The following is a 72089-nucleotide window of genomic DNA, read 5'->3' on the forward strand; positions in this document are numbered from 1 at the left end:
AAAAACACAGAAAAAAAATCTAATGGAAAAAAACTGAAAAATAAACTTATCCCGGAAAAAAAACCCACGGAAATAAAAGTCCATACAAATGTCATATAATTTTTCTATTTAATATTTTGTTGATTAAAAGCATTGATTATAAATACTATAATTTATTTATTATCAATGATTAAAGGTACCTACTGTAATTTAATAATAATATAATTAATAAATCATACATAATATTAATATAGATAACAAATATATTTTTCTGCGGGCATTTTCTCCATGGAGGCTTTATTTCCGTGGGTTTACTTCTGGGATTCTTTTGAATTGAATAGTATAAATGAAGAGTATTAGATGCGATATTTTTATACGAACATAAAGTAACATTAGTACATTAAATTCAAATTTCAAACTATGTAATTTATGGACTAATTGAAAATGTTTACCCCTCATATTAAAAACTAAAATAGTTAGATGTGCTGGTTGATGGATGACATTTTCAAAGTTTAAAATTATAGTTTTCAAACAATGAATTTAAAAAATAGATGAATAAAATATATTTATAATTTTTTAGAATAGATACATAATATTATTAAGTAGGTGTCTATAATAATGCGGGATTGGTGAATTGTTTCCAATTACCTCTTTATTTTTATTAATTGTGTCCTGGAAAAATGGTTGTAGATAAATCGAGTTCCAGGAAAAACAAATTATGTATTTTTTAATACATGAATAATAATATTTATTATTAGTCAAATCAATAACAAGTATAATATTATAAAAATCAAACTATGGTATTTAGTATATAAATTATTAATTAAAAAAATAATTTTTATTATTATAGTTGGATCAAAATTAAATTAAATAATTAATATTAATTTTGCGTACTTTATGTTAATATTATGATTTATATCAATATATATATATGTATATATAATGAGTATGAGTAGGGCTGGGATTTGTATATAAATACTTTTTTTTATTAAAACATGATAAATTAAGTATTGCAAATGACAAATTCATTTCATGTGATTTGCAATAAAATAAAACATATTTTAACGTTATTTCTAAAATGTCTGCATTTTGTTTTACATATTTCGTAAATGTTGACTATTTCGATGGTTTAGTAGTATTATACACTTATACTTCGATAATAGTACTCCTAAAAATTATAAGTGAACAATGTATATAGAAAATAAGTACATGAAAGTATAAGTTAAATATTAATAGCTTGATTATAGTTTAACTTATTTGTTTCTGTTTGATAAGTTTTAATGGTCTTAGATTATAATTTATATTCAATAATTATTAGACAAAATATATTTAAAAAATTTAAAAAGTGTCAGTACTTGCGTTCGCGTGGTTGTGAAAATATCTTTATATTTTATATTTTTTAAATAAAATTGATTAGAAACTAAAAACAATTAATTGTATATTATTAAATTATTGAGAATTTAATTTTAATTGTATACGTTATAATTTTACATTTTTTTTATTACATATTTTTTTTTTATACTACATATTTTGGTCATTTTAAATTTTAGTTACATATATACAATGAAACCTCGATAACTCGAATCGGTTGAGGGTGAAAATAAAATTCGAGTTATCAAAAATTCGACTTATAGAGGTTTGAGTTCTCGAAGTTCCATTGTATGTACATATATTTTTGGTTTTTATTACATATAAACTCCAGCCCAAGTAATGAGATATAAATATAATAATAATAGTAGTATAAGTATACATATATAATTTCTTTACGCACTTAGCGCCATTGCAGTGAATGCATTTATTTATACTTATTTCTTGCTTAGATAATTTATTAATTCATTTTGCATTTTCGTCAAGGTGTATAACACAACACGATTGCACATTTTTATCATTTTACTAATACTCGATAAAATATTACACGACTTGTCTACTATAAATATTTTGTATAGTTGGCTTAAATTATTATAGTTTGAGACATTTCCTAAATACCTAATTCTTATTACCTACCTATATGCATCTATACTACAGGTCTAGCACGTCTACAAATAACATTTTAATACTAATATTACTTAGTATAACTGATAAGTACGATTGGCTGTGTGTTTTAAATGCATTACTTTTCCAACTATTATTTTTAATGTAATATTGCGGATTATTCCAAATACTCTAATTAAGAAATATCTATCAAAGGTTATTTTTAAAATAATTTCTATTTCTCTATCCGAAAACTTATAACTAATACTTAGAAAAAATACAAAAATATTATAAGATATTTTAATAAAAAATGATTATTTCATAATATGGGGATCACATTCTTCTGCTAAAAAGTTATAAAAACTTAAATTATATTAAGTACCTACCTATGTATAATATATAAATATATACTTTTTTGTTTTGACCTTTAACTACGTCATTAAATTTTATATTGAGTTATGTAACTAAAAATCAACTGATTGTCGGTACCAAAGTTTGGTACTAAAAAAATATACAAACTTAATTATATATAAATTAAATTAATAATTTATATATATATATAGGTATGTTATGTATATTGTATATTAATATTTTATTATACATATTTTTCCTATATTTATTTTTTTGACATGCAATTAATATTTTTAACTATATGTAATATGTATTTTATTAGATATTATGATTAGTTTAATTAAATATGTGAATATCTACTTTATTTCATTGTTTACATACATTCTTATGAATATGATCCAATGATGCGAATTTTTGTATGTTATTTTAATATTTATGCGAATTGGCAAAATTTGTAATTCGCGTAGTTTTTTTAATAATACCATTGGCACACGCATTAACTGTTTGTTGAATTAGTGTAAAACCTTCTTTCCTAATGTAACCTTCCTGTAAACATAGTATAAATACGCATACATAATATAAGTTCATGTACAGAACCGTCTTTAGCTATTGTAGGGGCCGTTAAGGCTTAGGACTGTACAAACTTTTCATGTGCTTTTGGCTTTATATTTTCAAAAATACTAATAATATCTTAAAACAGTTAAAACACTATTTTTTTTTTGCTCTACAATTTTTTATTATTTGTTACTTACATAAACTTATATGAACGATAAAGTTGTTTATTTTTTGGATCTTAAAATTTAAATATTAATAAGAAAAAGTGAAGTTAACTCATAATTACAAATCAAAAAACTCTTAACAATATTTTGTCTATTATATTTTTATTATAATTATCATAAAATCACAATCAAATTATTACGTTACCCGACATAGTAGTTTAATAGTCTTATTATTTTTTTTTAAGACAATGTAAACTATAAGTGATTGGTAAAATTATTTTATTTTCAGAATTATGTAGAAAATATAATTACATGCTAAATTAAAAATATCAACATTCAATTTTGAAAGTTTCTTTCGAGTTTTTGATTTGCAAAATCTTTGATTATGTCGTTTTCAGTTCACGTGATTGGAATTAGTTAGTCTTTTTTGTAACACAGTTGTTTGTAAATCATTTTTTATTCTTTTTAACTGTGAAAATAAACGCTCTTTAGCTGATGCAATTAATGACCGTTAGGCAAATAAAATAATATCCTTGTAGTAACTTCTATACATCCGGAAAATTTTCTTTCAATTTGTCTAACGTTATTAGAGTATGTAAGGTTGATATATATATTTAAATCTACGGATTCGGAAGTATTTTAAAGTACTGCCTTAAATGAAAACATTCTGATTTAAGTTTTTTTTTATTTTTTCTGAACCATTTAAATATGGATAGGCGTAACTAGTTCTTTAAGCTAAGGGGGGCTATGTAGTTAAAAAATGTTTTATAGCAAAATAAGGTATCTATGGGAACATAATTACCCCCACACAGTAATAAGTTTTAATTTAATTGAATTAGATAGAAAAATTATGAGTAAAATTTAGATTGATTAATAATATTATTAATAATGCATAAAAATTCTTTGTTTTACCTGAATTCCATAAAAATATAAAATCTATATTATATCAAATATAATATCCAACATCAAAAACCGTACGTTTATATGCAGTACACGGTATACTTCTTTAATTTGACATTTTTAAACATAAATCGTCTTTTTATTTTCATAAAAAAAAGTATAGGGCTTTAAGAAATTCTAGGTGAACTGAAGCCTACTTAAGCCTCAGGCACGTATTTGAGGGGGGTAATGGGGGCGATCGCCCCCTCCCAAAGCCCGTATTATAGTCTATCTTAGTATGTATTTTATAACTTATATAAGTAGGGATGAGAAGTTATAGGAGAAAAAATTGTCAAAATATGCAAATTTGCACAAAAAAGGAAAATATGCCAAAAAATCGAAAATTTACATCAAATTTTTAATTATAAATAAAAATAAAAATAATATAATATAAAACAATTTATAAACAGGGTCAAAATGTCAGTATCTAATCAACGACTTCTTGTTTCAACGTTTGTATATCTAAAAAAAATTATAAATTTTTGTAAATATTGTAACACTCACATTTAATTTTTATTTATTTTTCAAAGCTGTAAATTTGTTGTACTGAAGTCATTGGATAATTAAAGCTTTTTTAAAATTGTCAACGTGTAATCGACGATGGTAGTCCGTGAGGATATTTTTATATTTTTATTTAAGTATAATCTTCGATAATATTAACTAAATATGCATTTTTATGCACGAAAAAACGTTTAATATGCTATTCTTAAAAATGAACCCAAATATGCAAAAAAAAAAAAACAACAAAAATGAACTCGCTAGGTTATGAAACGGATTTATAGCTCTCCTATAGCTATAAATATAAAGCATAGACAAATATATGTAAGTTCTATAACTTCTTAGTTCTAATTATAACTATAATTATTAATATTTATTATTAATTATTTATAATAAGCAACCCTTTTTATATAAGAGTAAACCAGCACAAATATATTATAGAGGATTTGGACTATTCCTAAAAAAATTAATCGTTCCTCCCAAGACGAAGTTTCAGATACGTGCCTGCTAAGCCTTCCCCTCTAGTTATGCCTATGAAAATATGTCTTTTTCGACATAATTAAATGAGACTACAAAATAATACACACAACACTTTAAAATTTAAATATATCAGTATTTTCTATATAAATAAACAATGACGTAAAATAGCGTAACAGGCGACAGGCGTGCTTACACGAAAGCATTTACATATTAAAAATCGTCAATGATGGTTACACGCAGATAATATTATTATTAGTAAGATCGAAATAAAATAGGCAGACGTGCAATGGGTTACGGGTAACGACAGTCGTACGATTATTATTTGATATTTCACACCACTGAAATCCGTATTTTTAAAGCAATAAAAAAATTAAAGAAAGCACCAAGTATTCAATCAAATATTCGAGATAAAATCATAAATGTTATTAAGTGATAAATTTCAGTAGTAAAAATCACTGATTTTTAAAAAAAATATTACTAATGTTTAATTTTATTTTTAAAATCCTATGTAATTAAATTTATTCATAATTAGTTATAATATTATTATTCTTTTTAAAAATTTTAAAATATAATTATCAAATATAAGTATAATATATAAATTATAAATAAGTAATAATATAATATGTATAGTAATTTTTTTTATAATTACATATTTATATCAATTTTAGCTTGTAGGAATTGTAAGTAGTAAGTACACAAAGAAAAAATTAATTTTGAATTATATCATATCATACAATGACTTAATTATAACAAAGTAATTGCACTGGCTGCTGGTCTTTTAGCCCTTGTTTTAAATGTTAATGATGAATGATGATATCGACTATATTGGTAATTATTTATTAATGTAGTACTTAATATACTTATACTATATATTTACCAGGAATGGCTCATTGGCACGTGAACAATTAAAATATTTTTATATAACAATATCAAAGAATTAGTATCAAGCATTAAAACAAAATTATATCAAAAAAACAAAAAATTAACAAAGGAATGTTATTATATTATGTACCTAAATTAATATTTGTTGTATGAATACATTAATCTAATATATAATAATCTAGTGTCACAACAGAAAAATTGGAAAATGTATGTCGCCAAAGGCCAAAGTCCTCCGAAACGGCTTGACCGATTTTGATGAAATTTTGTGTGTATATCCAGTAGGTCTAAGAGAGTGATGTAAACTATATTTCATACCCTTAGATGTAAAGGATAGCTCACCACAAATATTTTTTAATATTTCACATGTAAATTGTAAATAAGTGATATATTCATAAATTAAAGTGATGTATTAATTATAGCCCCAATTGTTTGTCACATTAAATCTTAGTAATATTCAATAAAAATAGATACCTGCTAATACGAAAATACCTAACTAATATATTTAAAAATTTGGTGTTTGACTTTCGACCAGTATGATGTTCTCGATAGTCGATACATTCCGAAACTACTTAACCGATTTTGATGAAATTATGATCAATATGTGTAATTTTATCTCCGTCATAAGATAGGATATTTTTTCCCTCGGTTAATGACCTTTTTATTATGTTTAGGGCTGTGCGATTATTTAATCGATTATTCGAATAATAGATTATTTTTAACGAATGATACATAATCGGTTAATCGATTGAAAAAATTCAACTCTAGGCGGGACAATTATGTATAATTTATATATTAGAGATATCATTTGACATATTCAGAAAACCAAAAAATAGTTTTTTAACCTTATGCTAAATGTTAACATTATAGGCAACCAAACTTAACACTGTACGGGTGCATTTTGTACGGGTGACGAAGTGCATAGCTAATTGTACAATAAAATTACAATAATTATTTTCTTATACAATATTGAATATAATGTAATATGTAATATTTTTCATGGCACGCAGTGTTCAAATAATTTGCCACCCTTGCTACTTATATACTTTAATATTACTTATTATTATCATTTGTTTTAATCATTATTCATTTGCATCACTGATGCATTAGAGATGACTAGAGGAGAATATTCTTATAATCCATCAAGTGTTTTTTTTTCAATTTTGATTGAACTATAAAATACTTGAAAATTTGTAAAAAAAAATGTCAAAAGCGTCATAATTGTAATAATTATAAATGTATAAATATTGATAATAAATGGTTATTATTAATAAATTAAATTAAAGTGTGTATTCTATATAAGTAGGTTTATTTTTGTGTTTCTTGTCATTTCTTCATGACTGAATATATTCAGATAACCAGATGAATTAAATAACGAATGAATTTTTTGCATTAAAATAACTAATAACTAAAATTGCATGATGTTTTAATTACAAACAAATTTACAATTGTCATTTTCATTATAACCTACCTATCTGTCAATCTATATGAATATAAAATTAAAATACACTCATGATAAGATAGTTGCAATAATTAGTAAATTAGGTATAATATTAAGTTTTGAATAATTCTAGATTACTATTATTTGTACTATTTATAGAATTATCTTTCAAACAAAAAATCACGATGTTAAAATATGAACGTTTAGTCATTTATTAAATATATATTTTATTTAATACTTTTTCGAAGTATGAAACCACTCTTATTACAAATTATTGCATTATTAATTTACTTCAATTATAACTAGTAATTATTATTTATTAGATATAATTCGTCATTTTAACATGTCATTCTCCTAGAAATTGACTATATCTATGCTTTTTTATTTTATTTTAATATATCTATTTATTTATCGCCACTACCCGCCGTATAGCTTAACAATAATTAGCCATGGATGTCATTTCAAATATAAAATAACTTTAAGAAATAAATCTAAAATCTGACGTTATCAATTTCTTGAACTATTTTGTCTTAAAAGTTATAGATTATTATTTGCTAGTTGAGCTAGTTCTTAACAAGATATCTATATGTATTCTGTACTTATTTATAATTATACCATGCATACTTAGATTCAGTAATAAATCCAATAGAATTCCATTTAAATAAATGTATTTATTTTACCCGAAATTAAACAAATTGACAGAGTACCATAATATGAAGTTCATGATTATTTTTATTGGATAAATTAAACCATATAGATTTTCTTGGTATTTTAGATAAATGTCTCGCAGCATCTATTTTAGACTTTAGTGTGCTGCATGAGGACTAAAATGTATAGTAATACTAGAACTTATACTTAAACAATTATAAATAAATACGATCAAATTATTCAAAATTGTTTAGAAGTTTATCCTCTATTTACTTTCAAGTTTGACTAATATACAGAAAAAATGTATAGTTAGTTTTTTTTTTAAATTATGAGCCGTTGAATATTTTGAAATTAAAACTAAAATATGGAAAAGTAGGTATAACTGCTCCGCTGCATGTAGAGTATAGGTGTTGAGTGTACCTTGTCATTGATAAAATAATTGTATGCGTTAAATTTGAATTTAATGATAATTAATTATGGCTGATGGTATTTACCTAATAACTCCCGGAATATTCTTAGTATAAAAAAAAATATTTTCTTTGTATTGAACGAATCGTCCACTTTTTTTACTTTTATAAACCTACATTATAATATATGCTTTAAATTATTTTAAATTATTTTGGATTTATAATAATACCTATTGTATTTGTCATTCAAGACCCATTTTGGTAGATGAGCACTCGAATTGTGTATAATATTGATTATTATATACTTAGGAAAGTTATCATATAAATAACATACATGAACCAATGTACCCCAATATATATAGGCATGATTGTATGGGTTATATATATATCATATATGCTATTAATAGATATTTATTTACTATGTATTTTATGTATTATAATATAAGATTTGTTTTAATCATCACGGTTTATATTATGATATGGATTATTGGAAAATAAGTACGAATTTATTTTTAAAGTAATAGCTAGAATAGCTAATACATGTTTATTCTTTAAATGTTCAGTTATTCTTTCTTTATATTTCTTTATTCTTAGCAATTGTTTAGAAAAATATCATAAAGCAATATCTATATTATATATATTTATATAGAACATATTATAACTTATTCTTAATTTATTATACATTAATTTTTTGTGCCCTTTATTATTTCAAATTAATGTCATTTAAGCTGAAAAAGAAAGATCATTTATATAGTTATAAATGTAAATGTATTAAAATGTAAATACGTTAAATTCTTATCAGTTTTTAGTAAAGCCATGTAATTAATATAAATTTAAATTAATAGTTTTTAGTTAGTGTTGATGAGTTGTATTTATATTATTACAATTATTTCATTTTGGTTTAAGCATAGCAAATGATTTATTTATGCTGTCAAAATAATTTGACCTAAGATTAAAACAATCATTTAATTTAATTTAAGAGATAATTATGCATCACTACTAGCTGAAAAACTATACGATTATTTTTATTATACAATTAATCTTTAATATTAGTATTTAAAATGAATGATTTTATGTATAATACTATAATATAATATGATATGTAATATACATATTGGCACATCGTATACATTCTACATTTATAGTCTACAATTGTGTACATATAATTAAAATATATACCGTAACAGTTAATCTTAATAGCTTAATAAATATCTGAAAGTAATTATATTTTTATGGTTTTTTCTATATAAATATTACATTATAATGTGTATTGGCTTAACTGGAGTTGGAATAATCTTTTTGAAATGTCCTGATATATGACTTATTCGTTTATAAATAAAAAGCGGACTCTAATGTATTAAAATAACTTATAGCTAAGCACTATAAGAATAAATTATTATAAATACCTGTATACAATTACGTCTAAAATAACAAATTTTTTAGTATTTATTACAGTGGTATAAGTTACATCGCGTGTAACTAAAGAATAAAGCGATCTTAAGCTTTTTTGTCTTACTAATTAATAATTATTATGCATTAGGTTTTTTAATCTGTTAAATCTGACTTTAATACAAAAATAAGTACTTATCTATATTATCTGTCTACAATCATTTGTTTTATTTTCTTATAATATTTATAAATAAATATTTTTTATGTACAATAACCAAAGAGAGTAAAATTCAAAATTTTGGATTTTTATGATAATTTAATAAATAATTTTGTTAGTCCTAAATCTGAAAAGCTATGAAACAATATTAAATATTTTATTCATCTTTGTTTTATAACTTAACTCTAAATTAAAATATTAAACATTTTGTTTGGATTTTGAAATGTTACAAAGATACGATTACATTACTTATACACAGATAAATTTATAATGACTGAAAATAATTGCATATAAAAATGCGAAAGTTATTATAAATTCTATCATCGACGGAAATTTGGAATATAAATTTACACACTTTATAAATAGGGATAACTATGATATATAATAGCTATATAATTTATATATACATAAAGATATGTATATAATATTATTATTTAAGAACTTTTTCTGTTCTAAAATACGAAGTTTATTTCGGTCCATTTATATTAAATTGATATATATATATTTATTTCTCAAAAATTGCACAATAAAATAATTCGTGAAAAATTCATGTTTTCATAAAAACTTCAATACATTGGAAAATATGTGATTCATTTTTGGTGAATCTAAATTCGCTACAACTATTTTCCTTAGCAATTTTTTGTATATTAAATGAAAATGTAAGGAACTTTGACTCTAAGTATTTACATTTTAAGTACTTAAAATATGAGTAATTGTAGTATAGAGACCAGCGGTTCCCATTGTTCCCAACCTTTTTAGTTGTGTAAACCACCAATTTATTAAAAAACATTTTTGAAGCCCACTAGGACATTAATGACTAATAGCACTCCTATATACGTATGTATATGATATATAATATTATTTGGTCCTGCACAGCCCAGTTACACGTTCCCCGCGGTCCATTGGTTGAGAACCGCTGGTATAGACAGTACAGTATACCTGCGTGCCCTCCACTCGTCTAAACTTTATATACTTATACGTTATAAGTTGGAACTCGTTACTCATTAGGTTTAGGTAATTATTCAAAATCCGATTGCTTTCGATATCGTGTAATGTGAACCCATTGGTAGGTATTCCATTGCTACTATAATAATATTATGTATTATGTTTGATGTTCGTGCCCCATTGCATATACCCAAGACAAAATAATTTATTTAATAAATAAATAATAATAAATAATTTATTTATTTTGTCATACATATATCGTAGAGCGTAAAACTTCGGCGGCGGTTACCTCCACTCCGATCGTGGAGCGCCGTGGAGGTGACGCCTCTGCGCTAATAGTGATTACACGACGATTACGACAAAATAATAAATTATAACAACAAACGCTACGCCGCGCCGCCGTCGCGTACTCGCGTCGTAAACCGCAAAACAGCAGCGTGTTGTGCCGTGTTTGTGCGTCTGTGTGTTGGTGAGTGTCCCTCCGTCCGTGTGTGTGTGTGTTTGTGTACGTGCGCCGCGCGCGTGTGTGTGTGTGCGCTCTTGCTGTGTGTTTGTGTGTGTGTGTGTGTGCAAAGGATAACAACACCGACGTCGTACGTACGTGTTTGTTTGGTCGTCGCCGTTTGTTTATTTACAATCGTGTGTATTATTTGTGTGTGTTCGTTGTCCGGCACAACAGTCGAAATAGCATTGCTCGATCAGCGGTATTCGCACGCTAATACTGTCCAAGCATTCCAAACATTATACCGGCCGGCGGCGACGACGGCGGTGGCGGCAGTTCGCAATACACGACAATAAGATGCCCTAAGCGGCGTCTTCGGCTTGGTGCAGCCAGTACGTGTTTTCAATTGATCCAGCCAATAGCAACACCTGTCCGACGTCGAATTCCCGTTCGGAACGAAAAGTGATTTTGTGCGTTAACGAACAGTTGAATTTGTTTCGCGTTACAACCCTTCCCATTCTCATGGCGGCCATCAACAGTGGCAGTAATAATAGCAACAGCAACAGCACTAGTGCTGGCGGCAGTAACATGTACCGCGTTGGAGGTGAGTTTCGGTTGAATTTTGGCAGACATCTCGTTTTTATGGTTTATGTCGTTGTGTACTTGAATCCAGTGTTAGTCGTCCTCTCGTCTCCATTATTTACGACGTGATTTACTTAAATTGACATTTACTTTGGTTGTATTAGTCGTTGTTATATAGTGATGTACAACAGCGATCATGCTTGTTGTCACCGATGGGTACCAATTCATGTACAAATTGCGGGTGTTGTGATTATATTGCGATGCAAACCATATAGACATGTGTATGTTTTGTTGTTTACTAACAATTATTTTGTTATAGATTATGTGTACTTTGAGGCTCAACAGCAGCAACAGCAACAGCAGCAGCAACAATCTATGCATCATCAACAGCAGCAGCCATTCCAAATACGTAGAATCGAAGAGCTCAATAAAACTGCCGGTGGTAATGTTGAAGCAAAAGTCATGTGTTTTTATAGGAGACGAGATCTCCCAGCTCAACTTGTCGCGTTAGCTGATAAACACCAACAGCATCAGCAGCAGCAACAATTGTCGTTGACTTTATCATTATCTCCTGGTGGAAGTAGCGCCATTAAAGGATCTGGTAAGCAGTCATCTACCATCAAATCTTCCTCAGCCAGTGATAAAGATGCTAGTACGGATAAGAAAGAACAAGACAGTAGTGCTAGTGGGGCTTTACCAATGGTGAAAAAAGAGCAGCAGAACGAAGAACAATCTGCCAGTAAAATAGAAACATCTGAAATTAATGAAAGTGTAAAAGAAGAACAGCAACAACAACAGGATGTTGAAATGCCAGAAGACTTGGAGACTAATTCGTCTGTATCCGCTGTTGTCAAAAGTGGAGAAGTTCGAGCAGATGGTGATGAGGCTGAAACCAATGATAAATGTAAATATATTCAATATTGTTTATTTATTTTATTTTATTTACGCCAAACGGCAAATTTACAAAATATATGTGGGTGATAACAGAACAATTATAACAGCTTAAGGTTAGAATAATTACAAACAAAATGTAACATTAAAAATATAGTTGTGTGTATATATATATATATAGATAAAAAAAAAGAGCAAAAAGATACAGAGTGAATACATGGCATTATTGACACAACAAAGCATGCGGTATAAAGGATGGTTATGACCATAGAAGGTGAAGTGAGTAGGGATAAGAAAGAGTGGATGATGTCTTGAAGGGTAAATTGAAACACAGAAATTTATAGAGGAAAGGAGATTTGGGGCATCTATTGATCCATCGAGTAGAACTTGAATAAAACGGAAATCAGCATCAATATGTCGAGAAGAAATCGGAGGAATTTGTTTAGCTTTAAAAGCACGAATGAGTAGTCATGCTGCAAATGCTTAATTTTGAGTAAGAATCCTATTCTGGACTCTTTCACTAAATAGGGGGCAATCATATTCTAAAATAGGGTGCTTAAAAGACATTTTTGGTATTGTAAGGATTAAAATATTGTATATGAATCTTAATTATTGTGTGTAATAGCTTCAGATATTGTAAAAGATGATGATAAGACAACACAGAGCACACAACCACAACATGACTGGTGGCGTGGTGAACAGCTTAAGCAACGTGAATTGTTTTTAAGCAGGCAAGTGGAAACATTGGCAGCAACACATATACGTGGAAAATGCACAGTAACATTGTACAATGAGACCGAGTCATTGGACAGTTATTTAGAAAGAGAGGTAAGTACTGAATGTACTTGTGTTTGTTTGCATATTATTAAAATTATTTATACTAAGTTCTGATTAAATATTAATGCTTATTATGAAAATTTTAAATATACTTTGTTGATGTGAGTAATGAGTATAGAACTTTTTATGGTTATATAGTGTATTAAAAATTCAAAGTTTATACCAATTTGTTACTTATAATTTTAAATCAAAATAAATTTATTATACCTAGTTTTAAAATAGTTTAATATATGATACAAAAATTAATGCAATGTTGTGTTTTCAATAATTAATAATATAACATTAATGTATTAATAAATAAATACAATAGCGAACTTGACATATTCCAAAGCTATAGTTTAATATTATACAATCTTACCAACTCATAACCTGATAAGGTAATTAATGTCATATGTTTAATTTTAGGTAGTTAATACTAAAATACTAGTTAATTCTTAACTATTATCTGTATCCACACACCCATAAGCTCTAATAAAAACTCAGAGGCCACCTCTCGATTATCTTTTTGTCATGCTACTGCATAAATACTTGGATAATTTATTAAACATAAAAGCCATCTTGAATAAAATTAAGTTTTATTCCTCTATTTTTGAACTATGAGAATATATATTATTTTATAATTTTTTTATTGACTTCTAATACTAATATTACTTCACATTTATTTTATAGAATTAGGTAGTAATAATTAATTATTAACAATTTTTAATAAATAAAAATCATAAAATTATTACATAATAGAAACATTAAATTTGAGCTTAAACATTTACACGGCATGGTAAATAATGAAAAAGATATTGTTTATAAAATGTAATGGGAATTAAGTTTTGTATATTAATAGCTCATCAACATTTTAGTTATCCTATACTCAAAGAATTTATTTTAGCTTAATAAAATATTTATACATTATATCATATAATTAAATGGTGAAGTGTTAAATTGATTAAAAAACATTTGTTTAGCTTACGGTTATTTTATAATTTATTTTTATTAGCTAATAATTTAGTATTTTGCGCATGGCTGTTTATACTCAAAATCAATCTTTCTAATAACAAATCAAAATTATAACGAACATTTCTGTTATAAGCACCCAATTAAATATTGCAGTTATAAATTTTTGGTTTCAATTAAAAAATGGATATAATTTAAAATGTTGTTAATAATTCTTATTGTTATTGATGGCATATTAATTGTTTGTAATTTGCGAAGTAATAAATAGTAGGTGTACATATGACATGACATTATTAAATACTACTTTGTAGGGATATTATTTGGTGTATCCTTGGTATGATAGGTAATACTTTTAATATAGTATTCAAGTATTATTATGTAACAGTAACAAAAGTTAAAAACAATATTTATATACTTTCAGGTATGTAAGTAGCTACAATTTTTATTGAAAAATTGATACTATATTTTAAAATATCAATGTAATATTAAAAAAATATAAATAATACTTGATATGAGGTATACCACATTTGCTATGTAGGAATAATATATAACCTATAATAGATGAATAAGTAATAATATTAATAAAAACTATTTGTACAATTTTTAGTCATAGATTTCTGGTTTTCAACTTTTTGAAAACTTTTCTATATCAATTATATAAAACTAAAACTTCTACTACTAAAACTAAAAATTAAATAAAAACGGTTTACTGTTAATTATGTGATATTTAATAATTATTATATTATTTAAATATTTACTTTTTTGAATAAGAAATTAATGAATAAAATTAATCAAAATTATTTTAAATTAAAACATGTTAATATTTATAAAAAATGTAAATATTAAAAATCTATTTAGTAAAAGCATAGGAAATATTCTTTTTTATAAAATGTATAATAGGCGTCTTTGCCCTTAACTGAACCAGAGAGTCGTAATCGTGGAAATACGGAATATCTTTGTTCCTATATTATGTGGGAGATAGACAGAGAAAACAAATATTGGTATAGCGGCCCTTTAAGAAAATGTATTATGCTCAAATTTATAAAATACCACTTACCATTCATTATGATGTTAAACAAATAAGGTACACATTATATGATAATATTGGTTGAATATTAATTATTTTACAAAGTTTGAGAATCGAATTATTCATGACTATATCTTTATATCAATCCTTTTTATAATCAATTTTATAGCCTTCACAAGCATTTCACAACTTTTTATATTACCTATTTAAATAATTCAATCATTCTTTTTACAATAAACAGGACACATTCTTCTATTGTCTGGTATTTGATCCTGTCCAAAAGACATTATTGGCTGACAAGGGAGAAATCCGTGTTGGTCATAAATATCAGGCTGAGGTGCCACCAAAAGCACTATTTAATCGTGGTAGTGGTGATGTAAATGCAAAAGATATAACAGCAACATTGGCAAAAGGAGATATAGTAAAAGAAGAAAATATTACTGATGGTGATGGAGAAGAGCCAATGGTAACGGAATGCAGTCGAGATGATGAAGATGATGAAGAGAAAGATGTTGATGCTAAATCCTCTACTGCAGTGACTACAGTGACAACAATAGGAACTGTAACAGCAGTGACAATGGAAAGTGATTCTGAACTTGAAACTTTGATATGGACATGTAGGCCCCAGTGGAATCGTTTGACCGATAGACAAATAGATCAGTTTTTGGTTGTTTCACGATCATTAGGCACATTTGCTCGTGCCTTAGATTGTACCAGCTCAGTAAAACAGCCTTCATTGCACATGTCAGCAGCTGCTGCATCACGGGACATCACATTGGTAAGTTTTTCATAATATCTCAAAATTGCTTAATGGTAATTCACTACGTGGTATGTCTTAACTTGATTAGTATGGTATTAAGTTAGCGTTCTATTGTTTATTAAAAGACTATTAATTTGACATGTATTTTTTTTATTAAAACAACAGTTTCATGCTATGGACACACTGCATAGACATGGTTATGATCTGGGTACTGCTACCTGTTCCCTAGTGCCTAGTACCGGTCCTGTATTGTGCCGTGATGAAATGGAAGAATGGTCAGCTTCCGAAGCAAATTTGTTTGAGGAAGCGTTGGAGAAATATGGCAAAGACTTTGGTGACATACGTCATGATTTTGTTAGTATTTCATATTTCTTCTCTTTTAATTTTAGTAGTAATAGCTTTTAATATAGATTGTATTATTTGTTATTCGTAATTTCAATACTAATCAATTTAAATGGACATGCTGTTACAGCTTCCCTGGAAAACGCACAAAAACATAGTTGAGTACTATTACATGTGGAAGACCACAGATAGATATGTGCAACAGAAGCGTGTTAAGGCTGTAGAACAAGAATCCAAGTTGAAACAAGTGTATATACCTTCTTAGTGAGTATTTGTTATAATATATAATACTAAATTTACATGTAACTTGGGGTAGAGTATGTCGTCAAAAGTTTTACATATTAGTGGATAATAATGTCATTGGTATATCAATTTCAATATGATAAAAGGACGCCACATTTGTATATGTTGTCTCCATTTTAGACACAGTCAACATAATAAATTTGCGTTCATTAGAACACATTATGTGTTGTTAGCTTTAATATTAAAGAGAATTTAATTATTACCAAGGTTAAAGGTTAAAACATTATTATTATTAGCTTTGATTTTTTTCAATATTGTAATTTTTAACTAGATATAAGCATTTTCAATTTGTATTATTTGACATACTCATAACCAGGGCTAGGATTTGTATGTAATAAAAAATTGTAAAATATGCATTTTATTTACCAAAATATGCAAAACTATGCATTTAAATTTTTATAAGATAAACAAAAAAATATAGTTACATAAAAAATATTTATTTATTGAAATACATCAGTGATTGGCTGTTTGTCTTAAAAAACTAAGTTTTATACTTTAATCAGCAGGGCTAGAATTAAATATGAAATATTAATATTAAATTATAAATTTCAACTATGAAATGTACTATAAAATATGCATTTTTTGCATTCTTATAATTGAAATATGCATTAATATTCATTTTATTCAATATAATATGCAATCATATGCATTTTATCCAAAGTATGCAAAAACATGCAAAATAAAAACACCACCATTTATCTCATCATGAAGTGATTCATGGACATTACTGACAAAATCAGTAATCAGAAGTCGCAAAAAAAAACATGCTGTTACACATAAATCCTAGCTCTGCTTATAGCATTTATATTTTGTCATAGCTTGTTGAATTAATTTGTGGTATACTATTGATGTACTATATGTGTACCACTCAGGAACATTGTTTATGAAGGATTAAAAATGTTTCTGCTTGTCCCTATGTACAAATACACAATCACCACTATTCCTACTTTCATGGCTTACAATCAATCTAATTAAGTATTATGTTTATTATTTGTATTGATCAAAGGTTACCTATCTTACCACCAGTATATAAATTTACAAATAATTTTGAACAAAATAATCAATTAGCTCTTGTTACTAATCTTAACATGTACAACTTTTAATATCTAATATCATAATTCAATTTAAAAAAAAACATAAGTAATATTTTTGACAAAATAATATATCATTATCACTTCAATAATTTCTAATTTAATAGAAAAACATTTTAGGTGGGGCTTCAACCTCAAAGCCTCCCTCCTGGGTGTGCTCTTAGTATCTACATTATTTTCATTTTAAAATTGTTTTTTTGTACATAGTAATGGATCAACGAGTGGTGGAAAACAGCAGGCTATAACATCAGGCGTAACAATAAAATCTTCACAGCAACAGCAGCTTGTAAATGGTAACTCGGCAGCTGTGGAGCTGTATTCTCCTAAAAATGGTAGTAGTGGATTATCTATAACAGGGGAAGGACCATTACAACCTGGATTATGTGATTTATGTGACGGTAAGAAAGGAATTTTATAGATAACATTTCTGTATATATATAAATACATTATATAATATGAATATATATCATCATGCAATAATTATAAAATAAATAATTATTGTGTTATTTATATAAATGAAAATAGCTGTGTCTTCACAACAATGGTATCCAAACACCATAGGAGCTACAACCGGAACAACCTCAATATCTTATCATCAGCAAAATGGAGGATTATCTTCTACATTATGTCATGAGTGCTGGACTCATTGGAAAAAATATGGAGGTCCCAGAACTGCTACTTCAGATAAAAAAGTTATTGCAACTGCAAGGGGAGGGAGTATGTCCGGAGACGAAGGTACTTATTATGATATATATCTAAAGTATTATGCTTAACACTTCTTAACAATAACTAAGGATTAAAGACTCAAAACTCAAAAGAGTAATCAACAAGTTTACTTAACACTTTAACTGCGGACGTTGACGCGTTGTCGACATATCGCACCTGTTCTATGTGGCAGGCATTGATGCATTGTTGACAACCTGTTTTACTTTCTGAACTCTTCTAATAATACCAGCATACAACAAGCTATTTGTTCTTGCATTACCACATAGACAAACGGTCGAAATTATTTAATTTGCGGTGGTTTGAGATTCCGGGTATTTTTTATATTTTTATTATACTTACTACTATTAAATATTATTATGAAAAATGTTCAGCATAAGAGAATCGCTCAGGTCAAACCATGCCGCAGTTAAAGTGTTAACTAGTATTCTTTGTATGTATTTTTAATATCTAATGATGAATAACACCATTTGCTTAGATTTAACATAACATATATTATACTCATATGTGTATTATGAATGAATGCATGTTTGGTATATTTTCAACATTAAATTCTTTAACGTGGTTGTCATTACAAGATATGAAGATCGTGTATATTAATATATAAAAATTATTAATTTATAATTCTCAGGCTTGATTTGCAGCTCAGTGATGGCTCTTGCATAGTTAAGGTCAAAATGAGTGATGCTGAATATTCTTATTCAAAATATTTAGGTACACTTTTTTGTTAATTTTTCGATCTTTCGGTGAATCGCTTAATCGATATGAAAACTAATTCAGAGGCCTGATTTCAAATATAAATATAAAATATATCAATTCAGTTTTATTTTGCATTTAATGTTTGAATTGTATGTATTTTTCTTGACTTTGCCATTTATGTTAATATCTTCTGTGAAAGCTTGCAATTATTTTTTGATTTATAATTTGTGAATGTTTTTGTGAGAAGTCTATAAAATAATTTAACAATATCTCATTTATATAAAATATTAACACATTATAGTTAATTATATGTCGATTAATTTGTTTGAAATATTTGTAAATAGATCGACCACACTCAAATGCGTCGTCTAGTTCTCTAGCAGCAGCAATGAACTTGAATGTATCAGCTGGTGGTGGAAGATCTTCATCACATGGACCCACTATGTCGACTCCACCCCATCACCACCACCACCTTATGCACCTTGGTGGTAGTGGAAGTAGTCACCATAGCAGTTATCATCATCAGTCACAACACCACCACCATCAACAGCTTCACCATCAACAACAACAGCTACAGCAACAACAACACCAATCGGCATCGTCTTCACCAAGTGGTGGTGGTTTATTACTACACCAACCACATATTAATTCGTCTGGATCAACAACAACTGCTCATAGGTGCACTATTATAGGGTGCCAAGCAGCTCCATTCAAGAGTAAGTCTCAGCTGCTACGGCATTACAGTACAGCACATGGCATCGGGATAAATTCCAATAGCAGTAGTAGTCCTAGTGCCATCATTACGTCAATTGGTGGTAGCAGTAGATCTTCTGGAAGTGCTGGTCTTGATGGTGGTGGAAGTGGAAAATTATCACCACAGCCACCACAGCAACAACAAACCATTTCTGGTGCAGGACTTCTTCACCATAATTCTGGAGGACCTTTAAACTTGAACAGCAGCAATTCGAATCAACACTCGATCAGCAGTGGTTCTGCTAACCAAGTAATTAATCTCATTGCATCATCATCTTCACCACAACAACAGCCCAACAACCTATCTACAAGTGGTGGAGGCATAACAACAAATACAGTTATTGGAGCAGGAGGAGTAGCCACTGCCACTGGTAGGCCAGTTATGAAGACAAGAACAGCATTTTACTTGAGATGTACATCATTGGCAAAAGCTAGTAGGCGCCGGTCCGCACAACAAGCAGCTGCTGCACTATTACAGCAACAGCACCATCAGAAAAAAGCTTCGTCTAGTGGAAATCAAACAGCATCTCTGCTATCTCCTATAGCATCAGCTATGGTACAGCCTGGATGCTTAGCCCGTCCTAGAAATGTAGCTCGAAGACCATTTGTATGTGTTCCACAAACAGCACACTCTTACAAACACGAATGTGAGTATATATTATGATATTTATAGTGTGTTGTTTAATGTCATTAAAATGCCTAACTTAACTGATTTATTAATAGTGTAGAGTGATTTCATGCTTGGACAAAGCAAACAACTTATACAGTGAAACCTCGATTATCCGGGGTAATGTGGGAGGGGGGTCACACGGATAAGTGAAAATCACGGTTAATCGAGACTTTTTATAATGTTATTTTTTAAATTATAATTAAAATTATATAGGTACAATTTTATAATAATGAAATTTTGAAAATTTTTATTTAATTATAATTAGAAATATATACAATAATGTTATACATAATACTTTTACAGTCCATACTTATTTTTAAATTTTCGGAAAAGTGAGCACGGTTAATCGCGAACACGGATAATCAAGGTTCTACTGTATGGTCTATCTGAATTGCATAATAACTTACTCATTTATTTAATATTTATGTATTAATTTTGATACATACAATTTTTCTTAAATTGTTGTACCTGTCATCATGTTTTGGGGCAGTAAGTGTTTCAATTTTTAACTTGGGTGATAAATTGGATTTAGTTTGTGTTTGAGGGGTTAAAAGTAAAAATTCTTATTACTTTTCAAAATAATCAGAAAAAAAAATATGTCTTAATAATCTTAGATACTTGCAATTTTCATCAAATGTTTATTTTAAAATTGTTGATACATAAAAAATATTTTCATTCTATTAGAGCTATTTATTAATAATTTAAATTTTCTAATTTTTTTTAGATTTTTTTTATAAATGTTAAATAATTTTTGTCATCAAAAAAACCTTGAAAATTTAATAAAAAATGTCTTAAAAGTTTTTATCGTATATATTTAAATTATTAAAATATGTAAGCACAATTTTTTTATAAGCATTTTAAGTTTAAACTTAGTTTTAAAAAGTTTAATTTCTATAGTTGATGATTGAAAATTTAATAAAAGGTTTCTTATAATTATGTAGTTTATATTGTAACCAAAAACTTAAAAATATAAACATGGGTTTTTTTTATAGACATTTTAAATTCATGTTTGAACATTGCTAGATATTTAATATAAGAAAAACATTTTTAGCTATTTTGTTGTAATTTAAACATATTATTTGTGGATATTTTATCATATTATATTTTGTATGGAAAATGACATGTTTAAATGAAATGCTTTCGGCAAAAATTAATTCAACTTGCTATATTAGCAATATAAACGTAATATAAACTATACTTAGTAATTTAGACTGACAAACAGCCATTTGTTTTTGCTTAGAATCTTTTTCTGCATGTAATAATTTATCATTGAATTAAAATGTATTACACTCATTAAAGTGTCTTACTCCTCAATGATAATGTTCATTTGATACCTATTGTATAGCAGACTGGTTACTTGCTAGTTTCCCCAATTTTTTTTTTTCAACTTTGGTCTATTTTTATATTAAAATGTTTAAATACATGGTACAAATGGTTTTATGGATGGTAATTTAGAGATATAATCAAAATAAACATTTTTTAAATTTAATCTCATATTTCTTCTCAATCTTGTAGTCTATTTCACAATACATTGTCATATTTTATTTTAACTATATAGACATTATTTTAGAGTGAAATAGCTATTTCATCGGTATATGTATATATAATTTTGAATATGTTATCTTTCAGGCATGCTGTCAATGCAACATGCTCCAGTCCATGAACTAAGAGCATATTTGAGGGCTGCTGCAGTTAAAGCGCATGCCCGCCGACCTGGAGTTACTAGAGTAGCCAATGCATTAATAGCTGCTAGGAGAGGTCGTGGTGGTATGAATTCAGCAACTGCTGCTGATATAGCTGTGCCAGATTGGTTGTCTCTGCCTTCTCAGCAGCACCAGCATCAGTCTTCACATCATCATGTTTCGTCTTCATCGAAACATGGCAAACATTCTTCAAGATCATCAACGGGCGGACGCGTCGCTTTTCCCAAGCCACCAAAGGCACCGGGTCAGTGTTAACTCCCGAAGTCTATAATATATTAGTTGACAATAATATACATATTATATATTGTGTAGCATTTTGAAGAAAAAATACTGATGTTTGAATTTTTTGAATTGTTATAATAGATTAAAATTGAAATCAATCAATTAATACTTATCGAGTATTTTAAGTATAAGTAAGCTTAAAGTGACTCATTAAAATAAAAGTGAAGGAATGACTAATAATCATTTTAGAATAATTTCAAATACTTTAGATGAATATTCAAAATCATACATTTTTTCCTTCTAAAATGCAAAATAATAAAAATTAAAATAATAATATTAATAAAATTAAAAAATAAAACATAAAATATTTATTAATAGAAATAATAATTTAGTATACAATTGTTACAGTTGTTTTCCTTAAACATTAAATTATATAGATGATTAGAATTTGAATTTAGGATATCTAATAAGTTTAATTGAGATTAATTTGATTAATTTATATAATTTTTTCTTTCTGAATCTTTAAAATTTATTTGTACACAATTAGAGACAGAAGAGGTTATACAAATTTATCATTTACATAATATCTGTAATCATATTTAGAAAATATTTTAATGTGCACCAGGGTAATTAGGGTATATTTTATTTTTAAACTTATTTTTATTGCTAGGTTAACTAGTATTAACTTATTTAAATAAAATCAATACTTTATAGGTATGTAAATGTTAGGACATTATAAATTGTATTGAGTTAATTTCATATTTATATTACAATTTAACTGATTACTAGATAAATATATAAATATATTATAGTTTTAAACTTATATTTATGATTTTTTTTCTGTTAAAAATTGTTTGTGTTTCTTTTGATATGTTAAACAAATTTAATGATAATACTGCAACTAATAGTTATTAAAATAGTTGTTTTTAGAAGTGTTATAATTTTGAAAAGTCTACAATTTCTTTGTCTAATTAGTTTTTTTTATAATTTTCGTTGGCTCTTAAATTAGACTAGATTAAACAATTAAATGTTTTTGTACCTAAAGATGTATATTATTGTCAACATTTATACTTAGTATAATTGAAATTTTATAGTTTTATGATTTCCAACCATCTAAATTTTTTTTCTGGATAATATCTGAAAAAATATTCTGTGTTATATCGTAAAAAATAAAAAATAAACTAATGGAACACTAGCATATATGTTATATATATATATATAACAACGACTACTGTAATTCAGCTTATTGTAGTATTATAGTCTTTATTTCTAAAAATAATTTAAACAATGTTTATCATTATAACTGCGTTTTAATAATATACTACGCTGTTGCGTAATTGTAGATGGAAGTTTGCTATATGAACGAGTTCCAAATAAACAGGAAGCTGCCGCGGCTGCGGCAGCTGCTACTTCTGCATTGAACAACCCATCCGCAGCTGCAGCAGCTGCTGCTGCTGCTGCAGCAGTTGGACTGAACCCGGCTGCAGCAGCCGCCATACTCGGAGCTTTGGGGCCCCCGGGATCAGCTAGTAGTGGTAGTTCTGCGGGGGCATCTGGTTCGACAAATGATCAATCGGCTACGGGGTTTGATGTAGCAGCTGCAGCTGCTGCTCTCTACCAACAGCAGCAGCAACAGCAACAACAACAACTACAACAAGGCTCTTCATCGTCAAGCAATAAGAGGCGGCTATATGAAACCGATAGTGGTAAGCATCCTCGGATCAAGTTCACCAATTATCTTACTCTGCGTATACACATGTGTTTTCCGTCGGATTTAATCAGTTAATTTTAATGTATAATATCTATTGAATTAAAGAAAAGTAAAAAATCTACTATATCCAAACAATCTGGATTCTACTGATAATGCAAACACATAAAATCTTGGTTTTTAGTTCTGAGTATTTATCTCCATTTGAATACCGTCACTATTATTATTATTATAATACACATCAAGTATGATTTATTAGTGGCATTTCTAAAGACAGATCATATTTTATTATATACGCAAGTATTAAACTAGAGGGGGGGACTATTTTTAAAGATCTTAATATTATAACAATGAATGTTTTTTTCCGTGCAGCATCTATACAACAGCAACCACAACCACAAGCTGGGCCGCCATCAAAACGTATGCATCGGCAGCAACATCATTCGCAACAGCAGCAGCAACAACAGCAATCTTCTGCTCATCATCACCACGCCCAACAACACCAACAACCCTCATCAACGTCACAAGGAGGTAGCGGAGCCGGCGGGGGTGCTGTAGATGGAATGCTGGCGTCGATCGTGGCGCATCAACAACAGCAACAACAACAGCGAGGTGGTACATCAAGTGGAGGACCTTTACAATTGACTGCCACTGGAAGTGGTGGTAAATCCGGGGGCTCGGCAGGCCACCACCAGTCACAACAGCATCAGCAGCATAATCATTACAGGACACCATCAATGGCTCGAACTGGTAGAAAGCATGTAATATCGTGGACGGACGCTCCTGATGACCTGTATTATAGATGTACTACATTGTCTAGGTACAATAACTATTATGGCCTGTGACCACCGCACTTGTGTGGTATTGTCCAAACGTTAGATTAATTTTTCACATTTAGATGGTTGATTATTCACTTTTTATCGTGTTTTTTTTTGTTAATATAACATTATCAAGTATTTTATTGTTTGCTGCAGATCTTTACGGAAAGCCAGGATGACGGGTAAGGAACTAAGGCGGTCGGCACGCAAGCCATGGCAACCGATAGCCGCGCTTCTTGGCATATCGTTCACAATGCCGTCCGCTGCTGCATCGTCGTCGGCGACACCATTAGGAACAGCAGGGCCTACGGGATCACCGGCTCCACAAACCAATAGTACATCCGGAAATTCATCATCAATAGGGTCAGCTACACCATTTGATATGTCTACCACTGGTGGTGGTACTAGCAGTAACAATAGACAACCGTCCACCATACCGAATCCGTCGGCGGCACCGATAGTAGCACCATGTATTAGTGGCGCGCTTACAATGTCGTCACGTTCTAGTGGCGGCGGAAGTAGTCATCACTAAGTACCACCGTATTATGTGGACTTAGGCACTGTTGGTGGTGAACATCACCAACCGTTTGGACGATAATTTAGAATTTCAATTTTTTTTTCATCATCGTACTATTTTATTTTTATACATTAACAATAATCATATTAATTTTAATCCGAATCCTTTCTATAGGTTGAACCTAAATATGCTAAAATTATTTTTATTATTTTTTTTTTACTATTATTATTATTTTACTATTACACACACACACTATGATTATCGGACTTTATTATTATTGATTACATAATACTTGTAACATTTTTAATTAATTAGGTGATTTTTATTTTTATTTTTTTGGCTACACTGAGTATTTTATTATAATTAAAATACATAATATGATTATTACTTCGATATTGACTATATATTGTAATAAAAATAATGAAAAATATTGTAGCTTTTAAGGTCATATTTTTACAAACAACATTAGCAATCTAGCAGCCATAGTTTTTAGCTTAATTAGTTTAGATGCGATTTAAATGAAAACAACTGTTGTATAATTGATTGTTTTTTTTATTGTAACAAATAATTTTCTTATGACTACACGCACATGTGACTTTTCTTTTTGTTTTATGACTATTTACAAAATAATAAAACAATAAGACGCGACATTTGAATAAACGATTATATATATATGTATATATATTATTATCATTTTACATAATATATATGTATGTATGTATTTATGTATGCATGAATATATATTTACAAAATATAATATTGTTCATATTCATACATACATTTTCGCATATTCAGTACATATAGTATTTGACACGATAATGAAATAGTATACTCAGTTAGCCTTTAAGAAACGGCCAAACAGTCTAATGCTATTAGCTAGTCTATTGTAGTAATTTTCGCTCGAATGTCACCTGACTCTTGCTGTTGGACTAGTACCACTGACGTTTTCAGCTATAGAATCCTTGGATAGGTTGAGCGGCATACAATCTAACAGTAAAACAAAAATATTAAATGTCTATGTAATTATAATAATACTTATAAATAATAAGTAAAAGGGTTAATTTTAATCTGTTCAAAATATTTTTTTTATAGGTGTTTTACTTTTTAAAATTGTAGTATTTCGTAAAAATTTATAAATTTTAAATAATTGTAGTTAAAGATGTTTGTGGCATGTTTCAGAGAATTCAAATAGATCATAATTAAATTTGCAATAATAAATTATGTGGCTGTCTAAACTACTTCAAACTGCATAACTGACAATGTATTTTTAAAATAAAACTATTATATTTTGACTAAAATATTTATTTATTTAATCTATATAATAAATAATTTAAAAATATAATATAACGATGATGAAAAGTTAATTTTTTAAGAAACAAAATATTCCGAAAGGATGGTTATGATTATGGGAGGTCAAAGAAGTGGTAAATTTAAAAACTGGTAAAAAACAAAATAGTAAAGAAAACCGGGAAAAAGATAATTTAAGAAACTTAAGGCGTGAAGGCATCAAGAAGTTAAAAGGAGAATGTTAAGTATAAGGGAACATGTAGTTGTATACTCATATGAAATTAAGTTTTAAAAATTAGACTTTCTTATAATATAAATAAAATGATTGTTGCTTTTGCGTAAGTTAAGTTAAAACAGAATTGGGTTGGGAAAATATAAACAATAATTGATAGTAAACTTCACTAGTTCCAGTGTGTTATTTTTATCAAGATACGGGGAATATTTAAGTTGCCACAATTAATAAATGACAAAGGTTTGTAATGCTAACACTACGATAGTAAGATAGTAGCAAGAATAAGATTCGAATATTGGTATAGTATATTGATTGATAGATAAACTACTTCAATTAGAAGAATAGATGAATCAAAACATACAAGTGTATAACTGTAAAATATGAATTAAATTTTGAAATATGAAAGACGATATAAGCATTGATTTCAATGATCCCTTGTTCCTTCTCGAGTAAAATTTATAATAGGATTTACATCAAAACCAAAAAATTGTGTAATTTGTTAGCCTAAGATAGGAACCTAGTAAAAGCCATAGTATATAATCAGAATCCAATGAACAAAAAATAACCTTATCATGAATTAACTTGGTTCTGAGGCCTCTAACATTTTGATAAATATAATTTGTTTAAATACATTTTAGACACATGCGAAGAAATAAAACTATTTATTATATTTCGATAAAGATTTTATATTTATAAAAAATATATTTACAGTATAAAATAGAAATAGATAAAATACATATTATTAAGAAAAGTAATACGGATACGATACATCAGTGGTTCCTAATTGGTGGTCCGGATGTTGATGTTAGGGGGTCCGTGGTTATGTAGTACTGAAGTGATATTCTTCTTTTATCTTAGTGGAATTATTTAACATGTAGAGGTTTGAAATTCCCGGTGTTATAAATAAGTAAATATATAGATGTATTGGATACATACTTATTCAATATAATAATTGGGTGGAGGAGAAGCCAGTTTAAAATTAAGTCTGAGATGAAAAAGTGTTAATGCGGTTTCTTTTTATTGTATACAATTATTTTGAATGGTTGAGGGTATTCCTTTTAAGTAAGAAGTAGTGTGTATTCGTGTTAACCTAATTTATTTCGTTGGCCCAGTTAAGCATATAAGAACATAAATTTTAATGGTCAAGGAAAATTTTATCCTTAACGAAATCGATTGACTTAAAATTTGACGATTATAAGAAACGTATCGAAACGCAGAAAGTACCCGGGCTTTTTTTAGCTGTTTTGTTATTACTAAATGACCTGAAGACGTATTGCCATTTTTACGAAAACGCGTAACTTGGATTCCAGAAAGAAAAATATATAGATAAAAATAGCATTGGTAATCTTAGTATTCAAAATCACTTGAGAAAATTCTAATGTGTACTAAGCAGCTATTGGAATAGGAAATTATATTAATTACTCAGTCTTATTAGTTTAGCACTAAGATTTAAATTGTTTGAGCCTATATCACAAGTATGGAAGTTAATGAGTTATTTTGTGAATGTATTTTTTGGACCGAGTTTATTTAGTTTATTATAATATATAATATATACTTGGTCTTGTATCGATCAAGTTTACTTTTCTGAGTTACTTCTTGCGTAACTTTAACATGGTTAAGATTATAAGAGCTTTTGACCAAATGAAAATAAATAGTAGCTATTTAGCCATAGTTTATCTATTAAATATTAGGTCTAATAGTATTGGTTCAATAGTTTAAATAAACAAAGTTCAAAGCAAGTAGAATTACAATAGTATCTAAATATTAATGTGTAAGATAATACTAAGGCCCAAGGCAGGCAATTTAATGTACAACAGTAATAATGTGCAGTTACGCTGGTAGATAAACATTAGGAAAATCTTTAGTTAGAAACTTTTGTTTGTAAGTTCAGATAACTCAAGTTTAAAATTATTGATTGCCATTTTACATTCGCAGATACCAGTTAAGCGATCGTATTTTAGCGGACGATCAAAACAAATTGACAATCAACTATTAGAGTATAAATGAGTTTAAAATGTTAAGTTGACTAAATCATAAGTACAAAGGACCTAATTGTAATTATTGGTAAACTTACCGGCGGAAGAGGACTCTTCATCTAGGGTAGCTACAACTCCAGAGTTATTTTCTTCTATACAACCGCCGTACTCGGTAGCGCCTATCACTCCAGTTCTTTTTTTGACGCTACTACCCTGTTGTCGATGGAACGATGATAGTTGTTGTTGTACCGTGGGCGCTGGTTGATACTGTTGCTGATGGTGCAACAATAAATTACGAGAGTGAACAGGATGCGGATGTAACATTAAAGAAGGAGGCGGTGATGGAGTAGCAGGTGGCAACAAACTACTGCCATTAACCGTGGCAGTTATTAAAGGTGAAGAATAAGGTGCCACGACCGTTGATGCAGATGAAGAGATGGTGGCGTTAGTAACTCCGCTTCCGACAATTGCTTCTGATGGATGTAAAAGAGGCGGTTGCCGGTTCAATTGACGTTGCCAAGTACTATTGGCACCACCGGTCGTGGGAAATTGTGAAGACAATAAAGGCGATGGTTGCGATTTAGGCAACGTTTGAGGCAGTTGTGCGTGGGTTTGATATGCCATAGCAGCAGCCATTGCGGCTTGATGGTATAACACATTAAAGTAGCCAGCCGCGGCTAATTGTCCAGCAGCCGGGTGGTGAATAGTAGGAAGTTGATGAAGAGCAGTTAGAACGGCAGAAGCATTATCAGCTGAATTAGCACAAACTGATGGTATTGCCATTGCCGACGTTCCTAGGCCATTATCAACTTTAACGGCAGCTGCATTAATAGGCGGTAATGATGAAACAACTGTTGATTCGGCTGATGGCCTTTTTCTGCTGCCATTCGTATGATGCCTGTATCCAACACCATTTATATTAGCAGCAATGGGTGGCGAACCACTTTCACTACTGGGACTCTTGAGCAATGTACGCAATAATGATAGTGGTGCAGGTGATGGCGTATTAAGGTTTTTATGTGGTGACAATATTGTACTAGTAGAAGTAGGCGTGGTAATGACACAATTTTCTGGATCTATTACCATTGAAAGAGCACCACTACCATTAGAGCGTTTCGCTCCCGTCGCACCACCAGACAATATAGCAGTTATGCTGTGATCGTTGGTTGACATGGTTTGCATCGGAGGTTGTGGAATAGTTTTTTTCACATTTTTATCAACTACTAACCGTTGCTGCGGTAATAGTATCTGTTCCGGCGGATGATGGTTTCCTAGTTTATATTTTTTGTGAGGGCTACTATTGCCACTCTTATTACTAAGGGTTATTGTAGTGGCAGTGACGGGAATTGGGGTAGCGGTGGTGGGTGATGGAGAAACCATAGAGCGCCGCTTACTACCTCCTCCCGTATTAGAACACGTGGAATCGACAACGCTTGCCGAAGAAACGGTGATGTGACGAGAAACGATAGGAGGAATAATATCGACGACAGCAGAAATAGCAGCAGTCATAGTGTCTCCATTATTGTTGATCGAGAGTTGCCTACGTAACAATAATTCTGTTGTATGTCTCCTACACCACAAGTTCCGTACAACGCATTCTAAATTTATTTTTGGGGGCTTAAGTTCTTGTAAAATGGAGTTTTTAGTCATCGATTTTCTCTTTCTTTGACACCAGAGACGTTCCTTTTTTGGTAATGACAATAAACGCCTCTGAACTTTTATTGTATCGGTGGCCATCATCATAAACGCTTGATGTTGGTGTTGCTGTGAACGTCTCGGCAAACCTCGTAATTGTGTAGGTGGTTGACAGTGTTGATGTTGAAAATCGGTAACATTTTCTACTGCTACAGTAGTTGAACATTTTCTGGAAGGTCTTCGCACAATATTTGTCGTTGTAGCAACTACAATTCCACCAGCATGTGTAGCTGTATTAACAGCATTAGTAATGAGAGAAAGTGGCGGGGGCGTCGTCCTGTGTTGAAATTGATGTTGCTTACGCTCACCAATTCTTACCGTTGGTGGTTGTGATTGCTGTACCGGTTGAGGTGACTTACTGTCAGAGGCAGTATTAGTAACCAAGTAAGGCCATATGGTCTTATTTTGCTGATATTGTGACCACTCACCTATACACTTGACATTATTTTTGTGTTGCTGTATTACTGTCGGAACTGGTACCCAACGGCATGGGGATGTTAAAGCAGATGGATTGTTATATGGATTTTGTTGATGATGGGCTGCTAGTTGGAATATAAATTTGCCATCTGTAAAAATTGATATAAACAAGTTTATATATATATATATGTAAATATTTAATTTATAGAATATTGAAATATTGCAATAGTAAGAACTATTACATCTATCATTAAAATCCAATTTTTTTTTTACAAAATCTATACTTAATTAATTTAATTTAAATTTAAATCAAGAACCTTGAAGTAGTAGATATTGACATAACACGGGTTCTTTTATTGAAATAAATAAATAATAAAGGATAAATAAAGGAAACTAATTATGGAAAATACTTTAAAGTAGACCTATAAACATTTTTTTTGTAGTGTAATACAAATTAAATAACTATAGATTTATCTAAAACATTATTTTGATAGTTCATAATATAAATCTTTTAGACAGGATTTTGGTATTTATAGTTAAGTTATAAAAGTTTAAATAAACTATTAAAATTAAAATTTCAAATTATTTTATATTGACTGAACCATGAAATCGAAGTTAGAAACATATTTATACTATTTTTAGTAAACGTTTACTTATTTTTTTTCAAAATATATTAATAATAATTATTATTAAAGATGTAATAATATTAAAATTTTAAAAATTTTTTCATACCTGTAACTAGCTGTATGCGGGAATGCGTTTTTTCAAAATTAACCATAGTAAAAAAAAAATATTTAAAAACAAATTATGCGGTACAACGGGTTATGAACGTTTGGAGTCATAATTACTGCTTTTCACAGAACAAGAAATGGTATTGAACGTAGATTTAAATGCAGTAATTTATGAATTCAATAATATGGGTAATAGACAAATGTCTTATATCTAATTACATAAAATACATTTATGATTTCTAGCTATGTAATTCAAAATTATTATATTTGTTATATAATTATACTTTATTTTAATTTACTAGTACCTGTTTAGTATAAAGTATTTAAAATAATACACTTAAAATTATATTAAACTATGAAAGAAAAGGGGGTTATAAAATGGTTGATCAGACATCGGAAGGCCAATAATAAATATGGGAACTACCCGCTTTTAGAGTCTGCACATGCCTATGCTGTTATATATTATTCTTATTAATTTAATAATGTTTTATTTATCCTTTAAAGATTATAAACAAAAATAGGATATGGCACATAAGTAATGTGAAAATGGAAAATTATAGAAGATCTCTGTAAATTCATTGATAGTTAAATGAAATATCTAATTGTATTTAGTTATAACACAATAACATCATGTATCATTTATAATATAAATAATATCATCAAAATCAATTTTACTTAAATTAATTAATTGTTATTGGTATCTTACAATTATAAAACTAATATTTGATGTCTATAAAATGTAAAAAATATAGGAAATATTTTTAAATCATGAAATAGATAAAATGTTATTAAAAACTAATTAGGTAGATTTATTTGGTAGGATATCAAAGTTCATGAAAACGTTAATGATAAAACTTTGTACAATATTATGCATATATTAGGTATAAACAGTAGAATCTTGATTATCCGTGTTCGCGATTAACTGAGCTCACTCTTCCGAAAATTTAAAAATAAGTATGCACTCTAGATATATTATATGTAGTTATAATCGAACATTTTATATTACATAACATACAATATCGACAAATGTTACAATGATATTTTTGACGATAATATGAAGATAAGCAATATTGTACATATAATATTATGGATGTATAACATTATTGTATATATTTCTAATTATAATTAAACAAAAAGTTTCATTATCATAAAAAGTCTTGATTAACCGTGGTTTTCATTTATTCGTGTGACCCCCTCCCCACCATTACCCCGGATAATCGAGGTTCTACTGTATATCTAAATTACTCTTTATATACTTTATATCCACTTGGCATTAAATTAATTGCAGATTAATGAATGTTTCAGATTATTTCACAGCTGGATTATTAAGATTATTCATTTTATCAGTAGTTATAAATAATTTAATAAAATAAAAATGTTTTGAAGAAGTATACTATCTATCATTTTTTTATACCGTATGAAACAAATTTAACACCAATTATTGTTTGGATTACTGATTCAAAATGAATGAATGATTGGTACCTACTTATAACTAAATTGGACACTATACCTAATAACATTTTTATTTATCAATTTTAATCATAAATTTATGTAATAACTAGTGTTAATACTAAACAACAACTTAAATTGCAACTATTTTATATTAAAAATTATATTATTATGTAGGTATTAGCTAACTATATAGTATTTTAAATGGAATTTTTACTATGCAGTAGGTACTACTATAATATGAATTATAAACTCAAATTAATTTTAAATTTCATATCAAATAATGTTAATACTCAAGTATTGACCGGGGAAATTGATAACATTATTAAAATGGTTACAATAGTACTTAAGTATTTTTTATGTACTGATACCTACTAAACCCATGTATGTATAATTTATACATTAAATTATATATTTTTTTTTAAATATTTACTGTATTTATTCAATTCTACCTATTTATTCACATAAATATTATATACAATTTTTTCTTTAATACATAATGTAAACTAAGCGGATATAAATTATACAAAATATACCTATCAAATTTATCAAATAAGAATGACACTGACAGCCAGAATCTATACAGAAATATTATTTGATAAAACAATATGATTGGTAATGGAAGTATATATTACAAATATTTAATAATAGATTATATAAGTTACCTTTATAAAACGTGAGACGTCCTCCAATACTTGTTGGAGTAGTGGACACGGCTGCTTCATCATTATGACTACTGCTAGAAGAATCTTTATCACCATTATTATCATCTTCCATTTGTTTAGGTAATGACGGTGGTATTGTTGGAGTTTTGATGGTTGTAGTACAACTGTCATCAATTGCTGTAGACAACCTGGTAACAGTGGCAGAATCGTCATCATCACTACCACTCCTGCTGCTACTGCTGCTACCACCACAACAACTAGTAGTCGTTGACACTTCAGACGATGATTTGAGGCTACCACCTTCATCTCCTCCACCTACGTCATCATTGCTACTTGATCCGCTCGTAGTGGTACTGTTTGTCATCAGTGTTGAGGCATCGTCCACTACGTTGGATGCCGCCGATATAGGGCAGCGGCGGCGGCGGTCGTCTAAAGCGGCGACCGCCGCCGAATCTCGTGTCATGGTTATTGCCACCACAACTATTATAAGGGCGACGACAGCGGTTTGATGTTATTAATTGTGCTGGTGCCAGTGGCACTGCTGTGGCGAGCTTTTGTGGCAGATTGCAACGTACTGTAGACTCGACAACTCCGGCGACAGCACCACCACGGCTGCGTATCATGATATCGAAAAACCATTTGATATGTTATGTTGCTGCTGGCCACGATCGGTAGGTACGCATACACGATGACGGCAGACTGTGAGCAGACTCAAAGGCGAACTATGTCGTACTCTACACGGCGGTAAGACGACTTTACGACGACGTGAAAAACGCGCGTTTCCGTCGCCGACAGTGGACAACACTACCGCTGTAAATTGTGGCTTTCGCGAACGTCTGTATCAGCATAGTATTCGCGATCGGCACACCAAACGGATAGTACGACGACGTAAGTAGGAACAACGACTATACTATCGTCCGTAATGTATATTAAATACGTTAGTTTTTCGGATGGCAATGGGATTCTAAGGACCGAGAGCCCAGAAGACGGTGCGGTGATATCGTGACTTTTGATAAAACAATAATATGCGACATTTAGCGACAATGACGATTTCCCCGATCGCCGGCAAAAAAAGAAAAAGAAAACGGAATTGTTAATTAAATTAATGCAATTCTCGTCCAATGTTATTCTTCCGCGACACGCGTGCACAGTAGTCGATGGTGGAAATATAATGCAATAATATATTTTATTATATTTTATCTATTATAATATTTTAGTGGTAGTAGTAGTAGTAGTAGTCGTCGTCGTCGTAGTAGCAGTAGTAGTAGTAATAGTATCGATGATTGGTTGTAGAAGTAATAACGAGAAGTCGTTGTAGTCGCGATAGTTTTAGTTATGTTCAGTAATAGAAGTAGGTAAAAAAACTCGCGACAGCCGGGATACACTCAACTATTACTAAAGTTTGTCTAGCAGATAAGTGAATAATAATAATAATAATAATAATAATGGAACAGACGTACCACGGAGGTGACGACGTATGTGGTGTGTGTAGTAGTAGTACTGTAGTATTTACGACGTTATGTTTGCATGATCCGCGCACGCGCAATGGTGACGAACGGTGGAGGTAAAAAAAGTACGCCGACAAATGACATTTTTTTCATATAGATGGTAAGAATAGTTAGATCATGTCTAGTGTTTGTCTTATCGACTGGTGAAAATTATTAACAACCATGTAATCGTCATTTCTGGGATTATTGGATTCACGATATTCTGTGTATATAGGTGATCCATTTAATGTAAGTCTTATTCTTTCAGATAACATTAATATTTTTTATCGTTAATTTTTAAATTATTTTGAATGATAAGTGACAAATTGAGAACATACATTTTTAATGTTATACTCCGAAGCATACTATTCTAATATTCGAAGTATTTCGATCGAATTTTTGACAAGTAGTTTATTAGTAAGTAGGGCTAGGACTTGTATGCAATAAAAAATTGTAAAATAGGCATTTCAATTTTTAAACAAGATGAACAAATATGTAACTTTTGGTATAAGCGTCATTAAATTATCAAATATCAAATTGTAACCCTTTAATACATAACGACAGCATAATTAATCACGAGATTATTCAACCATAATTAAAATATTAAATAATAATAAAAACATCATTAAAACGTCATTAGAACATCAGTTAAACATCAACAAAACATCAGTTAAAAATCAACAAAACATTACAATATCATTAAATCATCAACAAAATATTATTAAAACATCATAAAAACAACTAAAATACCATTCAAACATAATTAAAACATTATAAAAAACATCGTTAAAACAGCATTATAGAAAAATCATTGAAACATTATTAAAACGTCATTAAAACATTATTACATCATTAATCATCAACAAAACATCAGTAAAATATCACGAAGACATTAAATATCATTAATAAATCATTAAAACATTAATAAAACAATTAAAACATCATTGAATCATCTTTAAATCATCACTTAACAACAAAAACATAAACAAAACATTATTAAAAACATATCATTTCTGTCGTTCTGGGAAGTGTACATATATTTAGTTTTCTCTTGGTTGACTTCTAGACCCATAACTAGAGTATGGATTTTAAAGCAATAAAAAACTAAAAAAAGCAATAAAGCTTTCTAATTCTTCCAAAAAAGCATTAAAAAAAGGTTTTTAAAAATAGTATAAAAATTATTTATTAGTTCATAAAAAATATTTTAAAAAAAAGGTATTATAATAAATTTATATATAAGCCTGCTTCTCCGAGTTTTCCTTCTTCCACGATTATTAATCTGTAAATTAAATTTATTATATTTAAGATAATTTATAAAAAATAAATTAAACAATAGTTATAAAATGATTTTTTTTACCTATATCATCGTAGTTGCATCGGAAACTTTTTTTAAGTTTTCAAATAAAAATCTACGACGATCGGACAACATATGCTTGTATTTTGAAAAACTACGTTCGACGTCAACAGATGAAATGAGAGCAAATTTGTTATGGATTAAATCATCACATGTTAAATCTTCAGGAAGTTCCTCTCTTGATATTTTTTCGCCTTTTAGAATATTTGATATTATGGTATTTTTGTTTAGTACAACATCAAGTTTTTTTGTAACTGTTTTTCTCGTTTTTCCTGAAGCTTGTTTAATTTGTTGTTTAACCTTTTCTATACAACACACGGACTCTGGTAATAGCATCCTAGATGTTTCTAAAAGTGTAATTTCAGTAGTCAAAAATCCGAAATTACTTTTTATGCATATTAAATTTGTTTCAATTTCTGGGTTTTCGACTAATTGTTTAGCGTTTTTAATAGGCAGTGTATCATCTGAGTTCAATTGAAGTATAACATTTTTAATATGTAGAAAATGTTCACAATAATAGTTCACGGCATTTAATCAAGTGCCCCAACGAGTAATTGGTTCTGGAGGCAGAGGAATACCCGGGGCCAAATTCTTAAACAAATTTATACGGTATGGAGCTTTTAAAATAACTTTTTAATATTTGATATTAAACTATTAATTTCTGGAAAATACATTCTGATCTGTTCTATCACTCTGTGTAGGCCATGTGCCTACAAGTTATATGTACCATTTTTGAGTAAAGAACTTGTAAAGATTTTCCTGATTTTACCATATATGGTGCTGTATCCGACACAAAAAGTAAAACGTTGTCAGAAGTATGCCTCAGGCCATAATATAAAAAGAGATCTGTCAAATAATTTAGATATAGTAGAGTGGTTGGTTTTTTTTAACACCTTTGAGTTAAGTAGGAATATTTTCCCAGGGTTGTCTATTTCTAATATACCAATTTTAACATTGGCTACATATCGCCCCTAAACGTCAGTAGTCTCATCTATTGACACCCATACATTTTTTTTCCTGACGTAATCCCTAATTTTAATAATAGCATTTGAGTAGCATTGATCTATATAGTTTTTTTCGAAGCGTAGACTTGTCAAGAATAATTTGTTTAGTATATTTATGCAGAAAATCGCGAAATATTGGTATATTTAATTTAGTGAGAGGGATATTTGCGAACAAAAAAACATTACACAGTTCTTCGTTGAATGATGACTTCATTGACATATCTGTGATTAGAAGCTGAGATTTTGGTTTTTCTTGTTGATTTTGAAAATTTAGCTGCTAGATATGTTTACCTCTAACGATATGTTGTTGAATATTATATTTTTATTCGACAAAAACTTTAACACCACATACTCTGCAAAAAAGTACAGCATTTTCACAAGAAAAAATGTCTTCACCTAATTCTTTTACAAAATTGCGAAGACAAAAACTACAATTAATGATTTTTGGCATTTTGTGAGTGACAATCGGTAAGAATAATGAATTATATGGTGTTATAACGAAAACTAAACTGTAATTCTTAGTAGATAATTTCCAGAGCAAGAGCATATTTTTGTGTTGATTGTCGTTTCAAGATAAAATAATCTACTAAATACAATATACTATATACGTATCTAAATTACATCAATTAACATATCCATACATCAAACACAACGAGATAAAATCGGTTAACCTGAAAACCATCTTTTGACGATTAATCATAAAATTAACTAAAAAGAAAGATCTCTCCATCATACTCCAAGATTAAGGATGATTGATGTTATTCAGAAAAGAATTGAAGACTTATTCATCAGACCGGCTAACGAATTAATATTCTTATCAATGTCAATGTGATTACTTCTAAAATCCCATTATGGATGCTAAGATTAAAACTCATTCTTTGACTTAACCTTCATATTTGTACATACATTAATATACGGTGCCATCCAACAATATTGTGAAAAACGCAGAATCCTATGAATTTGTTTCACTTTTAATCCATTAACGATGGCCTGTTTCAAATTTCTATAGTGAATAAGAATTAAATTTCGATTCTAATGTTGTTAACAGTTTTTTTACTTTTGAATTAGAAGGACATTTATTCTTGTGTAAAAATGGGAAATCATTATGTTTGTCATGTAATTGTTTCGGATAAATAACATCTATTTCTAAAATATAACCATATTCAGCATCATCTTTAATTTGTGTTATATATATTGAAAAATCGTTAAACCATTCAAAATTTTTATGAAGTAAAGCAAATAACATTGATTTTCCATATAGATTTACACAGTCCAGGTAAGCTAACCACGTTACAGGTTTGTTTGAAACATAATTAATATTTTGAATATTAGGAATGTTAGCTTTTACATGTTTTTTAACTGAATGACAAATTCCACCACGTAATCCATTCTCCAAAATAATTTGAATATCATACTGTTTAAACCGTTCTAGTTTGAAATTAGTATGTTTTAACATACAATCGATTGCAAATCCCGGAACGGTCATAAAATGTGAAGCATTGAGCTTAAGTGTTTGTAAACAAAGATCTCTAAAATTTTCAAAAACATCGGCAAGTAAACACACATCAGTTGCTAAGTATAAGTCACTATATTTTCCTAATGTTTTTATATTAAATGTTTTCCAAACCTTATGAGCATGCGCATAATCTTCATCACTAATATCTTCATATTTTAATGAATTATAAAAAGACTGTTTTGGTGGTAAACAAGTTTCATTTAATTTATTAGGATGGTCAATATATTCATAAGGAAACACACCTTTTCGTGTAACTAAATTTAATGTTGACAAAAAAAATATTTTTAATGTTTCTCTAAATCTAGTTTTGTCTTCAGATAAATTATCAGCTAGTGAACTAAGAGACTCTGACATAAAACGAAATGTGTCAATAAATTTTATGTTAAATTTATCTTGAATAGTTTTACTAAATGATATATATTTTTCCGATGAATTAGGTATTATATGAATATCATTTTCATTACAACCAAGTTCACGGACAATGAAATGACTGTCATAGACTAAGTTGTGAAAATATATCGGAATAAATGAAACATTAGTCAATTCAAAATTACAATTTAAACAAACAGATGATCTAAAACGTCCTATAAAATGAATATGATCTCTTATTTTAACCAAATTATCGTTTTTAAATGATTTGCAACAGCATTCACATAATCTAGCATTTTGAAATTTATGCTCTTCATCAACAGTTAATTTGTCTATCGGTATATTTATCTTATAAAGATTATACACTTTTGAACCTATATCTATCATTGTCTTTATGAAGTGTTTTGCTGCATTACGGTTTCTATAAACATGAAGTTTTGTTGGAATGTTATATTTTTTTATTAAATATTTAGGTATAATGTCATTATCTATTTTTACGTAAAATGTATAACTCATAGGTTTATGTTTATGAGTTATCAATGTCTTAGTTAAAATGTCTTGGTTGTTTATTAAAGGTTATAAATAACATTCGAAATCAGAATAAATTACTATAGGTATTCGTTGATATCTTTTAAAATAAATAGTATTGTCATCACCGGTATCAAACATTACACGTCTTCCAAATTTATGTTTTCCACAAATTTTTTTATGTTTTTTTAATCCATTAATACCCCATAGTTTGAATTTACAAGGAGTATTACTAAAAACTGTAAAACATCTTTTTCATATAATTAATTTAGATTTATGTTTCGTCTTTTGACTACGAATAAGTCTACAAAAATCATTAATAAAACAATAACGTGACGTTATATCATTATTAAATAAAAGCAGATCAAAATGGTTTTTATTTTTCACATTATTCATATATAATGGGAAAACAACATTTTTATCATCTAAACTAAAAACATTATATAAACTGATTCATTATTTGAACGTTCGAATGATTTAATTTGTTTAGCTGGTGTCAGAAAATCGATACAATGAAAATTTAATCCACTTTTTTTTTCAAGTATTTTAAAATATTAATTACTAAATTTAGTTTTATCTGAATGAGTATTATATTTTGTTAAAATTGCATATTTGAAACATTTGCTGTCATAATTTTTTACATTTATAACAGCTTTCTTATTCCGTATACAGTCTGGTAAAATTACATAAGTAAATCCGGTTAACGGGTTTATAATATTGATTCTTAATTGTAATGCATCAATTGAATATAAACTCCAACCACTTCCTTTAGTTGCAAAATTACTTTCCTCTTTGTGAATTTTATCAAATATTTTTTTCAATAAATTTTCGAAATTTGAATTTGTATATGCCAACACATTCTCTGTTTTAAATGAAATGTTTACATGTACGTAAACACAGTCGAGATACAAGTTAAATTTAATACTAGTTTGATGTGATATTTTTTTAATTTACAAACAATCATTTCAAAACCGTATTCAAAAAATTGGTTAAAGTCTATGAAATTATAATCGTTTTTTAAAACAAACGTTTTAGAACATTTTTTAAACCGATTTAATTGAAAAGTTCGCTTCCAATTACGTTCATACATGTTTTTTTTTGATATTACATTTCGTTGCATTTTACTGTAATTAAAATAAATAATAATAATGATTTAAAATTTACCATTAAATAACAATAAATAAATAATTATTGATAAATAAATAAACGTATTAATCATTTATGCTTATTAAGTCATTATTTATTATTATTACAATCGATAGCGTTGACCATTGAACGATCGAGGTTAATTTTTAAATATTACTGTGTTACTAATTACTACATATTATTATTAAAGATAAGTCAATATAATTTTATTATTTTACTTAATATGAACTGATAATATTGCTTTTTATACATAAATAATTAACTTAGTACCTATACCTTAAAGCTAATCTGGTTTCTTTTCAAAATTTTTTTAGTAACAAATCTCTGGTTTTATATATATATATATACATTAATCTTATTCATCCATCAGGTGATATTATTAAAGGTCGTCCTCAAAGTCGTTTAATTTTAAGTTTAACATGAGTCTGTGATATAGCTGTAGAAATTAAGTATTAAATCGACATGTTATGTTAATATTTATTGAAATCAAAATTGATTGTAAATATTTTAACGGATGAGGTTAATTTTTCAACATTACCGTGTTACTAATTGCGAACTATTAGTATTTAATAAAATCCTATATTATTTTATTATTTTACTTAATATAAACCGATAATTGTTTTTTATACATAAATAGTTGAAAATACATTTCGTTAATTTTACATCACTAACTGCGTTGTGAATATAAATTATATCATGGTTTTGATCACAAATTGAATCATGTGTTTCCTTCAACGATAAAAATCTACCATTTATAATTATATAACCTAATTTATGGTTTAATATAATTTCATTACTTTGAAAATTAATTAATTTTAAATAAAATACTCTATTATTATCAGTATCGTATGCAGTCATATTCAACATTATATTTGTTTTAAATCCTAATCTTTGTAAAATATTTTTATCTGAACTATCATTCCATAGTAAAATAATTGCATTTTGATTATTAAAATCAAGATAGTTTTTTTAAAAAGTTTGTAGTTAGGTTCGACGTTTTTGTTTCCATAACTAAATGTAATTCATTTAATATAACTTGAATCTGATCTGGTTTCTTTTCAAACATTTTCAAATAAATCTCTAGTTTTTATATATGAATAATTATTCATTAATCTTATTCTTCCATCAGGTGATATTATTAAAGATCGACCTCGTAGACGTTTAATTTAAGATTTTACGAGAGTCTGTGATATAGCTGCAGAAATAAGTATTAAATCTGTACGTTGATAGTTGCTGAATTCAAAATCAATTAAAATTATTTTATTTTTTGGGTTTTGTCTGTAAATAAACAATAACTATTAAGTATCATAGTATTACTTTATCTATGTTACTAAAATATATTTTAATAAAAATATAATATTGATTTCATATTTTTTTATTTTATATAAAATTTAGATTATTGAATGTACTTTATATTTTATTGATTTAATTTTTTATTTTGCATAACATGAATTTATTAAATATTTTATATTTGTATGATTTTTATTTTACTGTAAAGTAAAAACGAATAAAAGATATTTATTTATAAGTAATCAATAATATAAATATTTTATAGGTCTCTAACTTATTATTTTTAAAAAAATATATAAAAAATAAATACGATCATATCTTTTATATTTATTCGCTAAGACCGACAGATTCACCAGCAGCTTAATTAATCTATAATGATATAAACAATATTCAAATAAAATAATAATTTTTAACTTTGATTTTATATCATATTTTTTTTAATCTGTTCGTGTTTTACTAAGTCATACTTAAATAAGACATATTTAATAACTTCCATTATATATATATTAAATATTGAATTTGAATTCAACCAATTTTAATTTTTTTTTATGTTTTATTAATTTTATTTATATTTCATATTATACGTATGTTTTCATTTATATTTTAAATATATCATTATTCATCTGATTTTTATTTCACTAAAATTTTGTAAATTATTAAAACATATTTATTTATAATAAATTATATTTGTATTTTATTTATATCTTACATATTGTTTTGCTGCATAATTTGATGAATACTTGTCCACGGTCTACGTTGTTGCGTTGAATAAGTAGGTAGTAATTAAACAATTAATTAACACAATTAAAAATGAATTAAGAACTAAACAGTTTTTCAAATTAATATTGTATTGAATTTAGAAAAACTGTGAAGACAGACGTGTAAGCGATAATAGTGTTGTAATAAAGTCAGCGACTCACACAAGTACTGAAAGGCTGAGGATAATAGACTATAACCAACTCAAGACCTCTCTGTAAATTGACTATAAATATTGAATGATTACGGGCCAGATTTATAGTCTGATTCAATGATGTGATATGTGATATTGATTCTAATTATAAACTTAAAACAGCTAGTTTTATGAATATGTTTATAGAATACGGTAAAACTATGATCACGCCATATGACACCACAACTTTGCAAATCTGTATATAAATGATCAGTAGACATTGATTATAGTTAGTGTTAAATCTCAACATTACTTATAAAACTTTATGTTTCGTCGTTTCATACCGTAATATATCCATTTGCTACAAGTTGATAACAAACCAAGTAACACAGTAATCAGGTAAATGTTTTTAAACAATCTGTTATATTAAAAATTAAATTTTTATTGATTATTATTTTTATTTAAGGTATAAAAAATAATATAAAATAATATGTCGGACTATACAAATGTATCTGCAGGCGAAACCTCTTCAAATGATGATGGAAGTATACCTATTTGATTATGTATATGTGTGTGTGTAAGATATTAATATATTATCATTAAATAATAGAATAAAAGTAGTATTCTATCAACACTATCATTTTCTTTAAAACCGGTAAAAATGCAAAATAGAAAAATAAAAATTACGTTGAACCAAAAGTTCAAAAGTAAAAAAGACTAAGGCAGGAAAGGTAATAATTTGTATTATATCATTTTTTAATATTACACAATCACACGCGTGTGCACACACGCACGCACACACACATTCATTTTTTAAATATAAATATATATAAATGTATAGCAGTAAACAGAACCAATAAAGTCATACAAGGATGCCTTAGCTAGTGTTATTTCAAAAGGAAATATTGAAGATAACGTTTCAAATTCTATAACATTGACGGAAGAAAATTACACGTACATGATTATGTGTCCAGTAGCGCCAAAATGCGATGACTACTATAATGTCATCCAACATTATAAAACTAGTGCTATTAAGGACATTCCGTCACTTGAAAGGTAAGTAAAAAAAAAACAATGATTAAATGAACTATCTAGTTAAACAACAGCGATACAGTAATTTATTGATCATTAGATTATTTTTTTTAATTTGACCGTTACCTATTATTATACATCGCAAATTAATTAAATTCTAATTAAAATAATGAGATCGAAGATTTTATCGTTGATATTGAACTATCAAATGATTAAATAATAAAACATATTACGAATATTAAATAATGATTTTTTATAATAGATGGAAACATTCCGAAGCTAGCGTGAAGTTGTATACTTGCAATACCTATCCTGCTGATAATGAAATGTCAAATAAAATAAACGAACCTATTCGATCAATTTTGAATCGACGTTCATCAGACCCGAAACGTAAGATTGAAAGAAACAGCAAAAAATAAATGTTAACATATTATAATGGGAAAAATATTTATTGATGTTATAAATTATAACATTTTATAAAATTATTAAGTAGTATTATTAAGAGTAATTATAACAATTATAATGGTATAAAGTTCAATACAAATTTTAATTTATATCATCATTAAATCATATAATATCATATCTGATAGTGAATTATTGTGGAATTGAAGTATTTCATTTATAAAACAAGAATCATCGTTCTGTATACAACACATGCTGAAGTCAAAATTTTGAATATACTGATTAGTAAAATCATTTCGCTGACAAGATGATGGTAGAATATTGATGTCTGCTCTAATTAATGAATTTACAATATCGAAAGTTGACTGATATGAAACCAACTTTTTTTGCTTTTCTACAATATGTGAATCGATACATTGTTGTAATTGTTTTAAACGATGTAGGTCAGTATATAATAAGGTAATAAAATGATCATTAACATGCAATTTAATAGTTAACTGATTTAAATTGACTGAATAATATATGTTATCAGTTATTTTCATACGTTTACAATTAGTATGTAGATTATTAGTTATTGAACTATAATTGCTATCACACATTAGTGTACACAACTGAAGTAAATCGAAGGTTAACAATTTTTTAGTAACATTACATTATAGTAATACAATAACAAAAATCGTTTTATTAACCAAAAATCCAACCGTTACACTTTTCTTGATAAAAGGTCTAATATTGAATTTGCTACAATAATTGATGGAATCATATTGTATGACGACGTGATCTTTTTGATACAGACGATTTCTGATGATAATTTTTAAAAACGAATAGAAATAAATGTAATAACTTAAATAAACGTGAAATACAGATGTTATTTACAAATATATGATCGTTACAACACATATTTATAAACTAAGTATATTACTTGTACATGTGTAGTTACATACTAAACTGATTACATTAAAAAATTGAAGTGAACATAAAATCAAATAATGTGTGGAAGGGAGAATTACTTACCTGATCCGTCGAACCCGAAACTACAATTTTTAAATCTAATATATTTAGTTATAACTATACGCGTTATCTTACATAACAACAAGTTCACGAGGTATAAAATCAAATAATAACACATTTAAGTTGATTAATTCAATATTTATTTTGAAATGTAAACAAATTATAAAAATAACAAGAAACATACAAGTAAACTAGCAAGTGACATCATATGAATTAGACTTACAATCACAAACATGACTACCTTTTAGATATTTGTTTTTTACATTATCTATAAATTAGTTTCCTTTGCATAGTAATACAAATGTACATTTAGGATTCCATTTCGCGTGTTCAACCTATATCATTATTTGACCATTTTTGTGAGACAAGTCCACAGAAAAAACATTCAACCATAACACCTACACCGGAATATTTTAAACCAGATTCAGATAACTTATTTTGTAACGAAGTAGATAGATACGAGTGGACAAAAATGTGGTATAATCTGAATGTACTGCAAATGAATTATTTCTTATTAAAAAAACTAATGATGGAAAATCAGTGGAAAACTTCTGTAAATTCATGGTTTCAATAAAGCACAAGATAAAAACTTGAAAAAAAAACAAATCAATAAGTTAATTTACCAGAGAAATAAAAAAAATATAACATGACTTAATTGTTCAACCGCTAGTAACTGACTAAATGTTTTAAATTAATCAATTAATTATAACTTATTTTGTTATTTAATACCATATCTGTCGAATTAATAATGTGACTGAAAATAGAAATGAATCGTTAACAATATCATTGGGTCAGCAAAAAAATAAATATTCTCAATGTCATCAACAATATTAATAATCTTGGATTTCCATAAAAGATTTGAGTTGCGATATGGATTTTAGTCCTTCTTGCCCAAAAATATCAAATCTTGATAAAAGATCTTTGAATTTGAATTGTCCGACAGACTAAAAACCTTCTTTTGACGATAAATTAATAAAAATCAACTGAATAGAATGATATATCCATTAAACTCCAAGAATAAGTATAAAAATTCTTATCAAAGTTAAGACGCTTTATTCTGAAATCTAAATTATGGATGCCTATATTACAACCTGATGGATCCCTTGAGTGACGGAAAAATCCTTTCTTTTGATGACAAATTAATAAAAATCAACAAAATAGTTTTATAAATTAATAAATAATTTTATCCCGGATTATAATCAATCCGATTATATTTCGGGATAATATATTATGCAAGATAGATAATATTTCGGGATAAAATATTCTGCAGGATTGATTATATTTCGGGACAGTATAGTCTGTGGGATTCATTATATTTCGGGATAGTATGTTCTGGGGATTGATTATATTTCGGGATAGTACAGTCTTAGAGATTCATTATATTCCGGGATAAAATAGTTTGTGGGATTATTATATATTAGGATAGTTTAGTCTGCGGGATTGATTGGATACGATTAGTCTTTTCAAATTTTGCTTTGATTTTCTTCATATGAAAATGGTTCTGCAATTTTTTGTAAAGCCTTCTTCTTCTGCTTCTTCTTTGTCCGGCCATTCTACTCTCTAAGAGTTTTGAACAACTTATGCCAATCTTCTATGCCCATTGTCTTTAGGTCTCCCGTCAGTCCATCTATGCACCTCTTTCTGGGACGTCCCCTTGGTCGTTTTCCTACGGGTTTCCATTCGAAGGCAACCCGTACAGGGTCGTTTTCTTCTCTTCTTAGGATATGCCCTAGCTATTGGATCCTCTGACTTTTGATGAAGTTAGTTATTGGAGCGTGATTCATCATTTCTAGCAGTTTACTATTGAATCTTTTTCGCGAACTACACAAGGCTGCATATTTTTCGCCATATTTTGTCCTCGAAACTTCTTAGTCTCCTTTCCGTTGTCACAGTTGTAGTCCAGGCTTCACATCCGTATGTCAATTTGAGTCTTATAATTGACATATACAATCTCGTTTAAGATCTTAAAAGCGATTTGGTGTTGAAAAATTTCAATAATGCGTAAAAGGTTTTTCCCACTTTGTTTATACGAATGTTTATTTGTTTAGACCAATCGTTCTTTATGCTCAGAGTTGCTCTTAGGTATTTGAATTCCTCCACTTTTTCAAAAGTTAGACCTTCCCTTTGCTGTTGATCTATGCCACTATCTATCAGTTCTATTAGTTATTTTTTATTTATGTTTATTTTTAGACAGATTTTTTCCGCAACTTTTTCCAATTCCCTTGATGCTTTTTATATCTCTGTAAGTGAGTTTCCTATAATATCCAGGTCATCTGCGAAACCGAGTATACGCACGGTATTTTCGCTATTTGTTACTTGACTGTTTCTTAGACACTGTAACTCTCTCAAAACTTTTTCTAGTGCCAGGTTAAATAGGATTGGAGACAAAACTCCCCTTGCTTCAAACTTAGTCCACAGGGATGGACATTGTATTGTCTACTCTCAATGTGTACTGTATGTTCTCCATACAGAGTATGGTTAGTCTAATCAGTTTTCTAGGGAACCCAAATTCATGGATTATGTTGTATACGCTTTCTCTGTGTACGCTATCATACGCTTTTTTAAAATCTATGAACAGCTGCTACACGTTCTGTCTGTATTCATACCTTTTTTCAATGATTTTTCCTATAATTTACAGTTGGTCTAGTGTCAATTTTCCTTTTATGAAACCACATTAGTACCCACCTATGTTTTCGTCTACGTATGGCGTCAGACATTTCAGTAGGATTTTGGAGAATATTTTTACGCGTTTTTCATGAGGGAGATGTCCCTATAGTTTTCACACTCCATCTTATCCCCTTTTTTTATGCAATGGTATGATGACTGCTTCGTGCCAGCTTGTTGGCATCTGTTCTTCTATCCGAATTTTATCGCATAATCTAAATAAAAATGTCTGAAGTTTATTTTCTCTGTTTTTCATTAACTCCACCGGTATGTTGTCAGATCCTGGAGCCTTCCAATTTTTTAAACCCATAACTGCCACATTTACTTTATCTTGGCTAATATTCTTGGTGTATGGTTCCGCTCCCTGCAAGATGGTATGGGACTACCTGATATTGTGGTATTTAGTTGGTTTTCAAAGTATTTCTTCCACCTTGACGCTCTGATGCTTGCGTCCATTATTATTTTTCCATCATGACTCTTTATAGCTTTGCATATAGGGTTAAACTGTTTATACTGTTTTATTGTACGAATAAATTTTTTATTTTATTTTGACTTTGGTCTTCTCCCGCAGTTTGGAGTATATTATTGAAGAATTTTCTTTTTTCTTATTGTAAGATTTTTTCGCATGCTTTATGTTCAGATATAAAAATCTTTCGAGTTTCGTTTGTTCCTCATTTTAGATAATTCTCTTTTGATTTTTTACGTTGTTCAGCAGCTTTTTGACATTGACTGTTATACCAAACATTTCTCGATCTCTTCAATACACCTATATTCTGTTTTGCTATTTTTATGATCGTCTTCCGAATTACTTCACAGTCTAGCTCTTCATTGTTTTCATCAATTTTTTCGATGGCTTTGTCAATAGCCATTTGATATTTCTTCTTGACTTGAATTTGTTCCGGGCTTTTTAATTGTATTTTAAATTTTGCAATGAGCAAAAAGTGGTCTGTGTCGCAGTCGGCGGCACTTTTATAACTTCCGACATCTACTATAATACTTCTAAATCTGCGTTCGATTAATACGTGGTCGATTTGGTTTCTCGTTCTGTCATCTGGTGATTTCCATGTTGCTTTGTGTATTTTGATCGCTAACTTCCGATGGAGCGTATGCATTTAATATGCATGTTTTTATTGGCTTCGTGTCTAGCATAAGTAATGATGATCTATCCTAAACTCTATGACTCTGACACTGACTTTCTATGCACTGCGAAACCACTTCAAAAATGATATGACTGATGTGAGCTCTGTGATCCAGAGTAGTTATTACGTACTCACCTACACCAATTTGCCCAATGTCTAGCCATCGTATCTCTTGTATTACTATAGCGCCTATCTTATAAGTCTTCAACACGTCTGCTTAATTTTGGCATGCACCAATTCTAAAAGTGCTTGTTACATTCCAGGTTGCTATCTTTAATCCGGTATTCCCTTTCCATTTTCCAATCTTTAATCCGCGATCTATTGTCCTAGGCTTCGATATTTGTGATATAATAACATAAAAGTTTTAACTAGGTAGGGTTGTTAGCCCTTCGCTAAACCCCCAACCTTGAGGACCAGACCCCCGGCCAATTAAGACCGAACAACCAGGGGGTGGCTATTGCAGCAGCTAGTGCTGGGAGATGGGAGCACCACTTCCCCTAAGCCATATTTTTGTAAAGTCTAATAACCATAAATTAGCCGTGCATAATAGCCTAAAATAATACATTTTTGATATGTTTACTTTATAAAATACATAATTTAACAAAATTAAATATGTATTTACATAATAAATGTGATAAACACAGTTCTTCTAGTTCATTTAGAGTTGAAAATGTATAATTATCATACACACATTATTTTTTAGATTCTTCTAATTCTTCCATTAAACCGTCTAAAAATCCATACCACATAGTCGATACATTATGAATTAAATAAATTTCTATTATAAAAATTAATAATCATGAAAATATATAATGACCTACTTGTATTCTTCAGAATTTCCATCAACTTGAAAAGCTGGGTTATCAAATAATATTTTTAACCGATCATTTTTTAATAAACTATAAGTGTTTTTTTTTAACTGTAGGACCTTCTTAGTCAATAATTAATTTTAAAACAAGTTATTTGTAAAAATTTGACAATTTCTGGAAATGCTTTTATTATATCATTATTTTAAGTTAAATTATGCTATTAATCATTTTTATACTTGAACTTGGACACGATTAGTCCTTTTAATTTATCTTTTGATTTTCTTCATAAGAAAATGGTTCAGTAATTTTTTTGTAAAGTCTAATAACCATAATTTAATGGTGCATAATAGCATTTAATAAGCTTGTTCCTTAAAAAATTAACACATTTTTGATATTTTTACTTCATTAAATAAATAATTATGTATGTATTTACTTAATAAATATGATAAAGCAAGTTTTTCTAGTTCATTCAAAGTTAAAAACGTAGAATTATCATACACAGATTCTTTATTAGATTCTTCTAATTCTTCCATTAAACCATCCAAAATACTAAACCACACATCACATAGTTAATGCATTATAAATGAAATATGTTTCTATTATAAAAATTAATAATCATGAAAATATATAATTACCTACTTGTATTCTTCAGAATTTCCATCAACTTGAAAAGCTGAGTACGTTCACGGAATTCTAATCCGCGTAAGCATCTCCTGAACAACAAATGAGTCACATCCTTTGACTAGAAGGGACAGAGGAAGAGTAGGAAGGGGGCCCCGGAGAGGACTCCAACAAAGCCAGCGCCCAGCACGAGCACCTTCACATTACTCGAAATTACGAATCAGTCATTACGACTTAGTCTATTTCCTAATTAATTACGCTTTGAATAATTTGCATTAATTTGCACTTCGAATATTCTATCAATAAATCTAAACTTTAAAGTATTTGCATCACTCTTATTTATTTAACCACGGCTACACCACCACTACATGCATTCGTTGCGGATTGGCACACTACAGTAACAACAACAACATCGCAGCAATCAGGACGTCGTACACGCTATTATTTTTTTGTTATTTTTTGTCGACTTATCTGACATACTATTATGTATTATGCTACGTGCTCTGATATTTTAGAATAGTTATAGTAATAGTATTTAATAATAATAACAATAACAGCATACTAAGAGGTCTCTTGGGGCATAAGATAAACTATAGTAAAACTATTTTCAGTACTTATTACGACTACCTCGACGCCAAACGTATGGTATTTTTAATATGTTTATAATACAGTAAAACTTCCATGTAACAAAGTCGAATAAGCAAAAAAAAAAAATCGTAATATGGAGGAATTCGTTAAATAGAATTACGTATTCATTAACAATGAAGGTCATAGTTCTTAAAAATATTTCATTTAATAGAAAATTTCGTAAAATGGAAGTTCGTTGTATGGAAGTTTCATTGTAATACAAAACTACCCAAAGCTAATGTCAATGTATTTATTGATAATATAATAATATTGATAAGATAATAATATAATATGTCAACTATTACGAGTAAAATGTTTAATATCAATAAAATAAAATACAATTTAGTTATATTTATAAATAGATAAACTATGTTATTAGATATCATGTTAATTTAAATATTAATTTGTGGTGGCCAATTTTTCGTAATATAATGAAATAAAACGTTGTACTTATCTTCATTATAAGTATTCTTCCACATAAATTCCACCAAGTAGAAAAATGGGGTCTTTCTGTACCTTTATGACGTTTGTTTCTCCATTTCATTGATCCTTAAAGTTTTCCTATATTTTGTATGTGAGCATGTGTACTTGAATCAACGAAATTATAAAAATGATTCACTGTGAAATGCTGGTAGCCATTATTTTGTATTGCGTTGTATGTCCACCAGTAAACAGAGTATATTATTATCCCTTTCTCTTTGTGTTTTTGACATCAAAGTAGCAGACGACTAATCAAGAACTTCTACTAAAAATACCTCCTTTGTTTCACGGCATATTCTGCCGAAAATCCATTGCTAAGGGAGTAATATTCCACAATTATTTTTGCGTTTAGTGAACAAACTTTTGTCAATTTCCACTATTTTTCCTGTTCCTTCAATTTTTTTATTTTCTTTTTCTCTCAAACTTATAACACATATTTTTCATAAATAATTATTCCAATCAATTACTAAGTTGTAAGTTTTTTTCACAAAACTTCACTGAAATTATTTCTTCTGACTAACAAAACACGAAACTTAAAGCATGCAAAAATGATATGCGACTATTCGCAAACCAATTGTCAACACGCATGTTAACTTTTTGTTGACAATTTTTTACATTGCATTTCCAAAATAGAGTTTTGCTTTATGACCATTCGAACAGAATCGTTTTTGTAGTAAAATACTTTTTTTTTAAAAAAAGCTACTGTATCTTTTTCCGTAGTTAGTAAGTTCCACAAATAAGAAACTGTAAAACAAGCTATTACTACTATAGTACTACCAGCGCGGCAGCGTGGTAAATAAATATACACATAGAAAATAATTGCAACATCTTATTTATTTATCCATGGCTACACCACCACTGCATATCAATTGTTCATTGGTTCACTACAATTATTTTTTTGTCATTTAATTAATCGATTTCACCAACCGTCTTGTGATAGCACGCATGTTTTACTAACCCTAGTACATAAGTAATTATTTGCAGAAACGACACAATAAATTTGTATATATTATTAGTCATCAATTCAGTTTGTTTTATATTTCATGTTAGGGTAATCGCACACTCATCATCGTTACGCTTTATTTTAGTTATAAGAGTTAGCCATCCATCAATTTCCCTATTTTATACAGTCCACTTTTCTCTCAAAGGTCACGGGATCGACGACGAGAAAATCAAATACACGATGGGTTGCGTATCTGCCGCCGTTCGCGAGCGCACACACATACACGTACACGTACGCCGCCGTGCCGGATTTACTTGTGTAGGCGCTAACGCACAGTACCAGTCTTTTTATAGTCATGAATGTGTTTGGAGGTTCTCAAGCTGGCATTACTAAAATAATTATTTTAAATTTTGAAAAGTCATACAAATTGTACGTCTAAATTGGAAACATTTTAGGTCAGTGAAAATATTAATATTATCAAAGTAAATGAACAAAAATAAAAGCACTTTAACTCGTATACCTATGTTGAAATATAGAATAAAAACTTATAAGCAACATCAAATTCTTTAGAGCTTTTTAAAAAAAAATGAATACCCTTTATAATAAATCAACTTAATACTATTGAAACTTATTATAAAGACAAACCATATTATTATTAATTATCATCGACATTCAATGCGTTTTTTGAAAAAGAATAAATACATGATTAGAGAAATGTCTATTCTAGATATTATAGAAACATGGGTGACTCAGCATTGACTTTTTATATGCATACTTTATACTAGACTACTACTAGTTCGAAAAACTAACAAGTAACTGAACATTATTATCGTCAAATATCTATAAATTACGATTATGTTAAGTGTGGGAGCTAAGTATAATATTAAATTCATAAAAATTCAAATCCGTCTTGTCAAATATTAACAAAAAATCAACTTTTTAACGAAATTATACAAAACATTCCAATCATAAACATCAAAGTATTGGGCTAACCTCGATTTGAACAAATATTTGATGACAAAACTTTACTGTATTTTTCATATGGAATTTAATCCTAAACAATGGCGTAGCTAGGAATTTTAGTTCAAAATTTTAAAACTGTTCATAATCATCATGGATTATATCAAGTCAAATACACAAGTATATAGGTAGTAATTAGTAATTAATTTCAGTAAATGAAAATAATAAAATAAATAATATAATGTAGAACTTAATACTAGACAACTTTAATTCTTATACAACTTCAATATACAGTTTTTTTTAAATTACCATATTTTGTTTTAAAGTTAATTTTCAGAGGAGGTTAGGGGGAGCAAGCACCCCTTCCCCCCCCGTAACTACAACACTGATCTTAAACAATGTACATTTTATAAACTATTAGCCATGTATGAAAATGATTTAAAATGTATTATTAAAATGTATATTTGTATACATTGTTTTTTTTTTTTTTATTCAATAACCATAAAAATATTATATTTTAACAATGATTTTTTTTATATTTATGCCTATATATTTTATATATGTCAAAATTAACATAGGTTATTAAATTAAATATGTATGGTAATATGTACTTACAGTATGATAGACAAAATATAAGAAATGAGAAAAAAAGTATTAACAATTATTAACAAATTATGGCCTAATATTCAATTTTCTGCATCAATTAACTCAACTTATTATAGAAAATGTATTATACTTGGAATATTTACCTATATAAATAGGTGTACAGAAACCTATAAATTTAATCTTCAGTGCTGTAGCACTCAGATTCTCATTATAAAAAGTTGCGTATTTAAACATTGTTTTGTTAAGAAGTTTTCGCACTCTACTCTCATTTGACACTATCTCTATTTATATTCTCTTTCTTATATACTCCATCGTTTAACTTGAAAAAAAAATTAAAAATTAAATTCGAAAGTTTAAAAATTTAAATGTATACGAGATTGTATATAATATAATATATTAACTCACTAAACACTGTGTTGTTCATCAACTTAAGAATACCTTTTCAGTCATTTCTAGCTTTTTGGCATATATTGAGACATTCCTTGCCCATACAATTCATTACCCATACACCAACCTTGATTTGTCTTTCTCCCTATCATATTCCGCAATTTTTTCAGTACTAGCCTTATCAAAGCATATATTCACATAGGTGGAAATCGAGCTCGGGGCTCAAGTGGTCTAAGCCCCCTCTAGAAGTTTAAATTATAGGTCTTAGCATTATTTAGGCGTAATGACTATATATTGCTCAGCCCCTCCAGTAATTTCACCAAATTTCCACTTATGCTTATTCGCTTGTACTAATCCCTTTCATATACCTAGAAAAATGTATTAAAAAATAAATAAATTTTTTTATTCATGTTAAAAAAATAATATACTAACCATTTTCAAATGATAATAACATATCATAATCACTAAGCAGCTCCAACTTCATTGAAGTGTTTTTGTACATGCAGTCAAAGCCAAATCCCGACGCTGTACAATAGAAAGCGGGATCTAAATTTTACGTTTCCAAACATAAATCGTGAACATTTTCAAAAATATCAGTCAACAGCATCACATTAATTTTGTGGTAAACATCACTATACCCTCCCAACGCTGTGCAACCGAAGTGATCCCATACCTCCATAGCACGTCTGTACTCCGTATCGTCGATATGCTGTTTCGTGAGCGTGCTAAAAAATTCCTCTTTCGTCGGTAATAAATTTTCTTCCAACTTTTCCCAACTATCTGTGTGTCTTTTAGCATCAAACTCTTTTGTGGCTTACCAAAATTTATGTATTTAAAAAATTCTACATATATTACTAATGGGTTGCGTTGAACATTTTTCTAAGCAATAAATTTGATTACTGTATCGGCAGTAAGTATTATGAGGAGTAAAGGTTTATGTATACCACATAAAAGGTTATGCCTTTTTGACCCCGCCTCTCCACTTAATTAGTATTTCAAATTTTGGTTATCGAAACTAACGAAACGCCGTTTATAAAAATATACTGAATTTTCACCCAGAGTATTTTGTGACCGTATTAAGCGTAAACAATTAGAACTAGAAATATATACAAAGTAGTCCTTCTCACCCTCGGTGATAAAAATAATGTCCAAATAACATGGTTTTTCGACATCAACTACTTTCAATGGAAATACATTATAAGATGGATATTTTGAAGGAGTTGTTACCCTATACTACATAGATATCTATGAGATTAAGCAGCTGCAGTGGCGTATTTAGGATTTTATCTAGGGGGGATATACATTGGCAAACATATAATTTCCTCTACAGTGGGAGGAGTACACTTACCATTACTACTGTTCCTCAAAAATGTTGAAAATTTATATACTTATTATCAATAAGTACCTACACATACATATATAAGACTATATTTTTTTATATTGAAGATTTATTATTCATTGTCATTTTTTTTAAATGGAATAAACCATAAGGATACAATAGTAGTGTTTATTGATAAATATACAAATTTATATTACGAAAAATCAAAACAGTAAAAAATAATGCACTAACCAGTGCTCCGAACTTAAGGGTCTCAGGGTTTCAATACAGTTACTAAGGAAGGGCCCTTTTTTAGTACTTGGTCAGGGGTTTGGACCCTGGGAATATAAAGACTAATGATCGCTAGGCAGCTTCCTAATTTGCCTAGGTGGAAGTTCGGCACTGACACTAATGTGAGTGTTCGATTATAATGAATAGTGAATTATTATGCTGGATTAAAAATGAACTAATGCAATAATAAATATTATAAAAATAAGTAATAACTCATATTTAGTGTTTAAGTTTGTTTATTATATGTATACCATTTAATTATACGAACTTATTGTTTAGAATGCCTATATATATATACCTTCACCTTGCAATAAGTTTTGAAATAGCAACCAATCGCTTATTAATTATTATTAAAAGCATGATAATAGCCGGATCGTTATTGACAATAATGACGATTGACGGAATTTTACGATTTACAATACGAATTGTTTTCAATCATATACATATTTAGCAGTAAGTCGTGTACTGACTACGGCCATTAACTATAATAATTCCAAATTCTTAAAATTTCAATATTATAATAAAATGTAGCATTTTCAATAATTTTATTCTGCATTTCTGTAATATATGTACGATATTATTAAACCTATCAAGTAAAAAAAAATCAATGACGGGATCTATCCCCCATATCCCCCCTCCCGTAAATACGCCACTGCCCGGACTCGAGTAATCAGCGAACATTATATAAACACCAATGCTTCTTACTCTACGGTAATGACTCGTAAGACGTAAAACACAACGATGATCATTTACCATGTTAAATATCCAACTCACGGAATATTCCCGATTATTTTAGGTAAGATTTTATTGGGTGAAATAATTGATATATTTTAAAGGATTGAGTGGGATCGATCCACTCACAATAGGCGGTATGTATCACAAGGAACGCGTCAGAAATGGCTCCAGAAACTTGGTTAGAAGGGGTTAAGTTTTCTTATCATTCTTGGTATTTCCGTAATCCAAAAGTTCTTTTTTTAATTTAAATAAATTTTTTAACTTTTAAATTCTGAACGGAGTGATGAATGTATTGATTTTACAATGATGTGTGTTTTTTTATTATTATTGTTTTATTTTTGTGTCTTTCATCACGTTTTGTAGTAGTAATAGTGCTTTGATTTTTAACTTCAGCCCCGTTTTGAAAAGAAAATTTAATATAGTTTTGTATTTTGGAGTTAAAAATAAAAAATGTCAGAAATTACATAAAAAAAAGGTAACGGAAAACGGGAATTTTTACGTATAATCAGTTTTTATTAACAAAATCGATTTTTTATTTTGCTATAACTCAAAAACAAATTGTACAAATACTTGAAATTTTCACCAAATATTGATATTAGCGTTATCTATTTACAAATAAATTTTAAAAATATTTTGACTTTTTTTTAAACTATTTATTGACAATTGAAATTTTCATTATTTCTAAAGTTTTTTTTTTTTTTGAAATACCGATAAAAAAAATTGGCATTCCGAAAATTCTTTAAAATTTAATATAAGGTTATAATAAATTGTACTTATCGTGGTAAAAAAAAATCAAAAATCGTTTGTCATGATTTTTATTTATAAGCATTAACAATTCAAATTTGTACGAAATATGTCAACATCGAAATTTTGAAATTGAAAATTCATAAAATTTTTATGATTTATACGTAAAGTTTAAAAAAAATGTTTAAAAAAATAAAAGGTTCTCCATAAGTTTCCCTACAAATAACTGTAAAAAAAACTTCAGAGTCAATATAGAAAACTTTTTATGAGCGTATGAATTTTAAATTTTTACGAAATCACGTAAAATAACGATGTACCCTAAAATAATATTTATTATTCAAAAAGTATAAGTCGTAGAAACTTGAAACTTTCACCAGTAGTTAAGAAAAATAAATTACTTGTTTCAAAAAAAATATATATATATTACAATTTAATCATAGGTAATAATATAATATATCCTAGACTGACAAATCATCTCCGTTCAGAATTGTTTTTCGTATACAATGACACCTGTCATTGCATTCAAATAACACATTCATTATAGTGACCTACTCTCCACCTCTACTATACAGCAGAATGATATCCACTTGCCCACCCTTTTTATTATTTAAATTTAGTTTTAAAGTTAATTTTTGTTATATTATTTTTTTAGTTTTTTTCAAATAATTGAAGAATAATTATTTAAATATACTTTTTTTTTGTTATTAATTGTGCTTTAAAATATGAGAAAATAATATTAGAAACCTTAGTATGAATAGTACATAAAAACAACAAACTAAAACTATTTGCTGCTACAGCAAATTTTGGCCCAATTCGTCCCTGAAAATAGCTTTAATAATTTTGGAATAAACTTAACTAAAAGAAAAAAAATATTGAAGATTTAACTTTTTCAAATTAATTTGTTTTCATTTAAATCTATAATAATTTATTATAATTTATAAAATATAAATACTATTCCTAGTAAATAATTATTAATACTATAAATTATTACATTTTAATGATAGATACATATTTTTTTTTATCAAATATAATATAATTTTAATAAAAATAATTTTTTCATCATTTTAATGTTATGAAACTAATGAAATAAGTAGTGTCCTACCCACAGCATAAGTATTACCCAAACACAATTTCAAGGACCTATTTTTTATTTATTAAATGAAGAGACTAAATTATTGTGTTACACCGCCTATAAACAAAAAATTTCATCGAAAAATCATCATCAACTACTGAGTGCTATTGAATTATTTGGAAAAAAATTAATAAACGCTATAATTACAAATGTTATTTTTATAATTTTCTTTAAAGTATAACATATTATGATTTTATAAATTAATTCATAGTAGTACAGACATATATATTTAATTATTTAAACAATTTATAAAAATGTACAATATAGTAAATAGTATAAAATTATAATTAACATCATGGTTGAAATATACAGGTTATTGCATATCGACAAGAATTATTGTTATCATCAGATACAAAATGGCACAAATTACAAAATATATCAATTTTTATTATCATGAAAAATGCGCTGACATTAAAAATTGATTTTAATCAATTAAACACGTTGTCCCTTTACGCTGCCATTTTTATTTTTATCATCAAATATTTGATTGATAAGGGGTATATATTATACAATTACCTTGTATATTTCAACCATAATTAACATATTTATTTTAAAACTAATTGGGTTCAAGTTCTTTTGAATTTACCTAACATCTGAGAAGTAACATTCAATGGCAGATTTTCAATTTAAATTCCTGCAATACAATACTGTAATAAATTTATATTTTACCATCAATAGTTTAAATATAACACATGCAACTGTAAACTTTTATCTAACTACTTCTAAATTTAATATTTATCCACATTAAGCATACATTTTTTGATTATAATTTTGTACAGGATGATAATAATAATAATAATAATAATAATAATAATAATAATAATAATAATGATAATGATAAATAAATAAAAACAAAATGATTCATACATAAAAGTACATTAATATTAGTACCAAGTAATAATTTTTAAATTTTCAAAATTTTACTTAACAGGAAAAAGAGTTTTAGTAATATTGTTAAAGTAGTCAGTTATAATACTATTTAATGCCAAAAAAAAATAATTCACAGCCTTAAAGAATCATTAATGGTACAGAAATTATAATAAATTTGTATTTAAGTATATTTAACTACTAATGTTGTTTCATATCATAATTTACAACAATAACAAAGAATGATCACCTGAACTGGCATGTCGTGATTTTGTATTTGAACAAAATGCTTCAAATACTCTCAAGACTTTCCCATCATCTTCAAATGTTCTTTCAGCTATATTAGAAAGAAAACATTTTAATTTTAATTAAGACTTAGGTACATTACAATTAAATTACCCTAAGTCCAAATCTAGGTTGTAAAAATAACATTATTTTAAAATGTAATTTAAAAATATAATACAGTGGTAATAGCAATATACTATAATCAATAAAGTACTAAGAATATTAGAAACATTATAAAGCTGTAAGGAAAGGGATTGCTGTAAAGGAGATAACTAATATTAATAACTAGTGAGAGAGATTATTTATAATATAATTTGCACATTAACTTTGGATTTTATATAGTGGAAATTAGATTTTTAGAATATATTTTTATAATATAAAAGTTAATTTTAATTAATTATAATTTAAAAATTGCCAACAAACACATTGTTAGATTTTAAGGCCCCACACAAGTTTACATTTTAACAGTTGTTACAGAAGAATTTACAAAAAATAAATAAAATAATGTAAAAATAATGCATTATGTTTGTAATAATGTAACATTATTATTATAATTATGTAACAATTTAAATTATGATACCTTTGCCAAGAGAGATTTAGCTATAAATTCTATCACACTGATGTTACATATTAATATTACAAAATGCACAGAGAGGGATAAGAAAATTTTTTATAATAAGGGATAGGGAACACAGTTCATTATTTTAAAAGTCCATAGTTTATTTACTTACATCTTTTAGTTACACAGATATTTTTTTCATTAATGTTGTGATAAAATTGAAGTGGTGGAATGGGTCTAAGTCTTGTCACATCCCAAGCTAATCTATTACCTTTTTCCATCTAAAAAAAAATATATATTTGAAATCAAAAATCATGAAGATTTACATACAGCACTGATAATGTAATATTAAGTTTATATAATAAGTTATACAAATAATAATTTAAAATACATTTATTTTACAGTTAAAAAGAAATATTAACCACAGCAATTAGCATGAAAAATTTAAATAGTAAATATTTATTATTCATTCAATTTTAAAATATTAAATTATTTTTGTTAGTTCATTATTAAAGATAGGGTTGTATAAGCATGGATAATTAAGTTATGTTAAAATGTATGCTAATAGCATAATGTATTATAGCATTAAAACCACTATTTAAATAATTTAATACACATTGGTGGAAAAATTAAGTCTGAAATGATCGGCTATGTGATTCTAGGCATTTATAACATATTTTATAATTTTTAAAGCTAAATTATTAAACACTACAATAATGACAAAATAAAAAAAGAGAGAAAATAATTTAATTTTTACATAGACAACAATCAGTAGCGACTTAAATTCTTGCGCGACAGTAATTGCACTCTTTTGGTAAATACGAAAAACAAAACAAACCATAATAGAACCATAATATTATATTTATAGAAAAAATGTATACTATAGTATTTTATACAGTGATTAGATAATTTAATTGTATAAACTATATAATGATCAAACCCTTGGTATATGTACTATGTATGTATATATAATTTGGTTGCAGTGATGGTTACAAGGCCAAATTAGCCAGATTACCCCAACATTTTCTTTATGAAATTAATTGATTTTTTTTTGTTGCGAAATTGAGTTTAGGCAGGTATATACAATTTTTTTTTTTTGCATTACCAAGTCAAACCAATACAAGCCGCTACTGCATACAATCAATTATCTTACTGTGCATCTGTATATACAGTTGTATAATAAAAGAATTATTTATAAAAAAAAATCAACTCAGCAAATGTCAGATGTTAGTTTCAAACTGTATAATGTGTGTGACACAACTAGCAACACAATCACAGTCAAATATAAATTAATATCTTGCCTGAATCACAACTGCCAGGAGGTGCCTGTAGCTTTTTTTTGAGCCACCAATGTGCATAAAGTTCAGAACGAAATGTAACACCTTTGTCTAGCGGCTATAGAAGCTTTATTATTCAATGACAATGAATCTATGTCTTCAAAAATACAAGAGTTGATATGTAATGATGAAGAACATTTACACAAATTTTCAGAATTGCTACTAGATGTTTCAGTAGGTGGTAATGGTGACTGCTGTGCAATAGGAATTGTGATATCAGCCAACCCAGAATCAGACGATCTTAAACTGTTATGATCTTTAAAATTAAAATATTGAAAATCTTGACTTATTTCTGTATCTTTTTCATCTTCACCACTGTTATCATAACAGTAAGATGTTTTTAAATCACACAAGGAAAATGTACTATCCTGATTATCTGATAAATAAATGTCATCTTTATTATCTGTATTTAGCAATGGAATAGTCAAATGTTTTGGTTTTAAATTTTCAATATTAGATTCGTAGTTCAAGAAATGTTGATTATAATTATCAGTCATATCTTCCTTATACAATGTCGACATAGTCAAATCTTGACAGGCTTTGGTTTGAATCGGAGTGAACAACAGCTTTTTCCCATATATAATTTTTCCATCTTCTTTAAGAATCATTGACGAGCAATGTCTTGGTGATGAAATATCATAATTATTGGATACATTAGATTTGTCATCATACTGTGTTCCTTCTAGACATTGTTGTTTACTTTTACAAGGAGAATAAAAATCACTATGTTCATTATTATAACGCCTAACAACTTTTGATGTATCAATATTATTTATGTACTGTGTATAAAGAATTAATTTCAAAAGGGATCTAGTTATAACACCCTTGCATACTAAATGTGCGAAATAATCACTAAGGCGACCAAGGCTTAGACTTACTGATTTACTAGATGTAGTATTAGGAACACACTTATTTCCTAATTGCTTGTTAATTTTTTGTATCCAATCAATTTGCTCTTCTTTGGACTGGCAAACGGCGACAATGTGATCAATTAAAGGACCTAAAAAATATGTTATTTGTATTAAAAAAAAAAAAAAACTTTCGTTTCAAAAACAATGATTACTAGATTAAAAATTATTTCTTACCAGATATTTCAAAAGCATTTTTAATGGCACCATTATTATCTAATTTTTTGACACAAATTCCACTTAATGGAAGTTTACCCTTAAAAAAACACATAAATATAACTGTAGCTATATATATATTCGCATTTTATTTAACAAATAACAATTAAATATTGATAACTAAAGTAATAAAAAAGTAACATTTTTTTTTTTTCAAAACCTGAATACTATTTATTCAATAAACAATATACCAACATTTACTGTCTTTGCTTTTCCAATGAAAAAACAGAAAAGCCTCTATCTCAATCTTTATTTCAATCACAATTGAGTATAAAGTTACTTAAATGAATTAAAGATAATTATTTAATATATTTATGTGCAATGGTGAATATTAGTTATCTCTATTGTATGTAAATATTCATTAAAAAGGCAAGATTCAGTTCACGTTATTATTAAATGTTGACATATGGTGGCTGTTAATAAAGGACAAGGACTGAAAGTTTAGAGATTATTATCATTATTATCAAAAAAATAGTAAATTTAACATTAATATTGATTTAAAATAACAATTTTCATACATGTTACAGATACCTATCAATCCACAAAATATAAAGTTAGTTAACATACAAATAATTGATGGTAAAATTTATAAATTTTAATAAATACAAATTTGTAATTAAAACCAATCAAGCTTTGCAGTTAACAACTATCAGATTGTGGAAATTTACTATAACTCATAAAATAATCAATGGACAAATAAAGGCAGTAAATGTCATTTAAGTGTTGTGTTAAGAAAATAATAATAAAGATTGTACCATTGGCTTACTTCGTATATAAATGAACTTAGTCTTTGGGATACTGATAAAATAACTAAATGAGTAGAAAATAACATTAGATATCTATCTTTATGCTCTGAGCCAAATGCAACAGAACCAATTTTAATTGCATCGCCTAAACTTAATGCATCAGTGCCTTCCCATCCTTGAACAACTCCACTTAATATTGATAATTCCAATTCTTTTTGTTTCCTTGTTGATAAACATACACTCTGGAAAATTAAATGTAATTTTTTCAATATTATCATACTATAAATAAATTAACAAATTAACTATAAAAATCAAAGAAAAAGAAAATTTTAGGGAAATAAAGAAAATATTGATTTTATGTAATTTATTCTGAAAACATTATTTTAACAATAAAAAAATATTAAAAAGTTTCATGATCACATCTTTTTAAGAATTTAAAGTAATTATTAAATGTAATTTAAATAAGTAATTTGTTTAATCTCTCAATGATAGGCAATTAAATATTGAACAAATCAACCTAATAATTAAATATTAAAAAAAAAATGTGTTTAATGAATATATGAAAAATTATGTTCAGGGATATGAATATTGATAATAAACTAGTGAATTGCGTTTCGATTGTATTTCACTCCCAGATGAATTACACCTCCAAAATGTTTAACAATATTTTGATTTTCCCATTATTTAAATAATACCTTAACAGATTAGATGGTAATATACATATTATAGACATGATCTGTTCAATATTACATTTATACGATTGAGTTTTTCAGCTATTATAAAATGTATATATACAGGTGTTTCATGAAACAAATTGTTTTTTTTTATTCAAATATGGATTATTCAGGAAGAAAAATAATTTTAATTGATAGTATTAGGTTTTGATTTCATAAACTTTTAAAGATAATATATGTTTGAGATTTGTTTGAAATCATGCAAATCTTATTTTAAATACAAAAATAATTGTAATTTAATATATTCAACTTAAAAAGCATAATTGCTTATTAAAACCAAATTATAAACTAATAAATCAACAACAAATTAACAATGCTCTTAAAAAAAGGTGCTATCGATATTTTGTCGAAACCATCATAACTTTTACATGCTGAATTGATGAATAAAAGATAAATTGATAATTATGATACAATAACAATTAACAATGTTGATATACAATTAAAAAAAATATTTGTTATACAGATACATCTGTTTACTCAAAACTGTCAAATAGTATTAACTATTAAGTGATATAGCACAAATCATCTAGTTCTAAAAAATAGAAAACATTTTACCTACCAAAAAAAAAAAAAAAACAATTGAACAAATTCATGTTCAATGTCATAGTAGCTGTATTTTATTTTTAAAGATATAAAAATCTACTAACCGCAATTTCTTTATAAATGCTGATGGATCGCTGAGTATCTCCTCTATCAACATGACTTTCTTCAAGATGTCTTTCCAATTCTTGAAGCATCCCACTATACTTGTCTAATCTTCTAAATGGTTTGCTTAATGACACAGTCAGCACTAAAATTCCAGGACTAACTGCACCTTGTGTTTCCATTATTTGATTTAATTCATCTCTAAAATTTATTTTATTTATTAAAATCATGTAATATGTAGAGTAAATAAATTAATCATTTAAGCAAAAACAAAATAATTAATAGTCCATACTTATATTTATCAATGATGTTAACTGCTCTAGGATGAGAAGCGCAATATTGCAAATGCACAGTCCGAATAAAAGATGCTTTATTTAGAAACAGTTTACCAATTCTTTGATCGGACTGCGGTAATCCAGAGGCTTGTTCTAATGATTCTAAAAGCTCTTCATGAGTTTTTGAAACTTCTTCAATATTATTTACTAATTGATTATACTCTTCGATATTCATTCTATTATCAAATTATTATTATTATTATTATTATTATTTATATTTAAATTTTATTATACTGAAAATGCAGTACATATTTGAGTTTTTCAAAGGAATCAAAAAACTTTGGATTAGTGTCTTCAATTCAGTAACATGTGCTCTTTCAGATTCCACAATATCCATGACAACTACAGCTCGGTTAGCTCTTAACTGTTCAGTTAAATCAACCGGTATGTTTGGCACTTTATTGTTTGTAATATGTTCTGCTGTAATAAAATGTACAATATCATATAGCTATAAATTAATTTAAATTAATTGTTTACCTTGTGGTTTATATTCTCTGACATAATTTGATGGAAACCAACCAGTTTTTTCCTTAAGAGTTCCTTCCCACCAGCCACCATCTTCTTTTTGGGTGACAATTACAATATCTCCTTTTTTCAAACACAGCTAGAAGCAAGATATTACAATAATTTAAGTAAAAAAAATTAAAATTAAATAAAACATAATTATAATCATATGTATGGGCTTCCGTGCACTTATATACGCTTTCAAGCTAAGCACACAATTAATAAATAACACTTATTGAGTATAAAATATATAAAAATAATAAAATCATACCATAATGTTGGTTCAAGGTCTCCTCTAAGGGATATAAAATGATTAAAGACATGAAAATATAATATTACAATTCAATAAATATTTAAGCAAATAAATATTATTGGCAATTCGTAAAAATATAAAACAAGCAATAACCAAAATATCAAAATGACATTGAAAATAAGCGCAAACTTAAGGATATCAACAAATTATTTTACCTCGTCATTATTTTTTCCTTTAAATGAATATACAGCTTGAACAAGTAATGGCTCATTAGAAGTCATTTTGGATTCACTATAAAAACTTCATGAACTGTAACAAAATAAAATAAAATAACTTATTAAAATATCAACTTTATTTATTTTAACTGGACAGTAAAATTAGTAATGCCTCATATTACTCAGAAAGAAAAAAATTATTATTGATAAAAATGATTGTGAACTTCATAGTGCTTGTTATAAATAAGAATACCTAGGATTATGTATTTTGGCAAAGCTACAGTAATGACAAAATAAAATATGGTATGAGTGTGTTAGGAATGTTGGACTAAAGCCAATTCATGGTTGAGAATGTAACATTTGGATTTAATTTTTACCGTAGGTATTAACATAATAAATTGAATGGAAAAATAACATATATTATATCAAATAGATACAATAATAAATTGATTTACATTTACCAAAATAGTAATTTAGTCTTACATTCCATTATATTTTAATTAACCATTGATTTGAAAACATATGGTAATAATTAAAAGTTGAGTAAAATATACATACAAATACCTTTAACTTTTGACTTCGATATTTTTTAATTTGTATTGATAATGCATTAATACATCTAAACCATTAGGCATTTAATTAACACCTATTTATGTGAAAGAAACTATTAAGTATTAGATTATATAGGTATTTAGGTACTTATTATTGAAATCACAGATTACCCGCTTACCTATACCAATTAATAATTATTGACAGTGTAATATACATACAAACTCACCCATCAAAAAATGCTTAAACTTAATAATGTATACTATTTTCACTAAATGTTAGGACTAATAAAATGTTAAATATAAAGTAAACTTCAAGACTTTATGTTTAAGTAATTATGATACATTTTAACGATGATACAACAATTTCTATTCAATTAACTATTAAAAAAATAATTCACAATTCAAAATTATTGTAAAAAACTTAAGTATTCAGTAATAAATGATAAATTATTTGTTACAAACAGGTGGATTAAAATATTAATGTGTATGATCATTAACACTAAAATAAAATAAACATTTCGATGTCAAATTCACAGATAACAACTTATCAATAATAAATGTGGCCAAATGATTAAAGAAAAGTATCCAAAGATATTAAGTGTACATTATCACTTACCAGATAAGTAATCAATTTCTGGCATATTATTTCACATTATTACTTGGACGCATGTTTAAAATGTTTAAATGCAAATGGCATTATTTCCTTGGTGTCCTAGAAGTATTCCTTTCTGAACACAAAATTCATTTCATACATCAAAAAACCTACAAATAAAACAATAATTGTACGTACGTTTTTCTTTAATATTACTATCACAGATAAAATATTTGATAACAATTTATTAAATTAAGCTTCCCATCAAAAATAAAAAATTAATACATATTAATGTATTATTATTATTTTATTCCGTCATACCTATTAATTTTACTATGTAGATCAGCTGTTCCCAACTTATGGGGCATGAGCTGCGGGTAGCATGTGTGACTGGACCGTGGACCATAATATAATATTATAAAATAAACAATACACTATTCAGTTTTATTCTAATTATTGACTTTCATAGAATGCAAACAATGTTAAGAATCTCATTAAATTATTTAACTAGTAATTAGGTTCAATAAAGTTTTTTTTTAATGAGCAATTGTTTTATATGTATATAAGTGTGCTATTAGTAGGCCTCAAAGATTTTTTTTACAAAATTTGACTGGTGTGCCAAATATAAGTAGCAGCAGCTGCGCAATGATTTAACAAATTAAATTTTCGTTGCATACTATATAATATTATTACTATTCATACATGAATGTAAATTACAGACATATATAGGTACAAGCAAAAAATTCATAAGTATCAGTATAATATAGGTAGATAAATGAGTGACTGGTTGTTTTATTTACGACTTACATCAAATGTGATACCACCAATAATTACAATTGTGTAATACCCACTATCTCGTTGTTGTTTTAAAAACTTAAAATTTCTTCTTTTGTGTGTTTGATTTTAAAAGGTACTTTTCACCAAATTTGGCAGCAAAAAGAATCTAGTAATACTGCTCTTTTAGTAGTTCTTTTAAATTTTATAAGTTTTTGAGAACATCATTTGATTTACCATCGATACCAGAAATATTTAAAAGTTAACTCTTAAATATTTTTTTGATATAGCAAATGCCATAGTTTATTTTGACAATTTACTCTGTGCAACGAATACCAACAAAGAATAAATACATAAAACTTAAATAAAAGTTCTTGCTATGACAAAAAAAATAAAGCATTAAGTTTAATGTAAATAAATTGTAATTTTATCAAAATATAGTTAACTATTATACTATATTAGCTTAACAATTACTTCATTATTCATTTCATACATATAGCAAATGTAGTATAATATAGGGTTTTTAGGTTTAAAGTAACATATATGATGCATTAAATAAAAAAATAATTTTTCAAATGTATGTAATAATACCAAAAAATGTTCTGTGTGGCTTCCTTTGATAAATTGAATAACAACTAATCGAAACTCTAATTTATTCCATACATATTCTTATAATTAAGTGCGCTAATTTTTAGGTTGATATTAGTGGTAAATATACAATATTAAAAAAACTGTATTTTTGACATATCCCCAAAATATCTAGTCACATGGTGTAAAATGAAGTGATACAGGAAGCCAGGTGCAAGGCATCAGATGAATTATTTTGAATAACCCTGTATTAAATTGCTTAATTGGATTAGCTTAAAAATATTGAAAGGACAGGTTTCAAATAAAATATTATTAATTTTTAATAATAATTAATAATACTTTATAAAAAAAAAAAAAATTGAACACAATTTTTGTATAACTCGATGATAAATAGATGTGAGGTGTAATAATAATTATTCCCAAAATAAAGGACTGCATGTACTTTGTGACTGTAAAATTCGCTCTTGTTTTTACAATTTCAATGCATGTCCAAATTTCAAACCCATTTTTGATATTATATCAGACCGTTAAAGTAAATGTAAAACACGACCATCATAGCCGAAAATCCATTGAAAAAGTGGGGGGGCTACAATTTTTCTCATAAACCAAAGCAACAAAAAAATGTATTAATTGTATGAATTTTATTTTCATTTTCATTTGGTGAGATAGATCTCTGAAACCCGAGAGCGGACTTTGTTGTTTGGGGTCTTGATATATTCACATTGGCTAGGAGATGTGCAGTGAAGATTTTTAGAACTTTATATTTTATAATTAATTCACTACAGAGCTTCAAAAAAAATTAAATCACATTTTATTGGGAGCTTTTTATGTTTTTCAGCTTTATAGCTTTGTAGTGAGTTAACGGTTGAAGATAAAGTTCTGAAAATCTTCGCTCCTAGACTAAGTGAATCTAACAAAACCCGTACTCCAGTTTTAGTAATCTTCCACTCTAAATGAAAATTTAGCAAAAAATAAAAATTTTTTTAACTGTGCAAAATTATTATACACAGACACACGGTGATTCTTTTATCATAAAACACTCATGTTTTTGAAAACATCTTTTTACGTACATAGTTTCAAGTTTTTAAAAAAACAACGTTTTTATTAAAAAATTATATTTTTAAATATTTTTTATCCTTATATTTCTTTAAGAGTTTTACTGTTTTGAATGATAACATAGTTTTATTTTCATATTCCAAAGCAGAATAATTTTCTGAATATTTTGATATAAAAAAATCGAATTTAGGGCGAGTAGTTAATGAGTTATACGTATTTAAAGTTTTGACAAGCGGAGTAGTGGACAAACATTTTACGGGATAACCCCGTACTACTCCACTCCGCGCATCAAAACTTTAAATACTCATAAACTCATAAACTACTCGCCCTAAATTCGATTTTTATGTATCAAAATATTCAGAAAATTATTCTACTTTAGATTATAAAATTAAAACTCTATGTTGTCATTCAAAAAAGTAAAAATCTTAAAAAAATATATATTTTTAATAAAAATGTTGTTTTTAAAAACTTGAAACTCTATGTAAAAAAATGTTTTCAAAAACATGAATACTTTTTGAAATAATGAGTGTTTTATGATAAAAGAATCACTTTGTATATTGTATTTCCAAATTAATATAATTTTATATATTATTTGTTTAATTCGACAGACGATAAAACAAATCACCATAGGCGCGAATAGGGGGGCGCATAGGGGGTATTAGCACCCCCAATTTTAAAAGTAGCACCCTCAAATACTTTTTTTTATAAAAGCTTTTTTATAGCTATTCCCGGAAAATGAAGAGCTCAAGCACCCTCAGTTTTTTTTTATTGAAATTGCGTCTATGCAAATCACTATTGGATAGTGTTCCAACTTATAATTTTAATTTTTGTATAAAATATTATGTAAAATAGTATACAAACAAATTTATAATATAGAAATTATTGTGTTATATTTCTTGTTTTTTTAAGAATATCATATATGAAAATGAAACTACAAAATTTTTATGTTTGCAAGAATGTTTGAGGGGGCTTGGTGGGCTTTTGGGGGGGGAGGGGCTAAGCCCGTTCAAGCCGCCGCCCCCCACCGATTTCCGTCAATGATGACCATCAATATTATAAAATTTTAAAATACTTCTAAGAACATTTTTT

The 72089-nt window shown here is 27.8% G+C and overlaps 5 protein-coding genes across 9 annotated transcripts; 2 read left to right on the forward strand and 3 right to left on the reverse strand.

Moving 5' to 3' along the window:
- The first annotated feature begins 11325 nt into the window (after positions 1-11325).
- On the forward strand, positions 11326-26966 carry LOC113558721 (filaggrin). The gene is made up of 13 exons (XM_026964237.1): positions 11326-11909; positions 12207-12791; positions 13404-13606; positions 15832-16368; positions 16516-16704; positions 16823-16956; positions 18294-18484; positions 18612-18821; positions 19853-20908; positions 22561-22878; positions 24200-24562; positions 24937-25384; positions 25539-26966. The coding sequence occupies exons 1-13, from the start codon at positions 11828-11830 to the stop codon at positions 25912-25914; spliced, it is 4692 nt and encodes a 1563-aa protein (XP_026820038.1). The 5' UTR covers positions 11326-11827; the 3' UTR covers positions 25915-26966.
- Positions 26748-35755, reverse strand: LOC113558722 (protein hairless). Its single transcript, XM_026964238.1, has 3 exons — positions 34352-35755; positions 29493-31655; positions 26748-26886 (listed from the first exon to the last, which is right to left on the reverse strand). The coding sequence occupies exons 1-3, from the start codon at positions 34812-34814 to the stop codon at positions 26807-26809; spliced, it is 2706 nt and encodes a 901-aa protein (XP_026820039.1). The 5' UTR covers positions 34815-35755; the 3' UTR covers positions 26748-26806.
- A 9113-nt stretch (positions 35756-44868) lies between these two features.
- On the forward strand, positions 44869-45385 carry LOC113559150. Its single transcript, XM_026964766.1, has 2 exons — positions 44869-44990; positions 45229-45385. Exons 1-2 carry the CDS (start codon positions 44893-44895, stop codon positions 45383-45385), a joined length of 255 nt encoding a protein of 84 aa, XP_026820567.1. The 5' UTR covers positions 44869-44892.
- Positions 45386-46654: 1269 nt separating this feature from the next.
- On the reverse strand, positions 46655-46942 carry LOC113559037 (death-associated inhibitor of apoptosis 2-like). The gene is given in 3 exon segments (XM_026964636.1): positions 46655-46715; positions 46717-46843; positions 46846-46942. Coding segments are annotated over 3 exon segments (285 nt in total).
- Positions 46943-60082: 13140 nt separating this feature from the next.
- On the reverse strand, positions 60083-68428 carry LOC113555938 (rho guanine nucleotide exchange factor 7). 5 transcript variants are annotated; one of them, XM_026960572.1, is made up of 12 exons: positions 68218-68423; positions 67440-67533; positions 66945-67071; positions 66716-66887; positions 66425-66643; positions 66135-66333; positions 64774-64995; positions 63969-64047; positions 63762-63883; positions 61719-61827; positions 60953-61039; positions 60083-60469 (listed from the first exon to the last, which is right to left on the reverse strand). In XM_026960572.1, exons 2-12 carry the CDS (start codon positions 67503-67505, stop codon positions 60462-60464), a joined length of 1410 nt encoding a protein of 469 aa, XP_026816373.1. In that variant the 5' UTR covers positions 67506-67533; positions 68218-68423; the 3' UTR covers positions 60083-60461. The 5 variants fall into 5 exon arrangements, with proteins under 5 accessions (XP_026816373.1, XP_026816372.1, XP_026816374.1 ...); XM_026960573.1 differs by lacking the exon at positions 60083-60469 and adding an exon at positions 67243-67266 and having other exon boundaries at positions 60757-61039; XM_026960571.1 differs by lacking the exon at positions 60083-60469 and having other exon boundaries at positions 60756-61039; positions 66716-66884; positions 68218-68428.
- Positions 68429-72089: the final 3661 nt, after the last annotated feature.

This window comes from Rhopalosiphum maidis, chromosome 3, assembly GCF_003676215.2.
Source record: "Rhopalosiphum maidis isolate BTI-1 chromosome 3, ASM367621v3, whole genome shotgun sequence".
NCBI lineage: Eukaryota > Metazoa > Arthropoda > Insecta > Hemiptera > Aphididae > Rhopalosiphum > Rhopalosiphum maidis.

What these genes read in the sequence shown, in the direction of transcription:
- LOC113558721 (XM_026964237.1), top strand. Translation starts at nt 11,828, where the DNA reads ATGGCGGCCATCAACAGTGGCAGTAATAATAGCAACAGCAACAGCACT. An exon ending in ATTATGTGATTTATGTGACG is followed by an intron (nt 18,485 to 18,611) that starts GTAAGAAAGGAA and finishes AAATGAAAATAG; the next exon opens with CTGTGTCTTCACAACAATGG. An exon ending in GAGTATGTCCGGAGACGAAG is followed by an intron (nt 18,822 to 19,852) that starts GTACTTATTATG and finishes ATTTGTAAATAG; the next exon opens with ATCGACCACACTCAAATGCG.
- LOC113558722 (XM_026964238.1), bottom strand. Translation starts at nt 34,814, where the DNA reads ATGACACGAGATTCGGCGGCGGTCGCCGCTTTAGACGACCGCCGCCGC. An exon ending in ACGTCTCACGTTTTATAAAG is followed by an intron (nt 31,656 to 34,351) that starts GTAACTTATATA and finishes CAATTTTTACAG; the next exon opens with ATGGCAAATTTATATTCCAA. An exon ending in TGAAGAGTCCTCTTCCGCCG is followed by an intron (nt 26,887 to 29,492) that starts GTAAGTTTACCA and finishes TTTTACTGTTAG; the next exon opens with ATTGTATGCCGCTCAACCTA.
- LOC113559150 (XM_026964766.1), top strand. Translation starts at nt 44,893, where the DNA reads ATGATTATGTGTCCAGTAGCGCCAAAATGCGATGACTACTATAATGTC. An exon ending in GACATTCCGTCACTTGAAAG is followed by an intron (nt 44,991 to 45,228) that starts GTAAGTAAAAAA and finishes TTTTTATAATAG; the next exon opens with ATGGAAACATTCCGAAGCTA.
- LOC113555938 (XM_026960570.1), bottom strand. Translation starts at nt 67,505, where the DNA reads ATGACTTCTAATGAGCCATTACTTGTTCAAGCTGTATATTCATTTAAA. An exon ending in AAGGAAAAAATAATGACGAG is followed by an intron (nt 67,072 to 67,439) that starts GTAAAATAATTT and finishes TCTTGCTTCTAG; the next exon opens with CTGTGTTTGAAAAAAGGAGA. An exon ending in CCTTTGAAAAACTCAAATAT is followed by an intron (nt 66,644 to 66,715) that starts GTACTGCATTTT and finishes ATTTGATAATAG; the next exon opens with AATGAATATCGAAGAGTATA.